At 42.0% G+C, this 72,089-nt stretch overlaps 2 protein-coding genes and 3 long non-coding RNA genes across 6 annotated transcripts; all 5 read right to left on the reverse strand.

Moving 5' to 3' along the window:
- Positions 1 to 27,368: 27,368 nt before the first annotated feature.
- LOC139837554 (uncharacterized) lies at positions 27,369 to 28,250 on the reverse strand. Its single transcript, XR_011754062.1, has 2 exons — positions 28,200 to 28,250; positions 27,369 to 27,645 (listed from the first exon to the last, which is right to left on the reverse strand). It is a non-coding gene; the product is annotated as an uncharacterized lncRNA (long non-coding RNA).
- A 998-nt stretch (positions 28,251 to 29,248) lies between these two features.
- LOC127342002 (uncharacterized) lies at positions 29,249 to 31,519 on the reverse strand. The gene is made up of 3 exons (XR_007876105.2): positions 30,697 to 31,519; positions 30,519 to 30,610; positions 29,249 to 29,376 (listed from the first exon to the last, which is right to left on the reverse strand). It is a non-coding gene; the product is annotated as an uncharacterized lncRNA (long non-coding RNA).
- A 1,796-nt stretch (positions 31,520 to 33,315) lies between these two features.
- On the reverse strand, positions 33,316 to 59,128 carry LOC127342003 (uncharacterized). Of its 2 annotated transcripts, XR_011755164.1 has the most exons (5): positions 58,752 to 59,128; positions 36,594 to 36,710; positions 36,382 to 36,489; positions 36,057 to 36,210; positions 33,316 to 34,992 (listed from the first exon to the last, which is right to left on the reverse strand). It is a non-coding gene; the product is annotated as an uncharacterized lncRNA (long non-coding RNA). The 2 variants fall into 2 exon arrangements; XR_011755165.1 differs by lacking the exons at positions 36,057 to 36,210; positions 36,382 to 36,489; positions 36,594 to 36,710; positions 58,752 to 59,128 and adding an exon at positions 35,312 to 36,050.
- Positions 59,129 to 61,393: 2,265 nt separating this feature from the next.
- Positions 61,394 to 62,321, reverse strand: LOC127338313 (uncharacterized). Its single transcript, XM_051364484.2, has one exon. The coding sequence runs from the start codon at positions 62,192 to 62,194 to the stop codon at positions 61,478 to 61,480; it is 717 nt and encodes a 238-aa protein (XP_051220444.1). The 5' UTR covers positions 62,195 to 62,321; the 3' UTR covers positions 61,394 to 61,477.
- Positions 62,322 to 65,437: 3,116 nt separating this feature from the next.
- Positions 65,438 to 69,151, reverse strand: LOC127342004 (uncharacterized). Its single transcript, XM_051367945.2, has 7 exons — positions 68,529 to 69,151; positions 68,107 to 68,438; positions 67,292 to 67,631; positions 66,461 to 66,609; positions 66,278 to 66,371; positions 65,766 to 65,837; positions 65,438 to 65,687 (listed from the first exon to the last, which is right to left on the reverse strand). The coding sequence occupies exons 1-7, from the start codon at positions 69,063 to 69,065 to the stop codon at positions 65,643 to 65,645; spliced, it is 1,569 nt and encodes a 522-aa protein (XP_051223905.1). The 5' UTR covers positions 69,066 to 69,151; the 3' UTR covers positions 65,438 to 65,642.
- Positions 69,152 to 72,089: the final 2,938 nt, after the last annotated feature.

A 72,089-nucleotide genomic window follows, 5' to 3' on the forward strand; every position in this document is an offset into this window, starting at 1 on the left:
TCTTATAAGTTGCTTGTTGTGCAATAACCATGTTCCTGGGGACGCCATCAACTATTTCTTTGTTGAATATCATGTGAGTTGCTATGCATGTTCGTCTTGTCTGAAGTAAGGGCGATCTACCATGAGTTGAATGGTTTGAGTATGCATATTGTTAGAGAAGAACATTGGGCCGCTAACTAAAGCCATGATTCATGGTGGAAGTTTCAGTTTGGACAACAAACCACAATCTCTTATGAGAACATTATTTGTTGTTAAATGCTTATGCATTAAAGAGGAGTCCATTATCTGTTGTCTATGTTGTCCCGGTATGGATGTCTAAGTTGAGAATAATCAAAAGCGAGAAATCCAATGCGAACTTTCTCCTTAGACCTTTGTACAGGCGGCATAGAGGTACCCCATTGTGACGCTTGGTTAAACACTACTGCAAAAAGGCTTATAGCCGCCAGGTGTTTAGTGACGGGCAAAATTATGCCTGTCACTAGTATAAACACTAGTGACATGCGCATATATGCCCGTCGCTAGTACAATACACTAGTGACAGGCACATAAAAGAGGCTGTCACTAGTAGTTTTTGTAGTCGACGGCTGAAAGGGAAAATATGTTAGTGACGGGCACCTACAAATGCCTGTCACTAGAAGTGCAAGTTTTTTTTGACCATTGCCTAGCCATTTTGAGGATGCGTGTATCATGACGTATCACATCTCTACTATTTTAAATAGCTAGAGGTGGTGTTTGGTGGCTACGTCATGCCCCGTCCCCAGTAGCGTACACATGTACTATCAAAAAAATTGATGTATAATTTTCAGAAAATGATGAAGCAACGTGTAAGCATAGGTTTTGAACCCGTGATGTTTTCCAAACGTTGCACACTATGTTACTCTTCATACATTGTTGTCAAACGTAATTCAAACGAATAGACTGACGCTTGGTTTTACAGAGTGGATATGTGATGGTATCAGGTATGGCAGCAAACAAATTCGTAAAAAGAAAGGTAGGAAATCAAGTGCCTCCTGCCCCGATCGAGTGCTGCCGCCAAACCGCTGCCTCCTGCCCCGATCCCGCAAAAAAAGGAAAACCGGCGATCCAAATATCCAATACAAATGGAGATCTCTCTCCCGATTTCTCAACCACCACCAAGCCTGCATGTATCATGATTTCACTTGTCAATGCAGGTTCAGAAGCTAGCAATGATCGGATTGAATTAAGAACATGTCGGTCCACATCCAATATCTCTTGAGTTGCAAGGTTGTTGCAAGGAGTTCATTTCAGCAACACTGCCTTTCAAAATATTGATGTATCTTTTATAAAGGATCAAAATGTCTATGTTTGTATGCCATATTTGACATTTCTTCAAATACGAGCGGGTGTGGCAACACGTGCTTTAATGGTCTAGTTTTATCATATTGGGTGATGTGAACGTTAGTACACCATCTACTATGATTATGAAATATTTGTGGAAATGGATTTATGTTTATAACGTCTTATTGCGCTATCTCGAATATTCGTGAAGAACACATTTAATTTTTTTTATTATCGAAAACCAAACCAGTGACGGGCAAGACAATGGGCCTGTCACTACAAAACCCCAGGCTCGCGGCCTTTGATCACAACCAGTGACATGCATCTCTTTTGCCTGTCACTAGTATGCACATACTAGTGACAGGCACTTGCCTGTCACTAGTAACCCCATACCAGTGACTAGTCATTAGTGACATGCGCTTTGCCTGTCACTAATGGGCCTTTTGAGCCAGTCACTGATAGCCTATTCTGCAGTAGTGAAAACATATGTATTGCGATGATATCCAGGTAGTCCGAGCTAATTAGGACAAGGTGCGGGCACTATTGGTATAATATGCATGAGGCTTGCAACTTATAGGATATAATTTACATGATACATATGCTTTATTACTACCGTTGACAAAATTGTTTCTTGTTTTCAAAACAAAAGCTCTAGCACAAATATAGCAATCCATGCTTCCCTCTGCGAAGGGCCTTTCTTCTACTTTTATTGTTGAGTCAGTTTACCCATTTCCTTCTATCTCAAGAAGCAAACACTTGTGTTAACTATGCATTGATTCCTACATACTTGCATATTGCACTTATTATATTACTTTATGTTGACAACTATCCATGAGATATACATGTTATAAGTTGAAAGCAATTGCTGAAACTTAATCTTCCTTTGTGTTGCTTCAATACTTTTACTATGAAACTATTGCTTTATGAGTTAACTCTTATGCAAGACTTATTGATGCTTGTCTTGAAAGTACTATTCATGAAAAGTCTTTGCCATATGATTCAGTTGTTTACTCATTACATTAACCATTGTTTCGGATCGTTGCATTCATTACATGTGCTTACAATAGTATTGATCAAGATTATGATAGCATGTCACTTAAGAAATATCTTTGTTATCGTTTACCTACTCGGGACGAGTAGGAACTAAGCTTGGGGATGCTTGATACGTCTCAAACGTATCTATAATTTCTTATGTTCCATGCTACTTTTATGATGATACTCACATGTTTTATATACATTATATGTCATTATTATGCATTTTCTGGCACTAACCTATTAATGAGATGCCGAAGAGCCAGTTGCTGTTTTCTGCTGTTTTTTGTTTCAGAAATCCTAGTAAGGAAATATTCTCGGAATTGGACGAAATCAACGCCCAGGGGCCAATTTTCCACGAAGCTTCCAGAAGACCGAGGGAGAAACGAAGTGGGGCCACGAGGTGGCCAGACACCGGCCGCGCCGGCCTGTGGTGTGGGCCCCCGTGAGGCCCCCTGACCTACCTCTTCGCCTACTTAAGCCTTCGTCGATAATAGCCCCAGGACCGAGAGCCACGATACGAAAAACCTTCCAGAGACGCCGCCGCCACCAATCCCATCTCGGGGGATTCAGGAGATCGCCTCCGGCACCCTGCCGGAGAGGGGAATCATCTCCCGGAGGACTCTACACCACCATGGTCGCCTACGGATTGATGTGTGAGTAGTTCACCCCTGGACTATGGGTCCATAGCAGTAGCTAGATGGTCGTCTTCTCCTCATTGTGCTATCATTGTTAGATCTTGTGAGCTGCCTATCATGATCAAGATCATCTATCTGTAAAGCTACATGTGCGTTTGTTGGGATCCGATGAATAATGAATACTATGCTATGTTGATTATCAATCTATCTATGTGTTGTTTATGATGTTGCATGCTCTCCGTTGCTAGTAGAGGCTCTGGCCAAGTCATTGCTTGTAACTCCAAGAGGGAGTAATTATGCTCGATAGTGGGTTCATGCCTCCATTAAATCTGGGGGAGTGACAGTAACCTCTAAGGTTGTGGATGTGCTGTTGCCACTAGGGATAAAACATCAATTCTATATCTAAGGATGTATTTGTTGATTACATTACGCACCATACTTAATGCAATTGTCTGTTGTTTGCAACTTAATACTGGAGGGGGTTCGGATGATAACCTGAAGGTGGACTTTTAAGGCATAGATGCATGCTGGATAGCGGTCTATGTACTTTGTCGTAATGCCCAATTAAATCTCACACTACTCATCATATCATGTATGTGCATTGTTATGCTCTCTTTATTTGTCAATTGCCCAACTGTAATTTGTTTACCCAATATGCTATTTCTTATGGGAGAGACACCTCTAGTGAACGGTGGACCCCGGTCCATTCTTTTACATCGAATACAATCTACTGCAATACTCGTTTTACTGTTTTCTGCAAACATCATCTTCCACACTATACATCTAATCCTTTGTTACAGCAAGCCAGTGAGATTGACAACCTCATTGTTACGTTGGGGCAAAGTAATTTGGTTGTGTTGTGCAGGTTCCACGTTGGCGCCGGAATCCCTGGTGTTGCGCTGCACTACACTCCGTCACCAACAACCTTCAACGTGCTTCTTGGCTCCTACTGGTTCGATAACCTTGGTTCTTACTGAGGGAAAAATATGATAGGACCGTTGTGTGTTTTGAACTTATTAATGAAAAGGAGGAATCCTCCCAAGTTTCTTCTATTGTTTCTGGAAATAAATCAGGTTATGTGGAGGAGCCCCCTTCAAGCCTCTTCCTCCTAAAGAAGGGAATGAGGAGAAGGAGGAGAAGAAGAAGAAGAAGGGAACGAAGAAGAAGAAGAAGAAGAAGAAGGGGAATAAAAAGAAAGAGGTAACAGCATATCCCCACATGTATGAGATAACGATAGGTAACCGTAAGTATGTTGCTCCTGATGATTATTATGATAATGAATCTGAATACAATGATCTTCCTATGCCCTTTACCTACATTAGTGATCATGATTTGAAAGAGCACACTACTTTTGATATTGAAAATCTCTGGGAAACTAATTCTGAGAATGATGATGTTAATAACTGCCATAGTATCAGTACTATCCATGCTTCCTCCCATAATGATATAGAAAGCTCTAAGCTTGGGGATGAGGTGTTTGAAAATCCTTTTGCTACTGATCATTATATGATTGATACATCTCCTTCTAGTAACAATGATGGTATGGTCACAGATGAACATACTGTGAAAGATAACTATTCTATTTCTTATGATGACACTACGCCTCCGACCTTTGATGATTATTATAAAGAATGCTATGATATAGGTTATAACTATCCTTATGAAACTTGTCATAGTTATGATTGGATTGCCAAAAACAATTCCCTTAGTATGCAACTTGTTTACCATGTTCAAATTCTTGATAATAATCTTGCTCCAATTACTATTAATGAGAAGAACTCTTCTTATGCCAAAATTAATGATACTTTTATGCATATGAACCATGATAAGAATGTTTTAAGTGATGGGTATATTGTGGATTTCATCAATGATGCTACTGAAAGTTATTATGAGAGAGGGAAACATGGTAATATGCATCTTAATAATATTAAGTTTCCCCTCTTTATGTTGAGAATCTTGAAGTTACTTGTGTTTTATCTTCCTATGCTTGTCACTTCGTTCTTCATGAATTCATTTGTGTACAAGATTCCTTCTCATAGGAAGTGGGTTAGGCTTAAATTTGTTTCATATTTGCCTTTTGATGCTCTCTTTTGCTTCAACTCTCATCCTTATGTGAGCATCATTAAATTTACTGATCCCATCTTAATGGCTATAAAGAAAGCACTTCTTGGGAGATAACCCATGCTTTTTATTTTACTACTGTTTTGTTGTATCTTGGAAGTTGTTACTACTGTAGCAACCTCTCCTTATCTTTATTTTATTGCATTGTTGTGCCAAGTGAAGTCTCTAATAGAAGGTTGATACTAGATTTGGATTACTGCGCAGAAACAAATTTCTTGCTGTCACGAATTTGGGCAGGGTTCTCTGTAGGTAACTCATAAAAATCTGACAATTTACGTGATTGATCCACAGATATGTATGCAACTTTCATTCAATTTGAGCATTTTCATCTGAGAAAGTTTAGTGCCCCAGAAAAATTCGTCTTTACGTATTGTTCTGTTTTGACAGATTCTGCCTTTTATTTCGCATTGCCTGTTTTGCTGTGTTGGATGGATTTCTTTGTTCCATTAACTTTCAGTAGCTTTGTGCAATGTACAGAAGTGTTAAGAATGATTGCGTCACCTCTGAACATGTGAATTTTTGATTATGCACTAACCCTCTAATGAGTTTGTTTTGAGTTTGGTGTGGAGGAAGTTTTCAAGGATCAAGAGAGGAGGATGATATATGATCAAGAAGAGTGAAAAGTCTAAGCTTGGGGATGCCCCCGTGGTTCATCTCTGCATATTTCAAGAAGACTCAAGCATCTAAGCTTGGGGATGCCCAAGGCATCCCCTTCTTCATCGACAACTTATCAGGTCACCTCTAGTGAAACTATATTTTTATTCTGTCACATCTTATGTGCTTTACTTGGAGCGTATTTATGTTCTTGTTTTTGTTTTGTTTGAATAAAATTGGATCCTAGCATTCTTTATGTGGGAGAGAGACACGCTCCACTGTTGCATATGAACACATATGTTCTTAGCTTTTAATGTTCATGGCGAAGGTTGAAACTGCTTCATTCATTGTTATTTGTTTGGAAACAGAAAATGCTACATGTGGTAATTGGTATAATGTCTTGAATAATTTGATACTTGGAAATTGTTGTGCTCATGTTTAAGCTCTTGCATCATATACTTTGCACCTATTAGTGAAGAAATACTGTAGATCTTGTTGACATTTGGTTTGCATGATTGGTCTCTCTAAAAGTCTAGATATTTTCTGGTGAGGGTTTGAACAACAAGGAAGACAGTGTAGAGTCTTATAATGCTTGCAATATGTTCTTATGTAAGTTTTGCTGTACCAGTTCATACTTGTGTTTGCTTCAAACAACCTTGCTAGCCAAAGCCTTGTACTGAGTGGGAATGCTTCTCGTGCATCCAAAACCTTGAGCCAAAACCTATGCCATTTGTGTCCACGATAACTACCTACTACATGGTATTTTCTGCCATTCCAAGTAAATACTTCATGTGCTACCTTTAAACAATTCAAAATTTATTATCTCTTATTTGTGTCAATGTTTTATAGCTCATGAGGAAGTATGTGGTGTTTTATCTTTCAATCTTGTTGGGCAGCTTTCACCAATGGACTAGTGGCTTCATCCGCTTATCCAATAATTTTGCAAAAAGAGCTGGCAACGGGGTTCCCAGCCCCAATTAATTAACTTTCATTAATAATTCTCTTCACATGTTTTGCTCTGATTTATCAGTAAGCAACTTAATTTTGCAAATAGACACTCCTCCATGGTATGTGAAATGTTAGAAGGCACCCGAGGATTCGGTTAGCCATGGCTTGAGAAAGCAAAGGTGGGGAGGAGTGTCACCTAAATAAAACTAAAATAAATAGGCACTCCTTCATGGTATGTGATTGTTGGAAGGCACCCGAGGATTCGGTTAGCCATGGCTTGTGAAAGCAAAGGTTGGAAGGAGTGTCACCCAAAAATAAAATAAACTACACTAAAATACATGTGTGAACAAAAGAGAAGAGAGATGATCTACCTTGGTGGTAGAGATAACGTCCTTCATGGGAGCCGCTCTTTGAAAGTCTGCCTGGCAAGGGGGTTAGAGTGCCCACTACCATTCGTTGACAACAACAAACACCTCTCAAAACTTTACTTTTATGCTCTTTATATGATTTCAAAACTTGAAAAGCTCTAGCACATGATTTAATCCCTGCTTCCCTCTGCGAAGGGCCTTTCTTTTACTTTATGTTGAGTCACTTTACCTACTTCTTTCTATCTTAGAAGCAAACACTTGTGTTAACTATGTGCATTGATTCTTACATGTTTACCTATTGCACTTGTTATATTGCTTTATGATGACAATTATCCATGAGATATGCATGTTGAAAGTTGAAAGCAACTGCTGAAACTTATATCTTCCTTTGTGTTGCTTCAATGCCTTTACTTTGAATCTATTGCTCTATGAGTTAACTCCTATGCAAGTCTTATTGATGCTTGTCTTGAAAGTACTATTCATGAAAAGTCTTTGCTATATGATTCAGTTGTTTAGTCATTATCTTTACCATTGCTTCGAATCACTTCATTCATTACATATGCTTACATTAGTAAGATTATGTTGGTAGCATGTAACTTCAGAAATTATCTTTGTTATCGTTTACCTACTCGAGGGCGAGTAGGAACTAAGCTTGGGGATGCTGATACGTCTCCAACGTATCTATAATCTCTTATGTTCCATGCTTGTTTTATGACAATACCTACATGTTTTGTTCACACTTTATGATGATTTTATGCGTTTTCCGGAACTAACCTATTGACAAGATGCCGAAGTGCCAGTTCCTATTTTCTACTGTTTTTGGTTTCAGAAATCCTAGTAAGGAAATATTCTCGGAATTGGACGAAATCAATGCCCAGAACCTTATTTTTCCCGGAAGCTTCCAGAGAGCCAGAGTGGGGCCAGAGGGGAGCCCTGGGGGGCCCATACATGGTGGCGGCGCGGCCTAGGGGGGGCGCCCCCCTACTGTGAGGGGGCCCCGTGGCCCTTCCGGCTCCGACTCTTCGCCTATTTAAGCCGTCCTAACCTAAATCCTCGACACGGATTGACGAAACACCAGAAAACCTTCCAGAGCCGCCGCCATCGCGAAACTCCAATTCGGGGGACAGAAGTCTCTGTTCCGGCACCCTGTCGGGACGGCGAATTGCCCCCGGAGTCATCTCCATCGACACCACCGCCATCTTCATCGCCATCGCTGCTTCCCATGATGAGGAGGGAGTAGTTCTCCCCCGAGGCTGAGGGCTCTACCGTAGCTATGTGGTTCATCTCTCTCTTTGTGATCTAGTTGAATATCATCTATGTGCTACTCTAGTGATGTTATTAAAGTAGTCTATTCCTCCTCCATGATGTAACGTTGACAGTGTGTGCATCATGTAGTACTTGGTATAAGCTATGATTGTGATCTCTTGTAGATTATGAAGTTAACTATTACTATGATAGTATTGATGTGATCTATTCCCCCTTTCATAGCCTGACGTTGACAGTGTGCATGCTATGTTAGTACTCGGTCTAAATTGCGTTGGTCTATCTTGCATTCTAAAGGTTACTTAAATATGAACTCCGGATGTTGTGGAGCTTGTTAACTCCGGCTTGAGGGTGCTCTTGTAGCCCTACACAATGAATGGTTTTTGTTATCCAACAAGAGAGTGTAGAGTAGTTTCAGTTATGTGATCAATGTTGAGAGTGTCCACTAGTGAAAGTAGGATCCCTAGGCCTTGTTTCCGAATATCAAAACTCCGTTTGTTTACTGTTCTATTGCATGTTTACTTGCTGCCATATTTTATTCAGATTGCTATTACCACTCATATTCATCCATATTACTTGTATTTCACTATCTCTTCGCCGAACTAGTGCACCTATACATCTGACAAGTGTATTAGGTGTGTTGGGGACACAAGAGACTTCTTGTATCGTGATTGCAGGGTTGCTTGAGAGGGATATCTTTGACCTCTACCTCCCTGAGTTCGATAAACCTTGGGTGATTCACTTAAGGGAAACTTGCTGTTGTTCTACAAACCTCTGCTCTTGGAGGCCCAACACAGTCTACAGGAATAGAAGCGGGCGTAGACATCAGTCCCCAACACACCTAATACACTTGTCAGATGTATAGGTGCACTATTCGGCGAAGAGATAGTAAAATGCAAGTGATATGGATGAATATGAGTGGTAATAACGGCGCCAGAAAATAGCTTGCTAGCGTGCAGTTGATGGTGGTAATATTGCAGGAAGTAAAGATGCAGTAAAACAGTAAATAAGCGATGTTTGCAGTATTTGGAAACAAGGCCTAGGGATCATACTTTCACTAGTGGACACTCTCAACATTGCAATCATAATAGAATATAAATAAGCACTTCATTATGCTATTCTGAATTACTCTCTGGCAAGATAACGAACACTAATTCATCATGTAGGCAAACCTTAAAGATGTATTCCCAAGTACTAATAAACACCCCACGCTGTCACTGTGAGCATTCATAGGAGGTACTAACACACCACAATTTCATAGAGACATCCAACTCAAATCATAACTCAGTGAATAAGTATTCTGTGAAATATAGCCTAAGAGACCCACACGGTGCAGACACTGTCACCTTTACACACGTGGGACAAGGAGTCTCCGGAGATCACATAAGTAAAATCCACTTGAATAGCATAACGACATCTAGATTACAAAGCTCATCATATGGATCTCAATCATGCAAGGCAAATCATGAGATCATTGTATTGAAGTACATGGGAGAGAGAGATGAACCACATAGCTACCGGTACAGCCCTTAGCCTCGAGGAAGAACTACTCCCTCCTTATCATAGGAGACAGCAGCGTCGATGAAGATGGCGGTGGTGTCGATGGAGATGCCTTCCGGGGGCAATTCCCCGTCCCGGCAGCGTGCCGGAACAGAGACTTCTGTCCCCCGAATCTTGGCTTCGCGATGGCGGCGGCTGCGTAACTTTTCTCGTCTCGTGGCTTATTACCTCGAAGTTTTTAGGTCACGACGACTTATATAGGCAAAGAGTCGGAGTCGGAAGGGGTCTGGGGGCTCCACACACCAGGGGGCGCCCCCCCCCCCTCTGGCCGCGCCGCCACCATGTGTGGGGGCCCTGGGCCTCCCCTCTGGTCCCTCTTCGGTGTTCTGGAAGCTTCGTGGAATTATAAGATCGTGGGCCTTGATTTCGTCCAATTCCGAGAATATTTCCTTACTAGGATTTCTGAAACCAAAAACAGCAGAAAACAGGAACTGGCACTTCGGCATCTTGTCAATAGGTTAGTTCCGGAAAGGGATTTCTATTTTCGTGCCCTCGGGTCGTTAGTTGTACTCAGTTTTCCCCAGCCCCTTAGTTTTTCCTCAGTTTTCCCCAAGCCTATGTCTGAAACCCGCAGAAGGAGCTCAGACGGAAGGAATCCGTCTATTTGGACGTTCTGTGCTGACGTGTTGCGCCGCGTCGTCTGTGGGGCCGCGTCGTGTGGGGCCGCATCGTGTGGGGCCGCATCGCGTGGGGCTGGTAGAAAGGGACCGCGTGGGACAGGACGAGAAGCGTTTGGTTGCACGTGAGCAGGAGCTGGGTTTTGTCTCTCTCGGCCCAAATTGGCATTTTTAAGAGCACCTTTTCCCCTCTTTCTCTCTCTGTCTTTTTCACCAAATTAGTATCAAATCTAGAGAAGCTTCTATTTCTATCTTTCTTCAATATGGCAGCAAATCTAGTAGCAATTCTCTGGGGTTATTTATGCCTTTTGGCCCTCGTTTTTTGCCCAATATGGCAGCAAATCTAGAAGCTAGTATATGATAAATTCACAACAGCATAATCAGAAAACTAAGTATAATACATAAACTGCATACAGCAGCCAAAAGCAGCCAATAACGTTGTTAATGTTCACGACAAACTAAGCTGAAAAATATATAAGACGCACGCAATGTATGGACAACAAGAAGATTAGGATACCCCAGGATGAATGAATTTGTTCTTCATTCCTCCTCATATATTTCTTCCTTTCTCCATTCGTGCATTACCCCAAGGAAATATTCATTGAACTCCTTCCGTCTGCAGTGTGAGGCCAATACATCCTCCAAACGGCATGGCATGTGTTCATTTCTCATACCGTAGAGTCCTATTCTATCCACACGTAGTGGCCACTCATCCCAGGCCTTTGTATCATGAGAGTACTCTCTGATATAACCCAAATCCGTGTAGTAGATGCTGCCAGGTCGATGTGTTGGGTACACTCTGGTGTCGACGGAGATACACCGAATATAATTCACGAACAAGGCATTACTGCCAATGTTACTGACCGGATGGAGAGAGCGGCTCTGAGTGTCCACACGGTACACCAATGGTTTGCCCGCCAAAGCCTCGCTGACCAACAACAGAAGCAGCAGATCACCATCCGACTTCACAAGGTAGAACTTCTGATGTCCAAGTTCTGGAAATGAAATTAGTGTCTCCATCTTGACAGTGCTCGCGCGCTGCTGCAACTGTACATTGGTGCACACTATTCTTCCGTTCTCAAAATTGTCCCCAGCTACTGCATACAGTTCACCATTGAACGGGGTAATGCAACGCAGACAATGGTTCTTGATCGAAAATCTTCCTTCTCCCCAATCTTCATTTATATCCTTAGTTGGAGTGCTCTCATCGACCCAACCAATTTCCGGTGGGTAATGTGCGGCAACGAAGACCATAGTCGGGGATTTGATAACAGCGACTGAATTCAGAAAAACAGATGGCATCTGCGCCTCAAACATAGTGTTTGATTTCTTTGTGAGTGGGTTCAGAAGCCGTATCTTGTGCGGCGGGTTCTTCTGGGCAAGCACGATGACGCCACGGCAAAAGCCGATGAAGTAGTATCTAAAATATATTGATGAAGATAACATTCAGCACTAAGATGTTTAAGATTGAAAATAAAAAGGTAGATATGGAGGAATTTGAACCTTGTATGAACTTCCGATAGATCTATGGTGACGTAGCGTGATGTGCCGAGTTGGAGGAAGGTGAACTCAGCAACGCGTGGAAGGGCGTGGTCTAGCATGATCCATCCGTCCAGGTGCATGTCGGGCTCAGGAAAACCTGAGCGCCAATTTCTATAGACTTGCCTCATAGCAGAGTAGGTGTCGGCGTACTCCTCGTTCGCCAGTAAGCATTCACCGATCTTGTGAAGTGGTCCATCAGCCGAGAGAGAGGCCCAGTTCACGGAGGCTCCGCGCTTGGATGCGCCGCCCTCGGCGGCGACGCGCTCGGCGGCGACGGGCTCGGCGGCGACGGGCTCGGAGGCGACGGGCGCGGAGGTGACGGGCTCAGAGGCGACGGCCGCCGGTGCATTCTTCTTCTCCATCGCCGGCAGGGTAGCGTGCGTAGGGCGGTTGGGGTTTTTTCGATTTGGAGAAGTTGATGGGACGTGAGAGGGGTGGTTTCGTGCGTGAGCGAGAATGAGACGACTGTGTGCAGAGGGAGAGGGAGGGGCTTACGCGTCCTAAATGCGACCCGCGTCCTACGCGTCCACTATTTGCACGTCTGCACCGCGACACGCGTCAACAATGGCACGTCTTCCACTTCTGCACCACAACACGCGTCCTCGGGTCTAACCCTGGAAATTTAGATATACTCAGGTATACCCTCGAGTCATATACTAGCATTTTTTGTGTGCTCAGTTTTCCTCTTGGGTGCTAATACTGGCTAGTGCAATATACTCAGTTTTACCCTCAAGTGGCTGGTCAACAGAGAGTCAACAAATGGGATTAACTAGTTAAATGAGTTATTTAATGTGCAAAAAATTCCGAAAAAGAGTTGCACTTACTCATGGAGTCTTTACCACAAGTTGCCACTTCTCAAATCATAGATAAATCATAGATAAATCAAGTTTTACCACAAATTTCCACTTCTCAAATCACCTAGTAGCTATGAAGGTGCATGGTTTTCCACAATAAGCCCTACCCAAAACAGCTTTGCCCAAAACATACTTTGTCTGAATGAGGCCATAATTTTCACACTCATGTATATTTGTATTGCAAATAGTTTGAGGTAGGCCAAGATGGGTTTCATTGTACAAAACACGCATTTTTCATTTTTTAAATCTCATATTTGAATCCCTTAGTCTGTTTACTACTCACTTGCCCTTGGTTTCTTGATACTACTCAGTTTTGCCCTCTCCCTTCACAAACTCTCACAGACGCCCAACATTGCCCTGATTGGTCTAGCCCATGTCACGCGGATCGTGCCCGCTGACCGTTGATCGTATGATCTAACGGGCAGGATAACCCCTATCTCTCTCTCTGGTCGGGGCCACCACCCTCTCTCTCTCTGTCGTCGGTTAGCTTCACGCAAAGTTTGGTTTCTGCATTATATTTCACGAGCTAAATTATAAACTCTTTTTAGGCATTACTTTTCACGCAAAAAATGATAAACCATCACCGATTTGTTGTAGCCATTACTTTTCACGCAAAAAAATGATACACCATCACCCATTTCTTGTACCCATTACTTTTCACGCAAAAAACGATAAATCATCACCGATTTTGTTGTAGCCATTACTTTTCACGCAAAAAATGACACACCATCACCCATTTCTTGTACCCATTACTTTTCACGCAAAAATGATAAATCATCACCGATTGTGTTGTAGCCATTACTTTTCACGCAAAAAATGATACACCATCACCCATTTCTTGTAGCCATTACTTTTCACGCAAAAAACGATAAACCATCACCGATTTTGTTGTAGCCATTACTTTTCACGCAAAAAATGATACACCATCACCCATTTCTTGTAGCCATTACTTTTCACGCAAAAAACGATAAACTATCACCGATTTTGTTGTAGCCATTACTTTTCACGCAAAAAATGATACACCATCACCCATTTCTTGTAGCCATTACTTTTCACGCAAAAAATGATAAACCATCAACGATTTGTTGTAGCCATTACGGTAAATGATAAACTATCACGAATTACCATTTCTTTTAGGCATTACTTTTCACGGTAAAATGATAAACTATATCACGAAGTTCCATTTCCGTCAAGATAGTCCGCATTACTTTTTTGTTGAGATATATACCCCCACAACGGTCGTCTCCTCCTTAATTTATTGTGTAAACCCCCACAACGGTCATCTCCTCCTTAATTTATTGTGTAAACCCCCACCAACGTTCACCTCCTCCTTATTTTATTGTGTAAACCCCTACAACGGTCATCTCTCCTTATAAACACCCACACGGCCATCCCTTGTGTCAATAGGTTCTGCCTCTCTCTTCTTCGTTCACATACACTTGATCCATTGCCATGGCTTCCACGTCTCGGACGCGGACCGGAAGGGGAAGAGGAAGGGGAAGGGGAAGGGGAAGTGGATCATCATCATTGGCACCACCACCGTCAACACTGCCATTGATCATAGAGGAGTTCTTCATCGTCGTCTATGAAGACCCTTTGGTCAAGAAGGTACGTACGCGTTCCCACATATTTGATGCATGTGATTAATTATGGGCATGTTCTAAAAAACCTTTAATTTCAAACGATCGGCGCTCGATCTCTTTGCAGGCTCTCCCAAAAAAATTTGCGGACTATCTTGACGGCCAGGAGCCAGCTAAGGTGTATCTGCGAGCAGCTGACTGTGGTCCTCGTCTCTGGACCGTGGAGGTCCTATTTGATGGTCAAGGCCGGATGTACCTCGATAAGGGCTGGGACATTTTCGCCATCGCGCACGGTGTGGATTTCGGCTGCTTCGTACACTTCAAATATGAAGGCGATGATGTGCTCACAGTGAAGGTGTTCGACGGAACAATGTGTAGGAAGTACTACTACTCGGACGACGAAGATACTGACGATGAAAGCGACGACGACGTGAAGCCATGCATCCATCCCCTTTAGATAAGGGGATTATGACCAAGAATATATATGTAGCTTCATATGCATCGATTTAGAGATCTAACTATTTTCTATATATTATGCATGTAAAAATAATATCGCATTTCCACTATTATTCGAGCACCACATCCTCCAAACGATGCCGATGCCGATGCCGATATCGGCATGGTCAGAACGGCTATGCTCGCCGCCACTGCTAGGTCAACGTCGGGATGCACAATGTTTAGCATAAGAGTCACTTTAGATTAAGCTGCGAAAATAGTCACCTGCCACAGCGGTCATTGGCTGCGGAGGCCCCACAGAGCGGCAATATAATTTTCTATAAATAAATAGACGACCCACTGGTCATTGGCTGCGGCAGCCCCATAGAGCGGCCCCATTTGTCATTGGCAGCACCGCGTATACAATCAGGAAATAAAACGGCCCACGCGTCAGCGGTAGATGGATGGCTACCCGTTGATACGCGTACAACACGCGTCCGTTGGGAACCCCAAGAGGAAGGTGTGATGCGTACAGCGGCAAGTTTTCCCTCAGTATGAAACCAAGGTTTATCGAACCAGTAGGAGCCAAGAAGCACGTTGAAGGTTGATGGCGGCGGGATGTAGTGCGGCGCAACACCAGAGATTCCGGCGCCAACGTGGAACCTGCACAACACAACCAAAGTACTTTGCCCCAACGAAACAGCGAGGTTGTCAATCTCACCGGCTTGCTGTAACAAAGGATTAGATGTATAGTGTGGATGATGATTGTTTGCGTAAAACAAAAGAGAACAGTATTGCAGTAGATTGTATTTCAGTATAGAGAATTGGACCGGGGTCCACAGTTCACTAGAGGTGTCTCTCCCATAAGATAAACAGCATGTTGGGTGAACAAATTACAGTTGGGCAATTGACAAATAAAGAGGGCATGACCATGCACATACATATTATGATGAGTATAGTGAGATTTAATTGGGCATTACGACAAAGTACATAGACCGCTATCCAGCATGCATCTATGCCTAAAAAGTCCACCTTCAGGTTATCGTCCGAACCCCCTCCAGTATTAAGTTGCTAACAACAGACAATTGCATTAAGTATTGCGCGTAATGTAATCAGTAACTACATCCTTGAACACAGCACCAATGTTTTATCCCTAGTGGCAACAGCACATCCATAATCTTAGAGATTTCTGTCACTTCCCCAGATTCACGGAGACATGAACCCACTATCGAGCATAAATACTCCCTCTTGGAGTTACAAGCATCTACTTGGCCAGAGCATCTACTAGTAACGGAGAGCATGCAAGATCATAAACAACACATAGACATAACTTTGATAATCAACATAACAAGTATTCTCTATTCATCGGATCCCAACAAACGCAACATATAGAATTACAGATAGATGATCTTGATCATGTTAGGCAGCTCACAAGATCCGACAATTAAGCACAATGGGGAGAAGACAACCATCTAGCTACTGCTATGGACCCATAGTCCAGGGGTAGACTACTCACACATCACTCCGGAGGCGACCATGGCGGCGTAGAGTCCTCTGGGAGATGATTCCCCTCTCCGGCAGGGTGCCGGAGGCGATCTCCTGAATCCCCCGAGATGGGATTGGCGGCGGCGGCGTCTCTGGAAGGTTTTCCTTATCGTGGCTCTCGGTACTGGGGGTTTCGCGACGGAGGCTTTAAGTAGGCGGAAGGGAAGGTCAAGAGGCGGCACGAGGGGCCCACACCATAGGGCCGCGCGGCCAGGGGCCAGGCCGCGCCGCCCTAGGGTTTGGCCGCCTCGTGGCCCCACTTCGTCTCCTCTTCGGTCTTCTGGAAGCTTCGTGGCAAAATAGGACCCTGGGCGTTGATTTCGTCCAATTCCGAGAATATTTCGTTACTAGGATTTCTGAAACCAAAAACAGCAGAAAACAAAGAATCGGCACTTCGGCATCTTGTTAATAGGTTAGTTCCAGAAAATGCACGAATATGACATAAAGTGTGCATAAAATATGTAGATAACATCAATAATGTGGCATGGAACACAAGAAATTATCGATACGTCGGAGACGTATCAGCATCCCCAAGCTTAGTTCTGCTCGTCCCGAGCAGGTAAAACGATAACAAAGATAATTTCTGGAGTGACATGCCATCATAACCTTGATCATACTATTTGTAAAGCATATGTAGTGAATGCAGCGATCAAAACAATGTATATGACATGAGTAAACAAGTGAATCATAAAGCAAAGACTTTTCATTAATAGTACTTCAAGACAAGCATCAATAAGTCTTGCATAAGAGTTAACTCATAAAGCAATAATTCATAGTAAAAGCATTGAAGCAACACAAAGGAAGATTAAGTTTCAGCGGTTGCTTTCAACTTGTAACATGTATATCTCATGGATATTGTCAACATAGAGTAATATAATAAGTGCAATATGCAAGTATGTAGGAATCAATGCACAGTTCACACAAGTGTTTGCTTCTTGAGGTGGAGAGAAATAGGTGAACTGACTCAATAATGAAAGTAAAAGAATGGTCCTCCATAGAGGAAAAGCATCGATTGCTATATTTGTGCTAGAGCTTTGATTTTGAAAACATGAAACAATTTTGTCAACGGTAGTAATAAAGCATATGTATCATGTAAATTATATCTTACAAGTTGCAAGCCTCATGCATAGTATACTAATAGTGCCCGCACCTTGTCCTAATTAGCTTGGACTACCGGATCATCGCAATGCACATGTTTTAACCAAGTGTCACAAAGGGGTACCTCTATGCCGCCTGTACAAAGGTCTAAGGAGAAAGCTCGCATTGGATTTCTCGCTATTGATTATTCTCAACTTAGACATCCATACCGGGACAACATAGACAACAGATAATGGACTCCTCTTTTATGCATAAGCATGTAGCAACAATTAATAATTTTCTCATATGAGATTGAGGATATATGTCCAAAACTGAAACTTCCACCATGGATCATGGCTTTAGTTAGCGGCCCAATGTTCTTCTCTAACAATATGCATGCTTAACCATAAGGTGGTAGATCTCCCTTACTTCAGACAAGACGAACATGCATAGCAACTCACATGAAATTCAACAAAGAATAGTTGATGGCGTCCCTAGTGAACATGGTTATCGCACAACAATCAACTTAATAAGAGATAAAGTGCATAAGTACATATTCAATACCACAATAGTTTTTAAGCTATTTGTCCCATGAGCTATATATTGCAAAGGTGAATGATGGAATTTTAAAGGTAGCACTCAAGCAATTTACTTTGGAATGGCGGAGAAATACCATGTAGTAGGTAGGTATGGTGGACACAAATGGCATAGTGGTTGGCTCAAGGATTTTGGATGCATGAGAAGTAATCCCTCTCGATACAAGGTTTAGGCTAGCAAGGCTATTTGAAACAAACACAAGGATGAACCGGTGCAGCAAAACTCACATAAAAGACATATTGTAAACATTATAAGACTCCACACCGTCTTCCTTGTTGTTCAAACTCAATACTAGAAATTATCTAGACCTTAGAGAGACCAAATATGCAAACCAAATGTTAGCATGCTCTATGTATTTCTTCATTAATGGGTGCAAAGTATATGATGCAAGAGCTTAAACATGAGCACAACGATTGCCAAGTATCACATTACCCAAGACATTTTAGCAATTTACTACATGTATCATTTTCCAATTCCAACCATATAACAATTTAACGAAGAAGAAACTTCGCCATGAATACTATGAGTAGAGCCTAAGGACATACTTGTCCATATGCTACAGCGGAGCGTGTCTCTCTCCCATACAGTGAATGCTAGGATCCATTTATTCAAACAAAACAAAAACGAAAACAAACCGACGCTCCAAGAAAAGCACATAAGATGTGATGGAATAAAAATATAGTTTCAGGGGAGGAACCTGATAATGTTGTCGATGAAGAAGGGGATGCCTTGGGCATCCCCAAGCTTAGACGCTTGAGTCTTCTTAGAATATGCAGGGGTGAACCACCGGGGCATCCCCAAGCTTAGAGCTTTCACTCTCCTTGATCATGTTGCATCATACTCCTCTCTTGATCCTTGAAAACTTCCTCCACACCAAACTTAGAACAACTCATTAGAGGATTAGTGGACAATAAAAATTAACATGTTCAGAGATGACATAATCATTCTTAACACTTCTGGACATTGCATAAAGCTACTGGACATTAATGGATCAAAGAAATTCATCCAACATAGCAAAAGAGGCAATGCGAAATAAAAGGCAGAATCTGTCAAAACAGAACAGTTCGTATTGACGAATTTTATCGAGGCACCAGACTTGCTCAAATGAAAATGCTCAAATTGAATGAAAGTTGCGTACATATCTGAGGATCACTCACGTAAATTGGCATAGTTTTCTGAGTTACCTACAGAGAAAACAGCCCAGATTCGTGACAGCAAAGAAATCTGTTTCTGTGCAGTAATCCAAATCTAGTATGAACTTTACTATCAACGACTTTACTTGGCACAACAAAACACTAAACTAAGATAAGGAGAGGTTGCTACAGTAGTAAACAACTTCCAAGACACAAAATAAAAACAAAGTACTGTAGTAAAAACCATGGGTTGTCTCCCATAAGCGCTTTTCTTTAACACCTTTCAGCTAGGCGCAGAAAGTGTGTATCAAGTATTATCAAGAGACGATGTGTCAACATCATAATTTGTTCTAATAATAGAATCAAAAGGTAACTTCATTCTCTTTCTAGGGAAGTGTTCCATACCTTTCTTGAGAGGAAATTGATATTTTATATTACCTTCCTTCATATCAATGATAGCACCAACAGTTCGAAGAAAAGGTCTTCCCAATATAATTGGACAAGATGCATTGCATTCAATATCCAAGACAACAAAATCAACGGGGACAAGGTTATTGTTAACGGTAATGCGAACATTATCAACTTTCCCCAAAGGTTTCTTTGTAGAATGATCAGCAAGATTAACATCCAAATAACAATTTTTCAGCGGTGGCAAGTCAAGCATATTATAAATTTTCTTAGGCATAACGGAAATACTTGCACCAAGATCACATAAGGCATTACAATCAAAATCTTTAACCTTCATCTTAATGATGGGCTCCCAACCATCCTCTAGCTTTCTAGGAATAGAGGCTTCGCGCTCTAGTTTCTCTCTCTAGCTTTTATGAGAGCATTTGTAATATGTTTTGTGAAAGCCAAATTTATAGCACTAGCATTAGGACTTTTAGCAAGTTTTTGCAAGAACTTTATAACTTCAGAGATATGGCAATCATCAAAATTCAAACCATTATAATCTAAAGCAATGGGATCATCATCCCCAATGTTGGAAAAAATTTCAGCAGTTTTATCACAAGCAGTTTCAGCAGTTTTAGCAGTTTCGGGCAGTTTCTCGCGCTTTGCATTAGAAGTGAAACATTGCTAACACCAATTCTTTTATTATTAATAGTAGGAGGTGCAGCAACATGTGTAGCATTAGCATTACTAATCGTGGTAATAGTCCAAACTTTAGCTACATTTTTCTCTTTAGCTAGTTTTTCATTTTCTTCTCTATCCCACCTAGCACGCAGTTCGGCCATCAATCTTATATTCTCATTAATTCTAACTTGGATGGCATTTGCTGTAGTAACAATTTTATTTTCAATATCCCTATTAGGCATAACTTTCGATTTCAAAAGATCAACATCAGAGGCAGGACTATCAACTTTAGAAGCAAGTATATCAATTTTCCCAAGCTTTTCTTCAACAGATTTGTTAAAGGCAGTTTGTGTACTAATAAATTCTTTAAGCATGGCTTCAAGTCCAGGGGGTGTGTTCCTATTATTGTTGTAATAATTCCCATAAGAATTACCATAGCCATTGCCATTATTATAAGGATATGGCCTATAGTTGTTACTAGAATTGTTCCGGTAAGCATTGTTGTTGAAATTATTATTTTTAATGAACTTTACATCAACATGTTCTTCTTGGGCAACCAATGAAGCTAACGGAACATTATTAGGATCAACATTAGTCCTATCATTCACAAGCATAGACATAATAGCATCAATCTTATCACTCAAGGAAGAGGTTTCTTCGACAGAATTTACCTTCTTACCTTGTGGAGCTCTTTCCGTGTGCCATTCAGAGTAATTGATCATCATATTATCAAGAAGCTTTGTTGCTTCACAAAGAGTGATGGACATAAAGGTACCTCCAGCAGCTGAATCCAATAAATTCCGCGAAGAAAAATTTAGTCCTGCATAGAAGGTTTGGATGATCATCCAAGTAGTCAGTCCATGGGTTGGGCAATTTTTAACCAGAGATTTCATTCTTTCCCATGCTTGTGCAACATGCTCAGTATCTAATTGTTTAAAATTCATTATGCTACTCCTCAAAGATATAATTTTAGCAGGGGGATAATATCTACCAATAAAAGCATCCTTGCATTTAGTCCATGAATCAATACTATTCTTAGGCAGAGATAGCAACCAATCTTTAGCTCTTCCTCTTAATGAGAAAGGGAACAATTTTAATTTTATAATGTCACCATCTACATCTTTATACTTTTGCATTTCACATAGTTCAACAAAATTATTAAGATGGGCAGCAGCATCATCAGAACTAACACCAGAAAATTGCTCTCGCATAACAAGATTTAGTAAAGCAGGTTTAATTTCAAAGAATTCTGCTGTAGTAGCAGGTGGAGCAATAGGTGTGCATAAGAAATCATTATTATTTGTGGTTGTGAAGTCACACAACTTAGTATTTTCAGGAGTGGCCATTTTAGCAGTAGTAAATAAAGCAAACTAGATAAAGTAAATGCAAGTAACTAATTTTTTTGTGTTTTTGATATAGTAAACAAGATAGCAAATAAAGTAAAACTAGCAACTAATTTTTTTATATTTTGATTTAGTGCAGCAAACAAAGTAGTAAATAAAACTAAGCAAGACAAAAACAAAGTAAAGAGATTGGGAAGTGGAGACTCCACTTGCAGCGTGTCTTGATCTCCCCGGCAACGGCGCCAGAAAAAGAGCTTGATACGCGTACAACACGCGTCCGTTGGGAACCCCAAGAGGAAGGTGTGATGCGTACAGCGGCAAGTTTTCCCTCAGTATGAAACCAAGGTTTATCGAACCAGTAGGAGCCAAGAAGCACGTTGAAGGTAGATGGCGGCGGGATGTAGTGCGGCGCAACACCAGAGATTCCGGCGCCAACGTGGAACCTGCACAACACAACCAAAGTACTTTGCCCCAACGAAACAGCGAGGTTGTCAATCTCACCGGCTTGCTGTAACAAAGGATTAGATGTATAGTGTGGATGATGATTGTTTGCAGAAAACAGTAGAACAAGTATTGCAGTAGATTGTATTTCAGTATAGAGAATTGGACCGGGGTCCACAGTTCACTAGAGGTGTCTCTCCCATAAGATAAACAGCATGTTGGGTGAACAAATTACAGTTGGGCAATTGACAAATAAAGAGGGCATGACCATGCACATACATATTATGATGAGTATAGTGAGATTTAATTGGGCATTACGACAAAGTACATAGACCGCTATCCAGCATGCATCTATGCCTAAAAAGTCCACCTTCAGGTTATCGTCCGAACCCCCTCCAGTATTAAGTTGCTAACAACAGACAATTGCATTAAGTATTGCGCGTAATGTAATCAGTAACTACATCCTTGAACACAGCACCAATGTTTTATCCCTAGTGGCAACAGCACATCCATAATCTTAGAGATTTCTGTCACTTCCCCAGATTCACGGAGACATGAACCCACTATCGAGCATAAATACTCCCTCTTGGAGTTACAAGCATCTACTTGGCCAGAGCATCTACTAGTAACGGAGAGCATGCAAGATCATAAACAACACATAGACATAACTTTGATAATCAACATAACAAGTATTCTCTATTCATCGGATCCCAACAAACGCAACATATAGAATTACAGATAGATGATCTTGATCATGTTAGGCAGCTCACAAGATCCGACAATTAAGCACAATGGGGAGAAGACAACCATCTAGCTACTGCTATGGACCCATAGTCCAGGGGTAGACTACTCACACATCACTCCGGAGGCGACCATGGCGGCGTAGAGTCCTCCGGGAGATGATTCCCCTCTCCGGCAGGGTGCCGGAGGCGATCTCCTGAATCCCCCGAGATGGGATTGGCGGCGGCGGCGTCTCTGGAAGGTTTTCCGTATCGTGGCTCTCGGTACTGGGGGTTTCGCGACGGAGGCTTTAAGTAGGCGGAAGGGCAGGTCAAGAGGCGGCATGAGGGGCCCACACCATAGGGCCGCGCGGCCAGGGGCCAGGCCGCGCCGCCCTAGGGTTTGGCCGCCTCGTGGCCCCACTTCGTCTCCTCTTCGGTCTTCTGGAAGCTTCGTGGCAAAATAGGACCCTGGGCGTTGATTTCGTCCAATTCCGAGAATATTTCGTTACTAGGATTTCTGAAACCAAAAACAGCAGAAAACAGCAACTGGCACTTCGGCATCTTGTTAATAGGTTAGTTCCAGAAAATGCACGAATATGACATAAAGTGTGCATAAAATATGTAGATAACATCAATAATGTGGCATGGAACACAAGAAATTATCGATACGTCGGAGACGTATCACCCGTCAGCACGAGACGGTCAGAGAGGAACTGCCCTCTATGCAGCCCCACCTCTGTGCAGCCCCACCCGTCAGATTAACGGTAACGGTAAGGCCTCTGACCTGACGGTAACCCGCGTCTTCAAGGGGTTTCAAACTAGAGGGAGGGGAAAGCTGAGGAAAAACTAACGAGCTGGGGAAAACTGAGTACAACTAACGAAGCAGGGGCACGAAAATAGAAATCCCTTCCGGAAAATGCATAATAATGACATAAAGTGTGTATAAAACATGTGAGTATCATCATAAAAGTAGCATGGAACATAAGAAATTATAGATACGTTGGAGACGTATCACTGCTCAACTAAGCTAAATAGCAAGTTAAATGCAAGAATATAGTGCAAGAAGTTATTCAATCTAAGTTTTTAGGATCAAGAATACCAAGTTCTCCTCTCAAGTTTACAAGCCGGCTTCATCCAAAGGCTTAGTGAAAATATCCGCCAATTGGTACGCTGTCCCCATATGAGTGATATCAATATCCCCATTGGCAACATGGTCACGTAGGAAGTGATGACGAATGTCATTGTGTTTGGTGCGACAGTGTACCAAACACATTGGTGATCTTTATTGCACTTTCGTTGTCACATAGAAGAGGCACCGTACCAAGAGACACACCATAGTCTTTCAAGGTTTGCTTCATCCACAACAACTGAGTGCAACAAGATGCAGTGGATTTGTATTCGGCTTCGGCGGTGGATAGGGTGGTTGAGTTTTGTTTCTTGGATGACCAACTCACCAATGACCGGCCAACAAATTGGCAAACCCCGGAGGTAGACTTCCGATCAACCTTATCACCTGCCCAATCGGATCCGAATAGCCAATGAGTTCAAGGGTTGACCCCTTTGGATATCACAGCCCGAGAGTAGGATTAAGAACAAGGTATCTTAGAATTTGTTTGACCGCCATCAAATGGCTCTCCTTAGGAGCATATTGACAAACGAGCACACATCCATACACTTAACATGATATCCAGCCTAGAAGCGCAAGGTAGAGCAGGGATCCTATCATGGAACAGTATACCTTTGTATCCACATCCCTCTCACCATCACATGAGCCAAGCTGCTCCTTCACCGGCATGTGTGTCTTCATTGGGTTTGCATTGGTCATGTTGAACTTCTTGAGCATGTCCTAGTCATCAATAGCTCAAAAGCTTTGTTATGATTGAGGTTAGTTCCACCAAAGATAATATCATCAATATATATTTGACATATAAATAAGCCACCCCCTTTAACCCGCTTGGTGAAAATAGTGGAATCGACCGTACCCATGCAAAACTCATCATGTAGTAAGAAATTCCTAAGGAACTCATACCAAACACGTGTAGCTTGCTTGAGATCATAGAGGGACTTATGGAGTAAATACACATGGTTGGGTCGGCGTGGGTCTTCGAAACCCGGGGGTTGAGCCACATATGCAGTTTCTTGTAGGGGACCATTCAAAAATGCACTTTTCACATCCATTTGATATAGTTTGAAATTGTGGAAAGATGCAAATGCAAGCAAAAGACGAATAGCTTTAAGACGGGCTACTGGCGCAAAGGTATCCTCAAAATCCATACCTTCTATTTGGGTAAACCCTTGCGCCACTAACCTTGCTTTATTTCTTATGACAATGCCATTCTCATCTTGTTTGTTCTTGAATACCCATTTGGTCCCAATGACATTGATGCGATGATCCTTAGGTCTCTCAACTAGAGACCATACTTAATTACGAGTGAAACACTCCAATTCTTCTTGCATGGCAATTACCCAATCCGGATCAACCAAGACTTTATGTACCTTGAGTGGCTCAAAACTAGACACAAAAGCATGGTGTTGACAATAAGAGATAAGTAATGCATGATGTCTACGAGTTACCACTCCTTTCGAGATGTAATTTTAGCCCAGAAAAAGGATCCCCGGACTGTTGAAAGTTGTACAATTTAATTTATATATTGTTAATATGTGACATCCCAGATCCAGACACTCACTGTCTTAGTGAGTTTGGTAAACGGGACAGTTTTGAGCTGGTCTAGTTATATATTTGCAACTCGTTTACTTTTTCCTGGAGATTGAAATCCACTTTTGTACCAGGTTTGGGTACTATATTATGTACGGTTTTATCTATGATCAACTTGTATTTTCATGTCATGCTAGACCATGAGAAACCTATTGGAGCATGTACGCTTCGCAGCTAGGCAATAATCATATCTGAATCTGCTCCTCTGCATGTACATTGTATGGGCAGGAATTATAAAGACTAGATTAGGGGTGCGCCTTGGCGCACGATCCCGTTAAATTCATACCAATTTTAAAATTTGTATAACAACAATGAATAAATGTCCAACCATTGTAGGTTTTTAAAAATGATGTGCGCCTTGGCGCACGATCCCGTGAGACTCGTGTATAAGTAAGAAAGTGATAATACTTTTTCTTAGACCTTACAAAACATTGTGAATCACAAAAAATTACAAACAAAGCAAACGGTTTATAAAACACAATATCAAACTATACAAATTAATCATAGTCAAGCAGCAAACAAAGAACAAACTACTATTCATACTCTTTATTTTACTTGATAGATAAAGGAAGTACAGGCTAAGGGAGATAAGGAATTACATAAACCATAGCAACGGTTGAAAGAAAGTCACTATAGATTGACAATTAGTTACAGCACGAACTAAAAAAAATGAAAGCTTATGTAACAAAATACATCAGATTGATAATTAGTTATCCATTGGATAGATGTAGAGAATATACTGAAATATATTACACATAGTAGTCCCTCAAAATAAATTACACAGTAGTGCCTATTTAGGTCTAGAGTTCCACAAAGCTCCTACATAGGTAGATTTACATGCATGAAGTGTTTTAGGGTAGATAGTTCCAGCAAGCAACATCGACAAACAACAAAGAGGTCTTCCGTTCATACATTTATAGCCCAAGATCATAGATTGCAAGCTAACCATTTGCAACATACATGAATTCATTGTCGAGCACACTTCCCTGATATTTGGTCGGGTTCTTGACCAAAGTACCCGAGGAATCAATCATCCTCGCTGAAGCCAGATTATGAAGAGTAGATTCTTGATGGATACCAAAGAACCCGATCTATGATAACTACCGTGACATGATGGAATAGGTGGCGGTGTCATCGGTTGTGGCGGTGTCATCGGTTCTCACTGTAGTGGAAGTCGCCAATGCAATGATAGTAGATAAAATAGCACTCGCTTGGTCGCTCAGCTGCCTTGCCACCCAACCCAAGAGCTTTTTCAGATGCGCACGACAGCGCAGTAGTTGGGCGAGGTAGTGGCCTTCCAACCCGCCCGAGTTCGACTCGCCGCGGGAGAAAATTTCCGGGTGTCTCACCGAGGTCTTATCCCCTCATAAAATTCCGCTGGTGCCTCATTTTCCGTCCACAAGCCACAGGAGAGGACGACGTGTCCGTCGTTCCTGAAGCACCGCTTCAGAAGTCTCTTAGGACGTGTTGGGTATTGGTTGTAGGTCTACTTAGGGGCATAGCTAGGGTGCGCGTTGTGGTGGGCGTGGGTGTGTTGTGTGTTGCTGTGCTTCTGATCATACTACGGCTTGTATCCCTAGTTGAGGCTCAAAAAAAAACCAAGAGCTTGTTAGTCCTGAACAGACATACAAAGTATGTACATGATAAATTAGTGTATATGGCTAATTGAAATAATTTAAATAATGATAAACATTTTGTAAAACATTAGTATATAGTAAGCTGAACAAACATAACATTGTTAACATGATTACTGGAATCAGAACAAAATTGCATAAATTCAGTCTAGCCTATCAAACAGGGGCGATAACATGGCATGTCAAAAGCGACAAAACATGATATTTCTTGCATTACATGACATCTATAGCAGCGTTGATCATAAAAAACCCTGTATATTTATTTTCTGCCTCTATTCTTACATATAGAACTCCATCATATAATAGGTCTTGTGTCCTGGATACAAGTAGTACAACACTTGATTCAAAAAACAAAATCAATTAACTGCATGGGAACAGTGACTGTCTTAGTCTTACATGGAACTGGGAAAAATAGCAGATCATTGTAGGTCAGCCGTGAATCAATGTGTGTCGGCGCACACACGGCAGACACTCACAAGGTAGGATGCAAGTTTCCACCAATCCTCTAAACCCTGAAAAAACAACATCGAACAATCACAGTAAGTTCGTAACCACACAATCCTAGATAGAAAATTTGATGAGCAAACCGAAGAACATATATTGAGCCATGTTCACTTAGGTAGGTGTCTGCATATATGTAAGCATTTGATAGATGTAACCAAAGATAGCAACGACAACTTTCGATCCCAAACCCAGCTTCCGCCTCTCGCCATGACAACTCCCGGCCAGACCTCTGCCTCCGTCGGCAGCCTGACCACCGCAGCCCTCTCCACCGACACCAGCGCGGCCCTCTCCTCCACTGTGACGGTCGCCACCTCGCCGGCCTCCCTCGCCGTCAACGTCGCCAGCGTGAAAACGCACGTCCCTGTCGTCCTCGACCTCAAGGCCTCTAACTTCTCCAAGTGGCGCATGCTCGTCAGCGTTCTTCTCGGTCGATACGAGCTCACCGGCCACGTCACCACCAACACTCCCGTTGCTGCTCGCACCGCGGAGTGGTGCCGCTAGGACTTCACGGTCCGCTCGTGGCGTTTTCCCTCATCTGTCTTGTTTGCAGCTTTTAACTAACCTAAACACAGCTCAGAGCTTAAACTTTTTATTTGTTTTGGGTCAAATATAAGTACTGGAATACCTTACAACTACTCTGTGTAGGCTCAAGTTTTTGATTGATTTGATTGGAACTTGAAGCCGAGAGTTAAGAATAGCACCTCCTGAAGCTCCCTGTTGCAGGCTATATGACTTGCACTTAAACCACTCTTCAGAACATCAAAAAATAGATGATTCACCACATAAGTGATGTCTAATAGCGTGCAATGATCTAAATCTTGGTTGAAATTTTCATTTACAAAATCATGCATTCTTTTGTCTAATTGGTTTACATAGAAAGCCTGGAAAGTTAGGTAAATTTAGCTCCGTGTTGCAGGTCATACCTATTTTCTTCCAATGCTAAACCAGCCAATTGCTTAGCACTTACAAAGTTAATTAACTTGTTCAAATACCGCAGGCCTACACCTCGCAACGGAAGCAACCTGGTGGCACCACCATTAGGATCAGTACCAGCTGTTATGGGCAGGGTGCCGGGTTAGGGAGGGAGAGCTTTGCACATTTCCCTGGGTAGAGAACTCACTGATGGAGCACTTTATTCATGATGGAACTGTGCTAAATTATCTGATGAACATAGGAAAGCGATGTTTCTCTCACTTGCCGACAGTCTAGCAAAGGCATCTGTACTCAGCAGATTTAGTAATCAAGAGTGCACAGTGCTTGCGATGTATCATTTCAGAAAAGTAAATCAAATTTAACTCAAAATAAAGAATGTGGTATTCTGGTAATGATAATATACGAAGAGCAGATAAAACCTACAATGTGATAATAAAAATAAAAATGGGAGTACAACCAAAAGAATACCTCCACCACCAAAGCAAATATGATGCCACCAAATCAATGATGAGCCTTATGTTAAAGCATACTTACAAAAAAATTGTAGGCTACCCTTTTAAATGCCCAATGATTATTTTGTGGCCTCGTTTCTAGCTCTCGCTCACGCTTTATACGCAATATAGCGATTACTGCTACCTTGTTATCAGAGCACTGGCGATGGAGAACAGGTGGCTGATAATATGGCTGTTCAGTGTTCAGGTGTGGTGCCATCCAAATTCGCATAATCATCATCAGTTGAACCATATCTGCTATACTTGCGGGAACCCTGACAATGTAGTCCCATTATCAACAAGCTGAGCCTCATACTGGAGGAGAAAAGGGAAACAATTGTAAATTAGGAGGCATACACAAATCAAACGGATCTGGAGTAAGAAAGGTAACAGACCAGGGCATCAAACAAACTGGGTCATAACATCAGTTAATGATATATATTCTGCTCCATTGGAGTGCACCATAATATCAGGTAGAACTATCGACTATCTATTAAATTTGGCCAATATTACATGCTACATAATGTGCAGAATAGCATCACACATATACGTAGGTGCAAGTGGTATTTGGTTCCATCACAGTAACAATGTAATTATTTACATCCAGTCACCACAAAAATGTTTAAAAAATAGAGCAACAAACCTTGCAGTAGTCAATTTGAAAATACACCAACTGAAGATTACACTCAACCGAATCTTCAGTTAAGATGCGTCGATAGATATGTCACTATGTGAAATCTTATTGGTTTGATTTTTCGAAAGCAACCAATACACAAAAACAATGTAAAGATCAAAGGAATGTCGGTCATTAAAAAGAAGTAACAGACGTCGAGGAATCGGTCCACATGTACGGAATTAGTCCACCATATATGTAGAGAAACGATATAAAAATGGATGCCTCATATTTAACACTTGTGATGCACTTGATAATTAGTCAGGAAAAACAATGATTGGCCATCTAATACTAAAATGGATGCTGAAGCACAAAATTATATCTGTAATTAGTCATTTGCTAAGTAGATGTAGAGGAAATTATGCTGTGCGGGTTGGGTAATACAGCTAATCATGTAAATAACAAAAGAAATCGCTTTTGCAAATAAAGTGACGCCCAACGATTAGGCAGCGAGGTTATATTTACCTACACTTCTATCCCGTGTATAGAAAATAAGAAAACTTAAAGTATGTAGAGGCCACTATGGGTGACTTATGGAGGCGACCGCAGGCGGTGGTTTCATCCCTTACATGTAGGCTCGTAGTCCCGAGGCCACCGTATTTTCACCCAATATTTGAGGCACTCCAATCATTCTGCAGCACTAATGTGGTCTTACATGTTCTCATTTCAGCCATTCCAAAACAGATTTATCGTTCTCTGAATTTAAGAGCATGTAAGAGCACAACACTACAATACAGCAACAGTAAAGATATCGACTAACTTTCATCTGAAGCATATCGATTACCTTTACATCAATAAGATCAACCAAGTTATCTTTAAGTAAGCTCTGAAACACTCCTTTGTAGGGTGGTAATGGCCACTTTGAGGCCAAATAACCTGTCAACAACAAAGTTCAGAAGGTGTCAGCATGTTGGATGATTAAACTGGATGCAAAAGCATTTTGCAGTATTAGCATTACAGACCTTCAGAGTTCTCCTTTAAAAAAATTCAGAGTTCCATTTTCAGCAACCAATCGCCCAACATCATGTTAGATGATAAACTGGATGTTTTCACACTCAACTCCTAGTGAAAAGTTGAACTACCACAGAAGCATGTTTTCGCACTCAACTCCTCGACGAAGTGATGCAATATGAGCTTCTCCGGCTTGTCATCCTGAAGTAAAAGCACAGCTAGATTTTCTAATTTCAGATCAGACAGCCGGCCAGATTTTCCTGGACAGTTTATGACACAATGTCCAACGCCAGAAATAAAGATAGTTTAGCATATTTAGATTGAAGGAAAAAATAGTACAAGCTCACTTCCTCATTTTACTTGGAAATCAAAATCTTCTGACATATAAACTACCATCGCTCCAGCTTTAAAATTTTACATGCTTAGTTCCTGATTTTATTTATGTATCACGCCTTTCTATCACAAAGGTAGCCTCCTCAGGTGCAGTACAACAAGGGATCATATGAAACTCCTCTAAAGCTAAACCAATGGCATAATTCTAGAACATATATACAGAACAAAGACCCAATCCTTCCGGGTGAAGGCTATCGTGGATGCACAGCGAGGGCTCCGTGAGGGGCCACAACACTATCATATCAACATGGATGAGAAAATGGTGATAAGTAGATAATGGAAGTGAACCAGGAATTTACATATTTCATGCTCCTGAGTATGCCATGGTGAGCTAGAACAAACTACATACTAAAGAAACTAAGCAAAAGAGCAAGCTGGCAACCAAATTTGGAGTAATGAGAAGCACACATAGTTTATCAGTTCTGTATCAAAAGATAAGCCCCCTTATTTATCTAGACGCGAAGAGAGGCAATTTAAGCATGAACAAGCTGCTTTTCAACTCCGATGAAGATCCGTCAACCGGTGAGTGAGAGAAACATTCCACTCAAAAGAAGAACTCAGATCTCATCAATAAAACTGGTGCCTTCCATATAATGAAATACCTGATGCAAAACAACAGAATTATTAAAATGATACATAGCAGATTGGAAGAACATTTTATGTATATTGGTGAATAAAACCATGAACCTTTACTTGAATCGGACCTTTAAGGTTAAATAGAGTATACCCATGCCAAGTACCAAAAAATCCATCATCATGATCCTTTAATGGAAATCTCGCATTGCATTTTAAGAGTAAAATATCTAATTACTGGGAAGTGCATATACTATTGGGCAATTATGATTTTAAGAGAAGTAAATATTTGTGGACATCACGAAAAGAACATCTGAGACTATAGACAATATGAGATGCTTTGCATATCTAATAGTGTACCAACTATCTCTAGATAGTGCAAGACATTTTTCCCGAGGCCATGGATAATAACATGAATATAGACCTCCAGAACCCATTGCATCTTCTTAAGCACAAATCTGTTCTGGAACACATATCTAGACCAGCCAAATCTTTTCAGAAACACACATTCATATTACTTAAGAACCCACAAGAAAGACCAATCAAATTAGTAATCTTTGCACTTGATCAAGGGGCATATTCCACCAACTTTGGTGATCATATGATCCAAAGAACACCAAATCACTTACCCAGAAGTATCATGCAACACTCTAACACGTTCATAAATTCTATTATAACCTGTATATCAAGAAATCCATCTCCAAACATCAAAATCTTGCAAAAAAGGTACAAAGAACATATATGACAGCAACTAAAGCAATACCATATCATGTATTCCATGCATTGGTCCACATATCTGATCCAACAGTAATTTATATGGATTCCTTTATGTTCTAGCAAACCTAGAAAAACAGCAAATTTGAACCAGGTTGCTGTTAGGCTTGTTCTTGCTCACCAGCCCAGTCCTCAAGTCCCTGTCGATTTCCATAGGAAAAGCAACCAATTAAACACAACAATCTAGGTAATATCTAAGAAAAATTCATCATTAGAACCTAGAAAAACAGCAAATTTGAACCCGGTTGTTGTTGGGCTTGTTCCTGCTCACCAGCCCAGTCCTCAAGTCCCTGTCGATTTCCATAGGAAAAGCAACCAATTAAACACAAAAATCTAGGTAATATCTAAGAAAAATTCATCATTAGAACCTAAATAAAAGGCAACACATTATTACCAAGAAAGCCACCTCAGTAGTCCTACTTCCTAAGCTGCTGCATCAAGATGGGGATCCCATGAGAGAGAGAGAGAGAGAGAGAGAGAGAGAGAGAGGAGGAGGCAGGGGAAAGTGAGAGGAGGGCAAACCTGCAGGTCCCCTTCAAATAAGAGGTGAAGGAGGGTATTTCCCTACGATGGTGGTCGTCGTCCTTGGCGCCGGTGAAAGGCGGAGGGAGCTCCTCCACCACCGCCGCCGAGCTACTCTAGGCCGTCTCTAAATGTGTTATGGGACCTGACAATAGGAAGAGTGTACACTGAATAAATGTGTTATCCATAAACATATATCTTAGGCCTAAAATATAAATATTATCAGTTCTAGGACAATATCTACTGACAGAGGTTGCCTAAAAATAATCACAGAAGTTAAGAAGGGAAAGAATATGAAAAATCAAACATAAGATAGATAGCATCTGTTTCAAGCAAAATTATTTGAAAGTTCCCAAATAATTTTCTTCCCAAAATAACATACAAAGATTAGTATTACATGGTACCTAGGATATAGCAAACTACCAGGAATATCAGTCTCCACAGGTTTTGCACAAATATTTGTATCCACATATAGGAAAAAAATTAGTCATATTAATCAGAAAAAAGAGAAACTTACAAAGATTTGTTTGTATCCTAACCAACGTCTCATTTTAAAAAGTAGGAGATAACCATCCCCTTGTTGAAGTGTTTCAGGAATATTGGTCATGGTTTTTTGCATGCTATAACTCATGAGACACTTCAAAATTGATCATACATAACTAACAACATGCCATCAAAAAAGTTATTATTCTTTCTTGATTCCATAGCATATTCAAATATAGCAAGCCCTGATTTACTTACCCTCATCTGTAGCATAGTTTCGTAATGTTAGGCCTTAAAAACATGATAATTAAATGAATATGAGCATACCAAATAACGTCTGCTTCTTGGCTCAACTTCTCATGTTTCATCAGAAGTAGGATGAATGAAATCAGTATACCAGCTTGGAAAAATAAGAATATTATTGCCATACCTCATCCATTGGCACAAGTCAGATGGGGTCCCAAATATAGTTTCTGGACACATCAATTTTTGCCACCATGAGTATCTAGGATAGTTTCTGCTCTTCTTACAGGACATACTAATTCACTGGTGCAGAATAACAGTAATTATCAAGATGGGAGTCGAAATATATGGACACACATCACTCTGTGGTCACTGAGTATTTAGGATACATCTGTTAGACTAACGAACAACTAAAAAAAAACCAATCCTGAACCCTGCACACCCACGGTGAGGCAAGGCCCCTCCTGGGCCTTTAAGCACAGTTAAAGCAATGACACACTACACTCTTCTAATTCTAGAGATTTTTCATAGGACCTACTACTAACAATGTAGCGCTGCCACCTCTCTGATTTACTTGCAACAATTGCAGCAATGCTAATGCTTTTCTGTACGTTGTGCTACTAAAGCAAAAAAAGACTCTTTTCTTATTTCCCGTCATGGATCATATCAGAAGCAAGGACAGAACTTAACCGAAATCTTAAAATCTGAATGCATCCATGCTCGACGACCAGCACGAAATACACGCACATGTCTTTCTGGACATCTGTGGGCCGGCAGGATGCTCAAGCGAGGTACAAAGAAGGCTGAACCATAGTGCACTTACCACGTACACACCCCGACAACAGGCCAATGTATTACGCTCCACAACTACACCCTCCTTAACAGCCTTGTTGACGAAGTTCTGGTACCTAAGAAGATTCATGAGAAAGCCCAATGAAGGCCTATAAACAAATAATTAGATCAAAAAATCATAAATATCTTGTTCTAAGTGCAGACCAGCTCCAAAGCTTGTGAGGCTTTGGCATTTTCTGTGACGTGGGATGACAGTACAAAACATAGTCATTACGCTTTGTAGATGGGCAAGCCCATATGGAGAGGCTTACAAATCCTTGTTTCTTGAAGTAGTCCAAATACACGAAGGTACGGATAGCTTCCCCACTTGTAGATTTGATTTCAGGCCTCAAGTACTTGACAAAATCAATATATGCAAGATAAACATGCCTTCGGTTTGGTGATGGGCTAGCAGAACCATACTCTTGCACATACTTGGCGAATAGACAAACATCCACACCTTCATTCTTTTGAAACAAGAGAATGGCCTGTATAAAACAAAAGGCAGCAAAAGTTAGCCTTCGTTATGTACAAATTAGCAGGAATTAATATTAACATGGATACTATGACAAGAATATTTTTCAAATAAAGCATTGAAATAAATATATTTCTCATATTGCAGAGATAGGTACGGATTGATCAAGTTCACACGGGATTGGATGCAAAGATCACCACAATTTCAGAAAGAATAATGTTGTATAAATCATTGCCTTGTTTAATTTAAAGGACAAGAGAAGAATTAGATGTACATGCTCCATGTATAATTCGGTTATTATTTATCCGAAACAAATAAGCATGTAAGCTCACCAGATTGTGGCTGCAATGCATGACCTCAAATCCATGTGGTCAAACCATACCGATGGAAAATGTGTAGATCAAAGAGCACAAGAAAAGAATCATTTCAAATCTTGTGGCAGCTCCTGCATACATCCATTGTCCAATTAAAATTTAAAAAGATCTAATCAAAACATTATAAATCCCTAAAGTTTACAAATCCCAACATGCATATCCATAATGCAGTGCTCACTCCGAAGGCAAACATCACTGAAACGAACTCGCAGAAACTTTTTGTAAGAAATGGCACGCCAATCATGCAAGGGCTAGAGAGACAGACTTGAAAGTCACGACGCCTATGAACACTCCTCCACAGCACCAGCTCCCCCTCGCTGCTTGGCAAGGATGTGACATCAAGCACAAACAATCTAATTTCCTACTGTGACTGGGCTACATGAAGAACAACATTAACAATAACAACAAAGCAGTGGTGCCTTAATATCTTTCCAACCAGCAGTGCCTTAATATCTTCAGGTATAGGTAGAAAAAAATCAGCAGCGCTTCCTCGTGACAAGGAAATTAAAGTGAACTCTAATAATCTATTCCCACAAGTAACCTGTACTATTTTCCATAAGAGTTTATGTATGAATAAGAGAAAAGAGACACCAACTAAATTTTGCCTTACAGATAGGCTAAAGATCAGTGCAACTCTTCAAGATAAAACCAATAAGATTAGAATTGGAGTACAAAGCATTAAAATGATTGTAAATCATCTTACCACTAGCAGTGAGCTGAACCACCATTTCCCAAATAACCAGTGTACCATATGAGGACGTTGAAGCAAAATTTGGAACTGCATCCTACACCAACCTTCCAGGAAGACAAGTGGCACCTTTGTGATTCATTGCTGACATTTTCAAAGCATGAGATCACTGCAATGAGGGCATAATAAACATCAAATAAAACAACTTGGGTCAACTTGATCAAGATAAACATAATAAGATTTTCCCAGCAAGAAACCTAATGTCAAGATATTGCAGTGAAGGTTTCACACAAAATTCAGACAACAAGAACTACAAAATGGTGAACCAGAAGAAATTCACCTCCCCTTTTCCAGAACCATTCTTCCGTGCCTAATAAATAAGCATCACTGCTTAACTAAAAGCCGGTCTTGCAAAGCACATAGTAGATCACATTTCACGTTTTTTTTCCTGTACGAAATAGTGTAATACATTAGAAAGACATGCATCACAGTTTATAATTTAAGCATATTTAAGGGGAAGATCTAGACAATTTAGCATTTAGAAGCATCAACCTGCAGATCTGATTGATCCCTGGCTGCCTGGGCGGCCGGCAAGCATACAAACCAATCTCTGACCAATCTGTGAGAGGAAGAATGGAGAGAGAGATGACCGCTGGCCGACCGGCAAACCTGCGTACTGATACGTCTCCGACGTATCGATAATTTCTTATGTTCCATGCCACATTATTGATGATATCTACATGTTTTATACATACTTTATGTTATTATTATGCGTTTTCCGGAACTAACCTATTGACGAGATGCCGAAGGGCCAGTTGCTGTTTTCTGCTGTTTTTGGTTTCAGAAATCCTAGTAAGGAAATATTCTCGGAATCGGACGAAATCAACGCCCAGCATCTTAGAATCTCCGGAAGCATCCAGAACACCCGAGAGTCGCCAGAGTGGACCCACAGGGGGCCCACACATGGTGGCGGCGCGGCCAAGAAGCCAGGCGCGCCGCCCTAGGGTGTGGTGGCCACAGGCCCCCTCCGACTCTGCCCTTCCGCCTATTTAAAGCCTCCGTCGCGAAAACCCTAGGACGATCGACGAAACCCGCAGAAACCTTCCAGAGCCGCCGCCACCGCGAAGCCAAGATCTGGGGGACAGGAGTCTCTGTTCCGGCACGCTGCCGGGACGGGGAAGTGCCCCCGGAAGGCTTCTCCATCGACACCACCGCCATCTTCATCACCGCTGCTGTCTCCCATGAGGAGGGAGTAGTTCTCCATCGAGGCTAAGGGCTGTACCGGTAGCTATGTGGTTCATCTCTCTCTCTATGTACTTCAATACAATGATCTCATGAGCTGCCTTACATGATTGAGATCCATATGATGATGATTGTAATCTAGATGTCGTTATGCTAGTCAAGTGAATTTTACTTATGTGATCTCCGGAGACTCCTTGTCCCACGTGTGTAAAGGTGACAGTGTGTGCACCGTGTGGGTCTCTTAGGCTATATTTCACAGAATACTTATTCACTGTTATGAATGGCATAGTGAAGTGCTTATTTATATCCCTTTATGATTGCAATATGTTTTGTATCACTATTCATCTATGTGCTACTCTAGTGATGTTATTAAAGTACTCTATTCCTCCTTCATGATGTAATGGTGACAGTGTGTGCATCATGTAGTACTTGGCGTAGTTTATGATTATGATCTCTTGTAGATTATGAAGTTAACTATTACTGTGATGGTATTAATGTGATCTATTCCTCCTCTCATAGTATGAAGGTGACAGTGTGCATGCTATGTTAGTACTTGGTATAGTTGTGTTGATCTATCATGCACTCTAAGGTTATTTAAACATGAATATCGAATATTGTGGAGCTTGTTAACTCCGGCATTGAGGTGCTCTTGTAGCCCTACGCAATTGGTGTTCATCATCCAACAATAGAGTGTAGAGTGGTTTTATTATGTGATCGATGTTGAGAGTGTCCACTAGTGAAAGTATAATCCCTAGGCCTTGTTCCTAAATACTGCTATCGCTGCTTGTTTACTGTTTTACTGCGTTACTACTGCTGCGTTACTACCGCTTGTTTACTGTCCTGGGCAAAGCACTTTTCTGGTGCCGTTGCTACTGCTTATTTACACCACCTGTATTTCACTATCTCTTCGCCGAACTAGTGCACCTATTAGGTGTGTTGGGGACACAAGAGACTTCTTGCTTTGTGGTTGCAGGGTTGCATGAGAGGGATATCTTTGACCTCTTCCTCCCTGAGTTCGATAAACCTTGGGTGATCCACTTAAGGGAAACTTGCTGCTGTTCTACAAACCTCTGCTCTTGGAGGCCCAACACTGTCTACAGGAAAAGGAGGGGGCGTAGAAATCAAGCACTTTTCTGGCGCCGTTGCCGGGGAGGAAAGGTAAAAGGCACTCATACTTCGGTTCCAGGTAACATTACTTTTCTGGCGCCATTGTGTTTGTGCTCGAAGCTATTTCCTTTAGATCCTGCAATTGCAACTTTTTGTTTCTTGTTTACACTAGTAAGGCATAATGGAAAACAACAAAAATATGAGAGATCTTTATGAACTTTATCTTGAATTAGGACATGATGTGTTTGAAGAGAGAATTAAAAAACCCATGGAACTTTATATGCATGCTAATGGGAATGTTATTAATATGAATGCTTTGAACACTATTGTTGCTAATGCTATGGAAAATTCTAAGCTTGGGGAAGCTGGTTTTGATGAGCATGATCTTTTTAGTCCCCCGGGCATTGAGGAGGAAATTTTCTTTGATGATACTTTGCCTCCTATTTATGATGATTATAATGATATTGGTCTTTTGGTTCCACCTGTTATGGAGGATAAATTTGATTATGATTACAATATGCCTCCTATATTTGATGATAGCTACTTTGTTGAATTTGCTCCCACTACAACTAATAAAATTGATTATGCTTATGTGGAGAGTAATAATTTTATGCATGAGACTCATGATAAGAATGCTTTATGTGATATTTATATTGTTGAGTTTGCTCATGATGCTACTGGACATTATTATGAGAGAGGAAAATATGGTTGTAGAAATTTTCATGTTACTAAAACACCTCTCTTTTTGCTGAAAATCTTGAAGCTGCACTTGTTTTATCTTTCTATGCTTGTTGCATTATGCTTCATGAATTTGTTTACTTACAAGATTCCTTTTCATAGGAAGCATGTTAGGCTTAAATTTGTTTTGAATTTGCCTCTTAATGCTCTCTTTTTGCTTCAAATACTATTTCCTGCGAGTGCATCATTGAAACTGCTGAGCCCATCTTAATGGCTATAAAGAAAGAACTTCTTGGGAGATAACCCATGTGTTATTTTGCTACAGTACTTTGTTTTATATTTGTGTCTTGGAAGTTGTTTACTACTGTAGCAACCTCTCCTTATCTTAGTTTTGTGTTTTGTTGTACCAAGTGAAGCCTCTAATCGAAGGTTGATACTAGATTTGGATTTCTGCGCAGAAACAGATTTCTATCTGTCACGAATCTGGGCTGTTTTCTCTGTAGGTAACTCAGAAAAATTTACCAATTTACGTGCGTGTTCCTCAGATATGTACGCAACTTTCATTAGTTTTGAGTTTTCTGATCTGAGCAACGGAAGTATTTATTAAAAATTCGTCTTTACGGACTGTTCTGTTTTGACAGATTCTGCCTTTTATTTCGCATTGCTTCTTCCGCTGTGTTGGGTGGATTTCTTTGTTCCATTACCTTCCAGTAGCTTTGAGCAATGTCCAGAAGTGTTAAGAATGATTGTGTCACCTCTGAACATTTGAGTTTTTGATTATGTACTAACCCCTCTAATGAAGTTTATGAGAAGTTTGGTGTGAAGGAAGTTTTCAAGGGTCAAGAGAGGAGGATGATATACTACGATCAAGAAGAGTGAAAGGTCTAAGCTTGGGGATGCCCCGGTGGTTCATCCCTGCATATTTCAAGAAGACTCAAGCATCTAAGCTTGGGGATGCCCAAGGCATCCCCTTCTTCATCGACAAATTATCAGGTTCCTCCCCTGAAACTATATTTTTATTCGGTCACATCTTATGTGCTTTACTTGGAGCGTCTGTATGTTTCTTGTTTTTGTTTTTGTCTGAATAAATGCTTGTGTGGGAGAGAGACACGCTCCGCTGGTTCGTATGAACACATGTGTTCTTAGCTTTTAATTTTCATGGCGAAGGTTGAAACTGCTTCGTTAATTGTTATATGGTTGGAAACAGAAAATGCTACATGTAGTAATTGGTAAAATGTCTTGGATAATGTGATACTTGGCAATTGTTGTGCTCATGTTTAAGCTCTTGCATCATATACTTTGCACCTATTAATGAAGAAATACATAGAGCATGCTAAAATTTGGTTTGCATAATTGGTCTCTCTAAGGTCTAGATAATTTCTAGTATTGAGTTTGAACAACAAGGAAGACGGTGTAAAGTCTTATAATGTTTACAATATGTCTTTTATGTGAGTTTTGCTGCACCAGTTCATCCTTGTGTTTGTTTCAAATAACCTTGCTAGCCTAAGCCTTGTATCGAGAGGGAATACTTCTCATGCATCCAAAATCCTTGAGCCAAACACCATGCCATTTGTGTCCACCATACCTACGTACTACATGGTATTTCCTGCCATTCCAAGCAAATACTTCGTGTGCTACCTTTAAACAATTCAAAATGCTTCTCAATTTGCGTTAATGTTTTATAGCTCATGAGGAAGTATGTGGTGTTTATCTTTCAACCTTGTCATTTACTCTTGACAGACTTTCATAATGGACTAGTGGCACATCCGCTTATCCAATAATTTTGCAAAAAGAGCTGGCAATGGGGTTCCCAGCCCCAATTAATTACAACTTGCATTAATAATTCTCTTCACATGTTTTGCTCTGATTCATCAGCAAGCAACTTAATTTTGCAAATAGACACTCCTCCATGGTATGAGATTGATGGTAGGCACCCGAGGATTCGGTTAGCCATGGCTTGTGTAAGCAAAGGTTGGGAGGAGTGTCACTCATCAATAATGAAACTAAAATACATGTGTAAACAAAAGAGAAGAGGGATGATCTACCTTGCTGGTAGAGATAACGTCCTTCATGGGAGCCGCTCTTGAAAGTCTGGTTGATAAGGTAGTTAGAGTACCCATTACCATTCGTTGACAACAACAAACACCTCTCAAAATTTTACTTTTATGCTCTCTATATGATTTTAAAACTTGAAAAGCTCTAGCACATGATTTATCCCTGCTTCCCTCTGCGAAGGGCCATTCTTCTACTTTTTATGTTGAGTCAGTTCACCTATTTCTCTCCACCTCAAGAAGCAAACACTTGTGTGAACTGTGCATTGATTCCTACATACTTGCATATTGCACTTGTTATATTACTCTATGTTGACAACTATCCATGAGATATACATGTTATAAGTTGAAAGCAACCGCTGAAACTTCATCTTCCTTTGTGTTGCTTCAATACCTCTACTATGAATTATTGCTTTATGAGTTAACTCTTATGCAAGACTTATTGATGCTTGTCTTGAAAATACTATTCATGAAAAGTCTTTGCTTTATGATTCAGTTGTTTACTCATGTCATTACCATTGTTTTGATCGCTGCATTCATTACATATGCTTACAATATTATGATCAAGGTTATGATGGCATGTCACTCCAGAAATTATCTTTGTTATAGTTTACCTGCTCGGGACGAGCAGGAACTAAGCTTGGGGATGCTGATACGTCTCCGACGTATCAATAATTTCTTATGTTCCATGCCACATTATTGATGATATCTACATGTTTTATACATACTTTATGTCATTATTATGCGTTTTCCGGAACTAACCTATTGACGAGATGCCGAAGGGCCAGTTGCTGTTTTCTGCTGTTTTTGGTTTCAGAAATCCTAGTAAGGAAATATTCTCGGAATCGGACGAAATCAACGCCCAGCATCTTAGAATCTCCGGAAGCATCCAGAACACCTGAGAGTCGCCAGAGTGGACCCACAGGGGGCCCACACATGGTGGCAGCGCGGCCAAGAAGCCAGGCGCGCCACCCTAGGGTGTGGTGGCCCCAGGCCCCCTCCGACTCTGCCCTTCCGCCTATTTAAAGCCTCCGTCGCAAAAACCCTAGGACGATCGACGAAACCCGCAGAAACCTTCCAGAGCCACCGCCACCGCGAAGCCAAGATCTGGGGGACAGGAGTCTCTGTTCCGGCACGCTGCCGGGACGGGGAAGTGCCCCCGGAAGGCTTCTCCATCGACACCACCGCCATCTTCATCACCGCTGCTGTCTCCCATGAGGAGGGAGTAGTTCTCCATCGAGGCTAAGGGCTGTACCGGTAGCTATGTGGTTCATCTCTCTCTCTATGTACTTCAATACAATGATCTCATGAGCTGCCTTACATGATTGAGATCCATATGATGATGATTGTAATCTAGATGTCGTTATGCTAGTCAAGTGAATTTTACTTATGTGATCTCCGGAGACTCCTTGTCCCACGTGTATAAAGGTGACAGTGTGTGCACCGTGTGGGTCTCTTAGGCTATATTTCACAGAATACTTATTCACTGTTATGAATGGCATAGTGAAGTGCTTATTTATATCCCTTTATGATTGCAATATGTTTTGTATCACTATTCATCTATGTGCTACTCTAGTGATGTTATTAAAATACTCTATTCCTCCTTCATGATGTAATGGTGACAGTGTGTGCATCATGTAGTACTTGGCGTAGTTTATGATTATGATCTCTTGTAGATTATGAAGTTAACTATTACTGTGATGGTATTAATGTGATCTATTCCTCCTCTCATAGTATGAAGGTGACAGTGTGCATGCTATGTTAGTACTTGGTATAGTTGTGTTGATCTATCATGCACTCTAAGGTTATTTAAACATGAATATCGAATATTGTGGAGCTTGTTAACTCCGGCATTGAGGTGCTCTTGTAGCCCTACGCAATTGGTGTTCATCATCCAACAATAGAGTGTAGAGTGGTTTTATTATGTGATCGATGTTGAGAGTGTCCACTAGTGAAAGTATAATCCCTAGGCCTTGTTCCTAAATACTGCTATCGCTGCTTGTTTACTGTTTTACTGCGTTACTACTGCTGCGTTACTACCGCTTGTTTACTGTCCTGGGCAAAGCACTTTTCTGTTGCCGTTGCTACTGCTTATTTACACCACATGTATTTCACTATCTCTTCGCCGAACTAGTGCACCTATTAGGTGTGTTGGGGACACAAGAGACTTCTTGCTTTGTGGTTGCAGGGTTGCATGAGAGGGATATCTTTGACCTCTTCCTCCCTGAGTTCGATAAACCTTGGGTGATCTGATGGCGTGTAACTCACACGTTCGTTGGGAACCCCAAGAGGAAGGTATGATGCGCACAGCAGCAAGTTTTCCCTCAGAAAGAAACCAAGGTTTATCGAACCAGGAGGAGCCAAGAAGCACGTTGAAGGTTGATGGCGGCGGGATGTAGTGCGGCGCAACACCAGGGATTCCGGCGCCAACGTGGAACCTGCACAACACAACCAAAGTATTTTGCCCCAACGAAACAGTGAGGTTGTCAATCTCACCGGCTTGCTGTAACAAAGGATTAGATGTATAGTGTGGAAGATGATTGTTTGCAGAAAATAGTAGAACAGTATTGCAGTAGATTGTATTTCAGTATAGAGAATTGGACCGGGGTCCACAGTTCACTAGAGGTGTCTCTCCCATAAGATAAACAGCATGTTGGGTGAACAAATTACAGTTGGGCAATTGACAAATAAAGAGGGCATGACCATGCACATACATATTATGATGAGTATAGTGAGATTTAATTGGGCATTACGACAAAGTACATAGACCGCTATCCAGCATGCATCTATGCCTAAAAAGTCCACCTTCAGGTTATCATCCGAACCCCCTCCAGTATTAAGTTGCTAACAACAGACAATTGCATTAAGTATTGCGCGTAATGTAATCAGTGACTATATCCTCGAACATAGCACTAATGTTTTATCCCTAGTGGCAACAGCACATCCATAATCTTAGAGATTTCTGTCACTTCCCCAGATTCACGGAGACATGAACCCACTATCGAGCATAAATACTCCCTCTTGGAGTTACAAGCATCTACTTGGCCAGAGCATCTACTAGTAACGGAGAGCATGCAAGATCATAAACAACACATAGACATAACTTTGATAATCAACATAACAAGTATTCTCTATTCATCGGATCCCAACAAACGCAACATATAGAATTACAGATAGATGATCTTGATCATGTTAGGCAGCTCACAAGACCCGACAATTAAGCACAATGGGGAGAAGACAACCATCTAGCTACTGCTATGGACCCATAGTCCAGGGGTAGACTACTCACTCATCACTCCGGAGGCGACCATGGCGGCGTAGAGTCCTCCGGGAGATGATTCCCCTCTCCGGCGGGGTGCCGGAGGCGATCTCCTGGATCCCCCGAGATGGGATCGGCGGCGGCGTCTCTGGAAGGTTTTCCGTATCGTGGCTCTCGGTACTGGGGGTTTCGCAACGGAGGCTTTAAGTAGGCGGAAGGGCAGGTCAGGAGGCGGCACGAGAGGCCCACACCACAGGGCCGCGCGGCCAGGGGGGGCGCGCCGCCCTAGGGTGTGGCCACCTCGTGGCCCCACTTCGTCTCCTCTTCGGTCTTCTGGAAGCTTCGTGGCAAAATAGGACCCTGGGCGTTGATTTCGTCCAATTCCGAGAATATTTCCTTACTAGGATTTCTGAAACCAAAAACAGCAGAAAACAGCAACTGGCACTTCGGCATCTTGTTAATAGGTTAGTTCTAGAAAATGCACGAATATGACATAAAGTGTGCATAAAACATGTAGATAACATCAATAATGTGGCATGGAACATAAGAAATTATCGATACGTCGGAGACGTATCAGCATCCCCAAGCTTAGTTCTGCTCGTCCCGAGCAGGTAAAACGATAACACAGATAATTTCTGGAGTGACATGCCATCATAACCTTGATCATACTATTTGTAAAGCATATGTAGTGAATGCAGCGATCAAAACAATGTATATGACATGAGTAAACAAGTGAATCATAAAGCAAAGACTTTTCATGAATAGCACTTCAAGACAAGCATCAATAAGTCTTGCATAAGAGTTAACTCATAAAGCAATAATTCAAAGTAAGGGCATTGAAGCAACACAAAGGAAGATTAAGTTTCAGCGGTTGCTTTCAACTTGTAACATGTATATCTCATGGATAATTGTCAACATAGAGTAATATAATAAGTGCAATATGCAAGTATGTAGGAATCAATGCACAGTTCACACAAGTGTTTGCTTCTTGAGGTGGAGAGAAATAGGTGAACTGACTCAACAATGAAAGTAAAAGAATGGTCCTCCATAGAGGAAAAGCATCGATTGCTATATTTGTGCTAGAGCTTTGATTTTGAAAACATGAAACAATTTTGTCAACGGTAGTAATAAAGCATATGTATCATGTAAATTATATCTTACAAGTTGCAAGCCTCATGCATAGTATACTAATAGTGCCCGCACCTTGTCCTAATTAGCTTGGACTACCGGATCATCACAATGCACATGTTTTAACCAAGTGTCACAAAGGGGTACCTCTATGCCGCTGTACAAAGGTCTAAGGAGAAAGCTCGCATTGGATTTCTCGCTATTGATTATTCTCAACTTAGACATCCATACCGGGACAACATAGACAACAGATAATGGACTCCTCTTTTATGCATAAGCATGTAACAACAATTAATAATTTTCTCATATGAGATTGAGGATATATATCCAAAACTGAAACTTCCACCATGGATCATGGCTTTAGTTAGCGGCCCAATGTTCTTCTCTAACAATATGCATGCTTAACCATAAGGTGGTAGATCGCTCTTACTTCAGACAAGACGAACATGCATAGCAACTCACATGAAATTCAACAAAGAGTAGTTGATGGCGTCCCCAGTGAACATGGTTATCGCACAACAAGCAACTTAATAAGAGATAAAGTGCATAAGTACATATTCAATACCACAATAGTTTTTAAGCTATTTGTCCCATGAGCTATATATTGCAAAGGTGAATGATGGAATTTTAAAGGTAGCACTCAAGCAATTTACTTTGGAATGGCGGAAAATACCATGTAGTAGGTAGATATGGTGGACACAAATGGCATAGTGGTTGGCTCAAGTATTTTGGATGCATGAGAGGTAATCCCTCTCGATACAAGGTTTAGGCTAGCAAGGCTTATTTGAAACAAACACAAGGATGAACCGGTGCAGCAAAACTCACATAAAAGACATATTGTAAACATTATAAGACTCTACACCGTCTTCCTTGTTGTTCAAACTCAATACTATAAATTATCTAGACCTTAGAGAGACCAAATATGCAAACCAAATTTTAGCATGCTCTATGTATTTCTTCATTAATGGGTGCAAAGCATATGATGCAAGAGCTTAAACATGAGCACAACAATTGCCAAGTATCACATTACCCAAGACATTTATAGCAATTACTACATGTATCATTTTCCAATTCCAACCATATAACAATTTAACGAAGAAGAAACTTCGCCATGAATACTATGAGTAGAAACTAAGGACATACTTGTCCATATGCTACAGCGGAGCGTGTCTCTCTCCCATAAAGTGAATGCTAGGATCCATTTTATTCAAACAAAACAAAAAACAAAAACAAACCGACGCTCCAAGAAAAGCACATAAGATGTGATGGAATAAAAATATAGTTTCAGGGGAGGAACCTGATAATGTTGTCGATGAAGAAGGGGATGAAGGATAACGTTGCATAGAAAACAAAAAAAATTTCCTATCGCGAACACGCAATCCAAGCCAAGATGCAATCTAGAAGACGGTAGCAACGAGGGGATGATCAAGACTAACCCTTGAAGAGATTCCAAAGCCTATAAGAGTAGGCTCTTATTGCTGCGGTAGACGATCACTTGCCGCTTGCAAAAGCGCGTAGAAGATCTTGATCACGATCGCTTCCGGCGCCACGAACGGGCAGCACCTCCGTACTCGGTCACACGTTCGGTTGTTGATGAAGACGACGTCCACCTCCCCGTTCCAGCGGGCAGCGGAAGTAGTAGCTCCTCTTGAATCCGACAGCACGACGGCGTGGTGTCAGTGGTGGTGGAGAAATCCGGCGGAGCTTCGCTTAAGCGTGCGGGATGTGGTGGAGGAGAGAGACCGCTAGGGTTTGGGGAGAGAGGGGGGTTGGGCGCCGGCCCTCTAAGGGGTGCGGCCAAGGCTGAGCCAAAGAGTGGCTGCCCCCCTCCCTCTCCTCCTCATTATATAGGTGGAAGCCCCAAGAGTTCTAGTCCAAGTCTTCGAATAAGACCCCAACACTAAAACCTCCCATATGTGGGAAACCTACTCAAGGAGGGAGTCCTACCCAAGGTGGGACTCCCACCTTTCCTTGAGGTGGGTTGGCCGGCCACCCTAGGGGAGTCCACCTTGGACTCTTCCCCTTTAGGGTTGGCTGGTCATGCAAGTGGAGTCTCTTCGGGACTCCACTTTCCAAAGTGCCATTCTTCCGGACTTTTCTAGAACCTTCTAGAACCTGCCATAAATGCACTGGATCATTTCCAAACTTGGAATATGACTTCCTATATATGAATCTTATTCTCCGGACCATTCCGGAACTCCTCGTGATGTCCGGGATCTCATCCGGGACTCCGAACAAATATTCGAACTCCATTCCATATTCAAGTTCTACCATTTCAACATCCAACTTTAAGTGTGTCACCCTACGGTTCGTGAACTATGCGGACATGGTTGAGTACTTACTCCGACCAATAACCAATAGCAGGATCTGGAGATCCATAATGGCTCCCACATATTCAACGATGACTTCAGTGATCGAATGAACCATTCACATACGATACCAATTCCCTTTGTCACGCGATATTTTTACTTGTCCGAGGTTTGATCATCGGTATCACTCTATACCTTGTTCAACCTCGTCTCCTGACAAGTACTCTTTACTCGTACCGTGGTATGTGGTCTCTTATGAACTTATTCATATGCTTGCAAGACATTAGACGACATTCCACCGAGAGGGCCCAGAGTATATCTATCCGTCATCGGGATGGACAAATCCCACTGTTGATCCATATGCCTCAACTCATACTTTCCGGATACTTAATCCCACCTTTATAACCACCCATTTACGCAGTGGCGTTTGGTGTAATCAAAGTACCTTTCCGGTATAAGTGATTTACATGATCTCATGGTCATAAGGACTAGGTAACTATGTATCGAAAGCTTATAGCAAATAACTTAATGACGAGATCTTATGCTACGCTTAATTGGGTGTGTCCATTACATCATTCATACAATGATATAACCTTGTTATTAATAACATCCAATGTTCATGATTATGAAACTAATCATCTATTAATCAACAAGCTAGTTAAGAGGCATACTAGGGACTTCTTTGTTTGTCTACATATCACACATGTACTAATGTTTCGGTTAATACAATTATAGCATGATATATAAACATTTATCATAAACATAAAGATATAAATAATAACCACTTTATTATTGCCTCTAGGGCATATCTCCTTCAGTCTCCCACTTGCACTAGAGTCAATAATCTAGTTTACATTTGTAAAGATATAACACCTTGGCCTTCTGGTGCTTTATCATGTTTTGCTCACAGGAGAGGTTTTAGTCAACGGATCTGACATGCTCAGAACCGTATGTATTTTGTAATTCATTTGCGTCTCAACGCATCACTTATTTCCAAATGAGTCGGCATTAAATATGTTTGGTCTTCTGGTGGAACCTTAATTCCGCAGTCTAAAATATGTCACTAATATTGTCACACACAATATAGCTTCAAAGTTCTGACTCTGTCGGAAATACACCAAGTTCTCAAAAAAACTCTTGACTTAACATCCTTTGTCATTGTCAAAACAATGACATACTCTGCCTTCTTTTGTAGAATCCGTCATAATATTTAGAACTCTTCTAAATCTAGCATAGACAACTTCTAGTTCATTGTGCTACCTTTTTAACAACACTTAGTCTAATTTGAGATTGAAATTATATTTTATATGTGACAAAACCAATATCGGTGTAACACCTTACAGCGATTTTTTTGTCATTTCTTCATACAAAAATATATATATATATCCTTAGTTCTTCTAAAGTACTCAAGGATATTCTTACTGTCTCCCAATGATCATCATATGAATCATTCTGGTAAATGTTCATAACACTTTATAGCACATAATATCTGATTGTGTACATATTATTCGTGATCTATAATCACTCATGTGTTTTTACTCATTGAGTGTCAGATACACTCAAGTCTTGTTAAACCTTCACATGACAAGAACATTTTCTTAATATTTCTATATTGAACTACTTCAATATCCATCATATGTACTTTGACTTAAACTTATTTATGTGTTTCAATCTATCTTCATAGATCTTTACACTAAATTTGTTTCAGTCCATATCCTTTCATTGAAGTTAATTCTCAATGAAACCTTTTTAATCAAGTATATAATTACAACATTTATAACCAACTATATGTCACCTACATAAAGTATTATAAATGTGTCTTAGCGCTCCCACTTAATTTCTTGCAAATGCAAGCCTCTTCATCGTCTCTGATGAAATCAAAAACTCTTTGACTATTTCATCTGGTGAAGATTCCAACTCCGTGATACTTACTTCATCCAATTGAAACTTGTATACCTATCTAGTATTCCACGGACCAGCAAAACTCTTGGTTGTATCTTGTATACATACTTCTGTTAAGTAGTGTATTTTGCCATCCTACTAGCATATCTCATAAAATAAATATGTAGTGATTACTAGAATAATTCACATAGACTATAAGCATTGCTACGGAAGATCTAATCTTATCGTATTCAACTCTTTGAACTTTGTCGTAAACAATTTTACGATAAGTCAAGCTTTCTTCAAGGATATTTCATCCAAGTCTATCAATTTCATAGATCCATTTACTTTCATAAAGTATTCATCTATCTTGGATTTCATGGCGCATGGCCATTTTAACGGAGTCAGGGCCCATCATAACTTCTTTATTTTGTAGTTGGTTTATCATTGTTCAAAATCAATCCTTTGTCCACAAATCATTTATTTGATCACAAAGTAAACCATACCTACAAGGTTCAATATGTACTTCGATCTCCATGGCTAAAACACTTTGTAGTCATGAGAGCCATGATAAATCGTGGCCGCTTCCGAAACCAATTCCGATGCTGCGCTACTCTGATCATTATGCTCAGGTTCATAAACCTTATCAAATTATATTGTCCTCCCACTCAAATACTTCACTCGAAACAATTTCTCGGAAATAAGAAACATTGACAAACACTTTTGTCTTTGTCTCGTGGGAAGAATTCCCAATTAAATCTCTGGGACAACCAACAAAGACATTTATCCGATTTTGGTTGACTATTAGGGTTTATACCCATGCCATAACTTGTATGGTGTCATTTCAACGGATCATGATGATGCTCTATTCAGTGTAAAAGCGGTAGTCACTAAAGCATAATCCACAAAAATATAATGGCATCAATATTTTATCTCATCATTGATCCAACAAAGTTTGGATATATCTCTTGGATACTTCATCATCACTATGATACTCCAAGAAACGTAAGTTGTAGAACAATTTCATAACTCTCTTAGATGTTCGCTAAAACTCATAATTCAAATATTTCCACCATGATCCAATCATAGATATTTGATTTCTATTACGATGATTTCCACTTCATACTGAAATTTATTTGAATCCATTCAAATGTTTCAAACTTCTTCCTTATTGAATATATCCACAAATATATACTCAATTCATTGTTGAAAGTTTTCATAAAGTAGAAGAATCTCCCGCACACAACTATGCTCAGTGAACCATATACATCATTATGTATTTTTCCACTAAGTTTGTTGCCCGTTCAACTCTTGGCCTATGAACGGTATTTTAATCATTCTCTTTAGAAAAAATTTGCAAGCGCCAAATGATTCAAAAATCAAATGACTCCAAAAAATCCATTTGCATGGAGTTCCTTCATGCGTTCCTTTCTAACATGACCTAAATGGCGGTTCCACAATTAAGTGGAATTCAAATCATTTGCCTTATGGCATTTTAGCGTCAGTTTTATGTATGTGTGTTTCACCATTAAGATTTATAATAACTTCTCCATCGTACATGGAGTAATGTCATAATTTGAACAACTCATTGTTTTCATTTGACCGGAGCAAAATAACAATTATTAAGTTCTTTATTATAAATTCTAAGGGCTAGATAGAATGCCAACGACGAACATAATAACACTTTATTTTGTTCCAGACGTGCATTTCTATCATATTCCTTGTCAGTCACTTAGGCCATTGTATTCTTGTATTGCGTTGTTTTGTATGACACTTCATACCAACCAATATAGTACTAATACCCAAGAATTTCATAGTGTGACCTAACTAGGAATACAACCATAACATGTATATCATTTATATACACCTGAGCTAGACTTTCTAGTCTTTTCTTTCTTTCTGCCAAAAAATCTTTTGCAGTTTCTCTTTTAGCTTTCCTCATTATTCAGAAAAACACTTCAACATTAAAAACTTCTAGGTTTGTTGGTCTAATACCAATAACCTTGAGGTTCTTATTTTGAAGTTGATCATCATATGACAAGTGTTCTAGATTTCACTATTAGTAACTTTGTAATATGATGAACAATTTCACTCATAATTTTATCCATTATATCATGATGACTTTCCGAGACCATGTCTGTACATGTTAGGCTCGTAAAGTTTTAACCTTGGTATTCGCATGTGCAAATCTGGCTTGCACCCGTTGTATGCACACGTAGAATCTATCACACCCGATCATCACGTGATGCTTCGAAACGATGAGTCTTAGCAACGGTGCATACTAAGGACGATAACTTCATGGATATGCGAATATTATTAGTGCCCCAATAGTTGGAGGATTGTAACGCCTGGCGTCTTCAACCTTCATACATTCCCATAAAACTTATGAGTTTATGTAGTCTCACCAAATTTATATTCTATCATCTTGCAATAAGGTCTTAGATATCACATATATCTCATACCTTGATTATTTCTGAAAACTAAATTTTCAGCTCCTTACTTTTCAAACAGATTTGAACTTCAAGTTTCACGGAGACAAGATAACTTTAGGTACTAATTGAAACCATAGCTCTTTGAATCAACAATGTGAGGTTTACTAAAAGTTTGCAATAGGACTTAATCAATTCTTGATTCTTTAACAATACGGTACCAATCCGTAAAGTTTCTTGTCAGATTTTAACAGTATTTCTATCTCAATAACAAGACTAGCGCATGGTAGAAACGGATGCCAATACTACAAAATTAATTCAAAATACTACTCAGACTAAGTTCATGATAAATAGTTCATGTTTTAATCTAATTACTAATGAACTCCCACTTAATACAACATCCCTCATAGTTGTTAAGTGATACACGATCCACATCCACTACACCAAAACCGATCATCACGTGAGATGATGTAGCTTCAATGGTGAACATCAACATGTTGATCATATCATCCATATGACTCGTGTTCAACCTTTCGGTTTCCGTTGTCCCGAGGCCATGTCTGTACATGCTAGGCTCGTCAAGCAAACCCAAGTATTCCGCGTGTGCAACATGGCTTACACCCGTTGTATATGAACGTTGAATCTATCACATCCGATCATCACGAGATGCTTCGAAACGACGAACTTTGACAACGGTGCATACGAGGGGAGAACACTTTATTATCTTGATATTAATGTGAGGGATCATCTTATAATGCTACCGTCGCGATCTAAGCAAAATAAGATGCATAAAAGGATTAACATCACATGCAGTTCATATGTGATATGATATGGCCCTTTTGTCTTTGCGCCTTTGATCTTCATCTCCAAAGCACGGACATGATCTCCATCATCAACGGGCATGATCTCCATCATCGTCGGCGTAGCGTCAAGGTCCATGGCGCCGTTTTCATGGTTGTTCACCTCATGTAGCAACTATTACAACTACTTTGAAATACTACTCAACATGAAAATTAAAGACAACCATAAGGCTCCTGCCGGTTGCCACAATACAATAATGATCATCTCATACATATTCATCATCACATTATGGCCATATCAAATCACCAAACCCTGCAAAAACAAGTTAGACGTCTCTAATTTGGTTTGCATATTTTACGTGGTTTAGGGTTTTCGAGAGAGATCTAATCTACCTACGAACATGAACCACAACGGTGATACTAATGTTGTCAATAGAAGAGTAAATTGAATCTTCACTATAGTAGGAGAGACAGACACCCGCAAAGCCTCTTATGCAATACAAGTTGCATGTTGAACGAGGAACAAGTCTCATGAACGCGGTCATGTAAAGTTAGTCCGAGCCGCTTCATCCCACTATGCCACAAAGATGCAAAGTACTCAAACTAAAGATAACAAGAGCATCAACGCCCACAAAACCATTGTGTTCTACTCGTGCAACCATCTATGCATAGACACGGCTCTGATACCACTGAAGGATAACGTTGCATAGAAAACAAAAAAAAAATTCCTATCGCGAACACGCAATCCAAGCCAAGATGCAATCTAGAAGACGGTAGCAACGAGGGGATGATCAAGACTAACCCTTGAAGAGATTCCAAAGCCTATAAGAGTAGGCTCTTATTGCTGCGGTAGACGATCACTTGCCGCTTGCAAAAGCGCGTAGAAGATCTTGATCACGATCGCTTCCGGCGCCACGAACGGGCAGCACCTCCGTACTCGGTCACACGTTCGGTTGTTGATGAAGACGACGTCCACCTCCCCGTTCCAGTGGGCAGCGGAAGTAGTAGCTCCTCTTGAATCCGACAGCACGACGGCGTGGTGTCGGTGGTGGTGGAGAAATCCGGCGGAGCTTCGCTTAAGCGTGCGGGATGTGGTGGAGGAGAGAGACCGCTAGGGTTTGGGGAGAGAGGGGGGTTGGGCGCCGGCCCTCTAAGGGGTGCGGCCAAGGCTGAGCCAAAGAGTGGCTGCCCCCCTCCCTCTCCTCCTCATTATATAGGTGGAAGCCCCAAGAGTTCTAGTCCAAGTCTTCGAATAAGACCCCAACACTAAAACCTCCCATATGTGGGAAACCTACTCAAGGAGGGAGTCCTACCCAAGGTGGGACTCCCACCTTTCCTTGAGGTGGGTTGGCCGGCCACCCTAGGGGAGTCCACCTTGGACTCTTCCCCTTTAGGGTTGGCTGGTCATGCAAGTGGAGTCTCTTCGGGACTCCACTTTCCAAAGTGCCATTCTTCCGGACTTTTCTAGAACCTTCTAGAACCTGCCATAAATGCACCGGATCATTTCCAAACTTGGAATATGACTTCCTATATATGAATCTTATTCTCCGGACCATTCCGGAACTCCTCGTGATGTCCGGGATCTCATCCGGGACTCCGAACAAATATTCGAACTCCATTCCATATTCAAGTTCTACCATTTCAACATCCAACTTTAAGTGTGTCACCCTACGGTTCGTGAACTATGCGGACATGGTTGAGTACTTACTCCGACCAATAACCAATAGCAGGATCTGGAGATCCATAATGGCTCCCACATATTCAACGATGACTTCAGTGATCGAATGAACCATTCACATACGATACCAATTCCCTTTGTCACGCGATATTTTTACTTGTCCGAGGTTTGATCATCGGTATCACTCTATACCTTGTTCAACCTCGTCTCCTGACAAGTACTCTTTACTCGTACCGTGGTATGTGGTCTCTTATGAACTTATTCATATGCTTGCAAGACATTAGACGACATTCCACCGAGAGGGCCCAGAGTATATCTATCCGTCATCGGGATGGACAAATCCCACTGTTGATCCATATGCCTCAACTCATACTTTTCGGATACTTAATCCCACCTTTATAACCACCCATTTACGCAGTGGCGTTTGGTGTAATCAAAGTACCTTTCCGGTATAAGTGATTTACATGATCTCATGGTCATAAGGACTAGGTAACTATGTATCGAAAGCTTATAGCAAATAACTTAATGACGAGATCTTATGCTACGCTTAATTGGGTGTGTCCATTACATCATTCATACAATGATATAACCTTGTTATTAATAACATCCAATGTTCATGATTATGAAACTAATCATCTATTAATCAACAAGCTAGTTAAGAGGCATACTAGGGACTTCTTTGTTTGTCTACATATCACACATGTACTAATGTTTCGGTTAATACAATTATAGCATGATATATAAACATTTATCATAAACATAAAGATATAAATAATAACCACTTTATTATTGCCTCTAGGGCATATCTCCTTCAGGGGATGCCTTGGGCATCCCCAAGCTTAGACGCTTGAGTCTTCTTAGAATATGCAGGGGTGAACCACCGGGGCATCCCCAAGCTTAGAGCTTTCACTCTCCTTGATCATGCTGCATCATACTCCTCTCTTGATCCTTGAAAACTTCCTCCACACCAAACTTAGAACAACTCATTAGAGGGTTAGCAACAATAAAAATTAACATGTTCAGAGGTGACACAATCATTCTTAACACTTCTGGACATTGCATAAAGCTAATGGATATTAATGGATCAAAGAAATTCATCCAACATAGCAAAAGAGGCAATGCGAAATAAAAGGCAGAATCTGTCAAAACAGAATGAAAGTTGCGTACATATCTGAGGATCACTCACGTAAATTGGCATAATTTTCTGAGTTACCTACAGAGAAAACAGCCCAGATTCGTGACAGCAAAGAAATCTGTTTCTGCGCAGTAATCCAAATCTAGTATGAACTTTTCTATCAACGACTTTACTTGGCACAACAAAACACTAAACTAAGATAAGAAGAGGTTGCTACAGTAGTAAACAACTTCCAAGACACAAAATAAAAACAAAGTACTGTAGGTAAAAACCATGGGTTGTCTCCCATAAGCGCTTTTCTTTAACGCCTTTCAGCTAGGCGCAGAAAGTGTGTATCAAGTATTATCGAAGGGTGGTACATTTTCAGCGGGGTGTGGAGTTCTCTCAACCAGGCATAGTATATTAGATACATAAGTTTTAGCGTCCCCCTTTTCATTAGTCTTGGGCTTGCTACTCTCATCAAACAAATTTTCAGGAACAAGCCAAGCATAATTATTTTCTAGTGCATCATTCATCGCTAGGAGTTTACATGGTATTGGTGCTTTGATCTCCCCACCATCATTAATATTATTAGTGTACTTTATTCTATCCATATCCATCTTTTCAAGGAGACTAACAAAATTGGTATAAGAACCAAGCATATCAAATTTAGCAAAGACCTTTCTAGCCTCCCTTGCTATACCACCAAATTCTCTAAGAAGGGTTTCTAAAACAAAATCTTTCTTTTCCCCTTCTTCCATATCACCAAGTGTGAGAAACATGTGTTGGATTATAGGATTGAGATTAACGAATTTAGTTTCCAACATGCGAACTAAAGCAGCAGCAGCAATTTCATAAGTAGGAGCAAGGTCTACCAAGTGTCTATCCTCAAAATCGTCAATGGTACTAACATGGTTGAAAAATTCCTCTATATTATTTCTCCCAACTATAGACCCACGTCCTACCGGTATGTTTTTTGTGATAAAATTAAAAGGAAACATAGTGAAATAAGTAAAGCAAATACAAGTAACTAATTTTTTTGTGTTTTTGATATAACAAACAAGATAGCAAATAAAGTAAAACTAGCAACTAATTTTTTTGTATTTTGATTTAGTGCAGCAAACAAAGTAGTAAATAAAACTAAGCAAGACAAAAACAAAGTAAAGAGATTGGGATGTGGAGACTCCCCTCGCAGCGTGTCTTGATCTCCCCGGCAACGGCGCCAGAAAAAGAGCTTGATGGCGTGTAACTCACACGTTCGTTGGGAACCCCAAGAGGAAGGTATGATGCGCACAGCAGCAAGTTTTCCCTCAGAAAGAAACCAAGGTTTATCGAACCAGGAGGAGCCAAGAAGCACGTTGAAGGTTGATGGCGGCGGGATGTAGTGCGGCGCAACACCAGGGATTTCGGTGCCAACGTGGAACCTGCACAACACAACCAAAGTACTTTGCCCCAACGAAACAGTGAGGTTGTCAATCTCACCGGCTTGCTGTAACAAAGGATTAGATGTATAGTGTGGAAGATGATTGTTTGCAGAAAACAGTAGAACAAGATTGCAAGAGATTGTATTTCAAGATAGAGAATTGGACCGGGGTCCACAGTTCACTAGAGGTGTCTCTCCCATAAGATAAACAGCATGTTGGGTGAACAAATTACAGTTGGGCAATTGACAAATAAAGAGGGCATGACCATGCACATACATATTATGATGAGTATAGTGAGATTTAATTGGGCATTACGACAAAGTACATAGACCGCTATCCAGCATGCATCTATGCCTAAAAAGTCCACCTTCAAAGTTATCATCCGAACCCTCCGGTATTAAGTTGCTAACAACGAGACAATTGCATTAAGTATTGCGCGTAATGTAATCAGTGACTATATCCTCGAACATAGCACTAATGTTTTATCCCTAGTGGCAACAAAGACATCCATAATCTTAGAGATTTGTCACTTCCCTGCATTCACGGAGACATGAACCCACTATCGAGCATAAATACTCCCTCTTGGAGTTACAAGCATCTACTTGGCCAGAGCATCTACTAGTAACGGAGAGCATGCACGATCATAAACAACACATAGACATAACTTTGATAATCAACATAACAAGTATTCTCTATTCATCGGATCCCAACAAACGCAACATATAGAATTACAGATAGATGATCTTGATCATGTTAGGCAGCTCACAAGACCCGACAATTAAGCACAATGGGGAGAAGACAACCATCTAGCTACTGCTATGGACCCATAGTCCAGGGGTAGACTACTCACTCATCACTCCGGAGGCGACCATGGTGGCGTAGAGTCCTCCGGGAGATGATTCCCCTCTCCGGCGGGGTGCCAGAGGCGATCTCCTGGATCCCCCGAGATGGGATCGGCGGCGGCGGCGGCGGCGTCTCTGGAAGGTTTTCCGTATCGTGGCTCTCGGTACTGGGGGTTTCGCAACGGAGGCTTTAAGTAGGCGGAAGGGCAGGTCAGGAGGCGGCACGAGGGGCCCACACCACAGGGCCGCGCGGCCAAGGGGGGGGGCCGCGCCGCCCTAGGGTGTGGCCACCTCGTGGCCCCACTTCGTCTCCTCTTCGGTCTTCTGGAAGCTTCGTGGCAAAATAGGACCCTGGGCATTGATTTCGTCCAATTCCGAGAATATTTCCTTACTAGGATTTCTGAAACCAAAAACAGCAGAAACAAAGAATCGGCACTTCGGCATCTTGTTAATAGGTTAGTTCCAGAAAATGCACGAATATGACATAAAGTGTGCATAAAACATGTAGATAACATCAATAATGTGGCATGGAACATAAGAAATTATCGATACGTCGAAGACGTATCATGATCCACTTAAGGGAAACTTGCTGCTGTTCTACAAACCTCTGCTCTTGGAGGCCCAACACTGTCTACAGGAAAAGGAGGGGGCGTAGACATCACGTACCAAACCAATCTGTGAGGGAGGGAGAGAGAGGAGAGGAAGAAGGGGGAGAGCGCTCGTGGTCTGGGATGGAGAGTTTGAGCGAGAGGAGACAAGAAGGCTTACCACCGGGTTGTAGGGTGATGGGGACCTCGGGGAACTCGATTTGGATCCTGGAACTCGGGGAAGATGGCGACGGTGATGGGGACCTCAGCCACCCGTCGCCGCTCGCTCCCAAGGCCGGCGCGGCTACCGGCCAGCCATGGCGATAAGGGGAGGTGGGGCTCACCGGCGCTGCTCCCAGCCGGGCATGGTGACGAATCGAGGCGGCGCTCGAGCCCAAGATCGATGCTGCTACCGGCCGGTGATGGAGACGGCAGGAGGCGGCGCTCGCGCCCAACATACCTTGGGGGCGGCGGCCTCCACCGGCGGCCCTGCTCCGTGCGCCCGAGCCAAATGGAGGCAGCGCTCGAGCCCAAGGTCGGTGCTGCTACCGGCCGGCGATGGAGTACCTTGGGGGCGGCGGCCTCCACCGGCGGCCCTGCTCCGTGCGCCCGACCCAAATGGAGGCAGCGCTCGAGCCCAAGGTCGGTGCTGCTACCGGCCGGCGATGGAGACGGCGGGAGGCGGTGCTCGTGCCCAACATACCTTGGGGGGCTGCGGCCTCCACCGGTGGCCCTGCTCCGTGCGCCCGAGCTGCGCTCCCGTGGAGGGGATTGGGAGGAAGTGGGAGGTGCTCCATTTCTCTGTACGCCGCCCCGCGCTCACACCATTCTCCACCGGCTGCGCCGTCCCCGGGCGCTCCAAAGGCGGCGGCTCTCCCGCACGCTCGCGACGCACTTCATCGGCGGAGACGCTCCCGCGGAGGGGACTGGGAGGGTGCGCCGCACGGAGGGGTAGGAGATCGCACGGAGGGGGAGGAGAACGGGGCAGGGGCGGGGGTGGGGGCGCGAGGCGGCTAGGGTTTTCTTGCCTCGCTTTTATACCAGGCTGCGCTAAAATACCGAGAATACCCCTGCGGGGTGGAGATCCACTGCCCGACGCCAATGCGCACCGATGGAGATCCCAGCCACGGTCGCTGACGTGCGGGGCCGGCAAAGGTGGGGCCCACATGGCAGGCAGAGGCGGGTAACAATTGGCCATTGCATGGGGTTAGCTAGCAGACTCTGAGCCAAGAATCAACGGCCGAGATTAGCCTGCCAGGAAGATCCGACGGTTCAGAATCGAGGTGCGCTGTGAGAGCCCCATAGGGGTGCAACAATTATACCTTTAGATTCCTGCCGACAAGTGATCTCTACACAATGCTACTGAGGGAGTGTAGGTGGCTTCTCTCTGATGGTGACATGCAGATGTGGAGCGAGGATTTAGTGTACTCCAAGCTCGGTGGGCAATTGTCTGTCACCCGGCAAGAACATGGTCGCTGAAGATCATGCATGAGGTGATGTCATGCTACGTGATCACGCACAACATGATCGTTGAGAACGAGTGTCCTGATGGCCACAATGATCACCACTTGGATCTTCAAGGTGAGTTGATTGCGCCAATCCTTGGAGCATTATTCCGGGAGGACTATCTGCATATGAATATGAATGTAAAAATCACTGACGGGATCGTGTGCAGACACCAACAATTGAGTATCAGTTGGCATTGGCTGACCATGAAGACAATGCCTAGAGAAATACCATCTTATTTTCATGTAGACTTTTAAAATTTTGGAAGTAATAACTATGAATTTGTTGAAACTGTTTATTTTGTTATTTTGAAACATCCCAATTCATGCCGACGCGTAAATGCATCGGGCCGCTGGAGACATATGCGTCAGAAACGGATGCACGTGAACAATTTGAGCGTCTAAAATGGGTCGCTCAGTTGAAGATGCCCTTAGCACAGGGGAGAAGCTCCCAATAAGGCAAGGTAGGCCAGCCGCCCTACCTTGATTATTGGTGACTACATTTAGATGCGCGTGTTTTTCTGAAAATTTTGAGTGGTCATACGTCAAAAACAGACTTCGTACGAGAAAGTTATGCTTATTTCAGTGAACACAAATCGACTGCAAACCAAAATTATAGACTATTATCTCCAAACATAGACTCATATTCTATGTTCAATATGAATGACATTGCTTGATAACATAGATTTATTATTGATTGGACCTTAGTATATACAAGATAAGTTCTAGTTATTCATTATTTATACTCGTGAAATTGGAGATTTTCGAGATTTCTAGATATTTAAAAGGCATGGCATATTTTCTTTGACCGCATTATCACTCCATTAAGATGATATTGGTTTTACACATAGCGGCATTAACAATTGAAAGGAATTTTCCGCAACAAAGATAATCAAGACCGAGTTATGCATCAAATGAGAGATAATCAAACGTCTTGAGTGTTTGAATTACATTAGGGTTTTCAAAAAGAGGTAAAGCTTAGCCATTGAGTAGGCATTATTGGTATGTTTTTTAGGTTCTATTTATAATAAAATATGTTTTATTTTTATTGTATTTAGTGATTATGTTTGAACCATATGCATCATTATTGTTTTAGAACTATTTTGGCATTTGCATTCTTAAAAGTTCGCCCTATCTTAGATTTTTTTTTGTCCTTCGGCACTGCCTTAGCACAAAGTAGAAATCAAAAATCGGACTTGATTACTTACTGCATAAAGGAGGAACATCTTTTGAGAATCACTCTAGCAGACCCACATATCACATATGTATAGTCGCATAATGGTACACGTGTTCTCACTGAAGATACCTCGCTGCAGATGTTTTCATGTGTAGGCCACCCAGGCACACGGAGTGAACCTGGGGTTTCATGACTGACGGAGTGAACCGCAACCTAACCGGCAAGTCAGATGGGGCTTACAATCGCTGTGACAAGCCCCACCGGATCCAGAGTGGCGACTGAGTAGCTCACCCTCGCGACGCGGAAGGCCACTTTGCAGAAACGCCTGAACCTGCCGGTCCTCCTGGGGGCGTCCTCCCCTGTCGTCGTGGAGTTGGCCTGCACGACGTGATCGCCGCTGGAGAAGCTCGCCTCCAGCACGCAGGCCACGTGGATGTACACAAGCTTACCGTCGTCGTCCTGGAAGCGGTACGACAAGTACCGGCCGCGGCGTCCAACCTCCCCGCAGACCTTACAGCTATGGCCGGCGGCCTTGGTGAGGTTCAGCACACCGTCGTCCTCCACGACGATGCGCTCCGGCAGGGTTGCGCAGAAAGGGTGGATGTCGAGATCGTGCTCGCGGTTGTGGTACAGGAAGCCGAGCACCGGGTCGCCGCAGACGTCACAGAGCGCGCAACCGCCTGCCGGGATCGCCGGCCGTCTCTGGAAGAAGGTGAGCGCACGGCCCTCGAACATAGGGTGCTCGAGAACCGCCGGGGCTTGGGCGCAGCATACGTGGAGGTCGAAGTCGCATTGGTCGCACCGGTATCTGAGCTCGTCGCCGATCTGCCTGCAGCCGTCGCACTGGAACAGGGCGCCGCCCGTGGCTACTAGCTTAAGCGGGTGAGGATGGGAGGAGTGGGAAACCAGTGCCTGACCATCTTCCCCGGTGAATTTAACCATTGCTACTTAAAACTTCTATTCTCTCAACTCCGGGGAAATTTGGGTAGCTCAACTTAGACGACAGTGGAGTACTGGACAGTCGATTTTCGGTGCTGCTCGAGCTTGCCGTTTTTCTTCTTTCTCTATCTCTCTATCCTTTATATTAGAAAACCATGGGATACAATAACGTGTATCTATATGGTACAACGACGGGGGTGGACTGACTTAGTCAGTCTCCTCTGGTCGAGTTACTCCAAGTCAAACCACGCTGCTTCCTACATAAGCACGCCACTTTCTTTATAAAAATAATACTACTGTTAAGTACATATCAATTACACACTACCTTTGTTCTCTTAACATTTTATTCTTAGGCAAGAAAAGATAAATATTGCCAGCAAACATTAATTACATTATTGTTAGAACTATGCATTAGTAGTGTGCTTTTTTGCGGGGTCTATTAGTAGTGTGCTTATCAGCTTCAGCTCTGCGTACGTGAACCGTCTGATGTCAATCATTAGAAAAGGAAATTTTGGAATGTTTTATCATGGCATACTAGAGAATGGTGATGAAGTAGTTGTTGAAGTACTTGTGGAGAGATCAATAGCCAAGTCAACAGACTTCCTCGCTGAGGTACAACGCGAGGAGGATATGGACCTTTTCTACGCCGCCACTTCTATCACTATTGGAGATGGGAAGAAATCACAATTTTGGGAGGCACCATGGCTTGACATAGCACCCCTTGTTTTTGTATCCTCTAAAAGAAAGAAAAAAAGTGGTGCGTGTCTCAAGCCTTACATGAGGATGCTTGGATTGGCAAGATTACATGGACGAGAGCTTCTATTTGGGGCATGCACGTCAATTCATTGACATTTGGATTCTCTTGAGGGAGTTTCATTTGGATGCTTGCACTCAATTTCTTAGAAGCTCACGACAAATGGGAAATATTAGGCGCCTCCGAATACAACGTTCAATTTCTTGGGCTTACCTCCACAGACATGAATAGATTGGTTTGGAAGGTGTGGGCTCCTCCAAAAGTTCAAATTCTTTGCTTGGCTAGCCATCCGAAACCATCTTTGAACGGCCAACCAATTGGCTAAAACAGGGTGGGCAAATTGCAGTCTATATCCTATTTGAAAGAGGGAACCTTAATTTATCAATCACCTTCTTATTAAGTGTCGCTTCTCTCTTCGATTTTGGGGTTTTGTGACGGATTGGGTGGGTCTACAATCGCTTGACGTTCAACAGTGGTCATTGCTCTCTACGGAGGATTGGTGGCTTCACTTAATGGGAGCGCTACACGGAACCGTAGGGCCTTGGCCTCTATTGCGTTGCTCGTCTCATGGGAGCTTTGGAATGAGAGAAATGCTCGGGTCTTCCGAAACAAGCATGCTCCACCGCTTGTGATATTTGACAAGATCAAAAGAGAGGCGAGTCTTTGTGTTCTTGCGGGTGATAAAGAGTTGAGTGGAATCATACCGGGAGAGTAGGCTTTTGTTTTCGGCCGAGTGGGCGGCTTATAATAATTTCCTTTCAAACATTATTGTTCGAACTCCTTAATTAATGGAATGGGGAAAAGCTTTTGCCCCCTTTTTTTAAATGTTACATTAATACTGGATGAATAAGAGCGCTTCGCCGCATCGCCTATATTGTCTTTGGCCTTTCTGTGGTAGGCATGATGGTCCTTTGCGTTTGGTCTCTCTATTAGCCACCTTGCTGCCGGCCGTTCTTTGTTTCAGTGCTGCTTGTAAATTAAACCAGTTTGTAATCCTTAGAGAATATTATCCCCATGCAGACATTGTCACATAAATAGCGATCTAAGAATTATTAATCATAATACCACGAGTATGGGGACAAAACAACCCTGAATACTCCATTTGTCCTAATTCATAGGGCTTACGCGTATTTGTAGGTCGTAAATTTGACAATGATAATATAAAATATATATCATTAGAAAGCTGAGATGTTCTAAACCAATTCTTGTCTAGTAAAAGTAAAACAGTAAAAGTACATCAATTGCTCTCTAGTGGACTATCTTAGAAAATACATGAAAAATCTTGTATAGCTAACCAATTTTTTGAATGATCCGCCGAGAACTCACTCCGCGGAGGATCTGGCTCCTCTGGTAAGCCTTGCACCTTCTGCAAGTTTGGTAGGCACAATCTCCATCTCTTACACGAAATATGCATGTTTGCAGGCTTTCAAGCGACCCGCAGATGGTGCATGCAAAATGGGGCGAAGGTGATATCACAACCGTTCATGTTACTTATGTGTCTTGAGATTAGGTTAGGCACGGCCTCACATGAAAAGAGAATCTACAGCTGACATATGTGTAAAACTAACAGTACTTTTGATACCATCTAATAAATTTGGACGGACTCTATAAATTTAGCATGCCATATCGCAGGACTACATAGTCATGTCGTAGGAACTTAATGCGCAAATAATATAGGACTCTATAGATATAGGTCACGAAATAAATTTTAAAATATTAAATATTAGACTCATTTTGACGAGCTCGTCGCGAGGAAGTCAAATATGCAAACAAAATTTCATTTACATTTGTTCCGTGAAAGTTGTGCTCCCCACTAGTGGACATCCGAATGACATGCAATGGCTCAGATTTCACTTGCGTCCCATTTCATAAGTGACAACGTATTTTGGGCTTTCAAGGATGTCAATAGGATCCCACCTCTACCCATCAAGGCACCTTAGGAACCTGTGGGCTATGATGATGAGGCCGGTGACGAGGAACGGTCTGCTACTCGTCTTTCTTTGAGCAGCAAGGAGAGCTCCTCCGCGTCGGCGAACAAGGCGGGAAGAAAACAAACCCTCATCATACCAAGAGGAAAGTGCCGGCGAACAAGGAGACACCGCAAAAACGCCATAAGAAAATAGTGGAAGATGCAAAGCCTCTGCACCAGGCAGCCTTCGTCCAGTCAGGTCCGCCAGACCGAAATCATTATCAAGCACAGGACATGTCTGATTGAGGGTGGTGTGAAGCCAAAGCGTGCGAGTTTTGTAGTCGAACACAGCGTTCCTCTCCATGCAGAGGCGTTAGCGAGACACACGCTCGCTGGCACTCCTGTTTCGGTGAGCAGTCCTTGCCGGATTGCTTCCGCATTGACCGCCGTGATCGGGGTGGTGAGTGTATCTAGGAGTGGATCTAGGAGGTAGTACTAGTTACACATATTATTAAGGGCCCATTATTAGTACACTGAAATGCAGACAAGTGCCCATTCATAGCAACAGGGGATAGCACATGAGTGAACCAGGAAATGACATGAAATGTCTCAAATACTAGCTGATGGAATACTCAAACTAGCCAACGAGTGAAAAGGTACACCAAAAAGCACAAATGATGCTCCGTTAAAATTAGTCATTACAGGTGCCACTCCTTATAACAGGACAAACGGGGGAAAAAAGAAATAGATTACTGGGATGTTTCTCTTCTCCATGATTTCTACCATGCTCAGTCAAGCTGCACCTTTTCCAATTCAGCAATTGTTTCTTCAAACTGTAGGAAAATAACAAAGAAACTTAGCTTATGTCGAGCTATCAGGACGGTAGAACATCAAGTGGGATGCGTAAATACCTTCAAGATTTGTCTCAAAAAGTAATCACCCTGAGGTTTGTTCGATTTGGACTCCACAACATGAATAACATCCTGCATGATTGCAAACAATTTATATGTAATTATACAGGCTAAATGTATCCCTATTATTTTTTAAGTACAGTATAAAATAGGCATCTCATCATTGCAGGAACACATGCTGTACGTTGAGAAAAGTTCAAGATTCAATTAAAGAAATCACAAGTTCAACCAACTCCGGATGAACCGGAAATCAAAATCAACCATGGGAACCATGCTTGAAGTCATTTCCAGGAAAAAGTTTATCTTACAGACAGATAAAAGCTTGAAATCATCTACAGCAGCTCAATTCCATAGCTCAACTGAGTACTGGCAAATGATTCATGAAGCTATCAATTACTACTTAAAACAATAAAATACTGCAGACATGGTAGAATGAAAAACACATCATATTTACACAAAAAACATATGCATCAAACGAAGTGTCATGAAAGAGAACAATTACGGCACATTACCTCATTGATGTAGAAATCAAAGTCTGCACTGGAAACAATTTTCCCATTACTGTCAACGGCATGCATTTTGTGCTTGTACGTCAGAAGGATGGACCTGCCCAAATATTTGCATTAAGTATTTATCCACACAAACCACTATGAATAAACAAATAAGGTACTATGTAACTTAATTATCATACAGACCTAAGTGTTGCCTCATCCATTTCCATATATTGGGCAAGTTTGGCAATAGTTATTGCTGAATATAACTTAAGATAACTCCGGATCCCAGAAAGCAACTGTTGTTGCTTCACTTCATAAAGAAACAGCTTCAGCTGAAGACGATAGGCATCCTGTTGCATAACAGAAAAGGTAATAATTAACAATTTCTTCTACATATTTTCTTCATACAACAAAAAATGAATCTACAGACAAGTTACAGAAATACAAGTATTTGTCAATATATATTATTGAATCTACCTACCGAAGGAGTTACTGGTCAAGATTCACCGACCAGGTATTCTTAAGAATATAAGCGGAAAGCCTATACAATAAGGCATCCAAAGCATTCAAAAAGAACATCATTTTTATGAATCAACATGTGTGATAGCCCCACAGCCAATCATTTGCAACCATTGGTCTACCAGCTTAAGTTATATATGAACAAGTCTAATCTGTCCACTAAAGAACATATGAATGCAAAACAGAACACAGGAGATATTGACAAAAAATGATTACAGGAGACTTTATTTGCTGATTGGGAGTGCGAGACGAAAAACAGCTTCCCGTTTTATGGATGACTGAAAGGCTACAGTGTGGATTTCTGACTAATGAGTTGCCCGTATTTGCCCAAACAGAAAAACTTGAGGTGACTGAATATGCGGCAAAAGCTTTCTCAACTTTACTCTACAATACTGGTCCAAAATAAGTAGGCTCAATGGTCTAGTTTGATCCCAGCAACATAATAGACAGGCCTTAAGTGCGACATGTGAAAAGAAATATACCATCATTATAATCTTCAAAGAGAAAGCTCACCTGGTTATAATTGGTAAGTGGCTGGTCCAGAACTGGAGGTGATGGGGTAATGAACTTGGGGCAGGCATAAGAGAATAGTTCATCATAAGCAGCATAAGCTTCATCATCAAACCTCAGCATCTTTGTCATTTTGTCATTGTACTTTTCTTTGAGCTGGGTGCTAACATTTTCATCAATGAGTTTGTTCTGTGGGCACAAAGAGAGGCAGATTGCCAATAGCGCATACATCTGCTCGTTCTTCTTGAGGATCTGGTCATACTGAGGAGATTTCTGATGGTACTGCTTATACTTGAGGATATAGAGCAGGATTTTGTTGAACTCCTTGGTGGCATCAACATACCTAGGTTTAGATACGGATACAGTGTATTATTAGCTTATAAGGTGTGAATGTCTAGTTTGGGAATTTCAAGATGGCGAAGGAAAAAATCACATATCTGGCTTCACATGATGGAAACCTTTAATCTTGAAGAAGTTATATGACATGATTCGGTCTACTTTTACTAATATACAAACAACAACAACAACAACCAAGCCTTTCAGTCCCAAACAAGTTGGGGTAGGCTAGAGTTGAAACCCATAAGATCTCGAAGCCAAGTCATGGTTCCGGAACGTGGATAGCTAACTTCCACGCACCCCTATCCATGGCTAAATCTTTGTCGATATTCCAAACCTTTAGGTCTCTCTACTAATATAGAGATTGCAAAAAAAAATCATTTCATGTTGCTTAGGTATGTATGGAGCAGCAGAAAGTAAAGCCAACAAATCCATGAGTCTGCCCTTTGGTATAAAAGAAAAAAGACAGTGGGCTTGTGTACCTGCGCATCATAAGGTTTGCGAACCCATAGTGATAGATGGTTGAGATGTGACTCCCGATGACAATGGTGTAGACCCCCTGCTGGTTAAGGTTGATGGGCGCCAAGCACTTGAGGCCAGTGTGGTAATCCCCAAGAAGGCAGTGTATTCTGAGCAGGCCAATCATGCTGTAGTAACCCAGGACCTTAAGAACGTTGCTCCCACCCTCGTAGTCATAGCCGTCGGTGGCAGTGAACTGCTCCAGCCCCTCCTTCTCCCTCTCGAGGATCTGGGCGATGTCGGACTTCTCCACGAGCGCCTGCAGGTAGTTGAGAACGCCATACACATTCCACGCCTGCAGGTAGATATAGAGAGATAAAGTACAGATATGAATCTAGCACACAGACAGAAGTAAAATAAAATAAAATGAAGGTGAAAGGTTAACCTTGTCGAACTGCTTGAGCTGCTTTAGCTCGTCGTCCGTCTTGTTCTTGAGCTTGGCGCGGTACTGGCAGAAGCTCTGGAACTGGTAGACGAACTCGTCGACCATGTCCCATAGCCACTGGTTGGGCAGCTGCATGTTGACGACTCCGTGGAGGACGACGCTGAAGAGGTCGCAGTAGTTGCTCCATGACTCGGAGCGGTGGCTGGCGGTGAGCGGGGAGAGGCGCGCGTAGGCGTGGCGGTACCAGAGCTCGCGGTAGAGGAGGAGGAAGACGTGGTCGCCGTCGCAGTAGGGGGCGACGGCGTCGGCGGAGGGCCAGGGCGAGTCGCGGAAGAGGCGGTCGGAGAGGCGCTGGAAGCCGCCCTCGTACATCTGGTTGATCTCGAAGACGTTCTTGTCGCGGATGTGGCGGTAGAGGTGGACCACGAAGGTCTTGACCGAGTCCGGGACGTAGTTGGGGTCGTAGGCGTCGGCCGGGCCGCCGCCGTGCGGCTGCGGCGGCGCCAGGCCGTCCTCCCGGTCGTAGGCGGACGCCATGGTGCGGCGTGCGGGGGAGGAGGGTTTGGTTTAGGGTTCGGGAGTGCGGCGGCGGCGCGAGGGGTGGGAGGAGGCTTTGGAGGGTGAACGATTTGTTAGTTGTGGCTTGCGACGGATGTTGTGGGTTTTCGCCGCTTTCGTGGGCTGCAGGATTTTCTTCAGCCCGGAACGTACGCGATCGCCAATCCTGCGGAAAAATAGGCATTCACCGCCTATGTACATCCACATGGGCTGGTCCATGAAAGGCCTGGACACGATTTTCTTGAGAAAAAAAAAGCAGTGTCTTTTGTTATCATATATATTTATTACAATATATATACTTAGGAGAGTGGATTTTGTACTTACACGCATGGGCGTCAGTTGGGACGCGCCGGCTCTTCAGGAGGCAATGCTCGCATCACTGCGAGCGCCTTGATGACTGGAACTGCACAATTTAATCGTAGCTAGTTTCGAAATAAGAGTATCGAATCACAAGCAGCTACTAGTTGCTACTATCTATTAAAGGCCACTTGTAAGTCGCTCTTTAATCTCAAATAAAGATGTTTTAAAAGGTTATTATAATTGGTTGCAAGAAAGTAAATAAATCAATAAAGTAACAAGCGTAGTGAGAAATGAAGTAAAACTCAATAAGACAAAGTTTTCACGGGGATTATTGGATCTACCTCTAGCATTACGATTAATGTTAATCAAGATAAACTATGCTTTTAACAATGTAGTGTGTGGAGAGAGCTCTATAATAAGATGCGCCTAGAAAACCATAGGTCATCGCATCTCTAAATAACCACTGCGGTTAGTCTTCTGCAACCACATTTACTATCGGAATTAAGGGTTTCCCCATGGCTACGTGTGAGCTGCAGGATTTTCTAGGCCTTTCAGCCCGGTATGCATCTCGAGAGAACGTGTGAGAGTCCATGAAAAGCCTGGACACACGATTTTCTTGAGAGAAAAAAATCAGTTTCTTTTGTTATCATATGTATTTATTACATATATACACATACTTAAGAGAGTGAATTTTGTACTTACACGCATAGGTGTGGGTGTGTTCTAGACCATTGGTTTGTTCCGCGAGATTTTCGCTCGTCTTGGTAGATGGAAAAACAACTTTTCTCTCTCCTCATTTTATCTGACTCTCGAAGCAAAATGGAGGGTGACCGAAGCACCCACACCCGTGCATGTAAGTACAAAAGTATTTCCCATATACTTAATCCACCGATAAAAAATACATATACTAATCCACAATTTGCTTCTCGTCAATATACTCCACTTAGGGCATCTACTACGCTAGCACTTATCCAGTATAAATCGGGAAATCCACAGAGGTTGCTAGACCGGGTGCCAAAAGTGGGTGTGAAGCTTCTTCTTCTCTGGGTTCCTGTAGGAGGTGAGCTAGCAAGGAGAGGGAACGGTGAAGATTCGAGGGATTCAACTAATTTGGACTCGAGATGCGACGACGTGGGTGTTCAGAATTGGGGGGTTGTTGGAGATATGCCTGAGAGGCAATAATAAAGCAGTTATTGTTATATCTTAGTGTTCATGATAAATGTTTACATAACATACTATAATTTTATTAAGTGAAAATATTGATACATGTGTGTTGTGTAAACAACCAGAGTTTATAGTAAGCCTCTCGTTTAACTAGCTTGTTGATTAATAGATGATCATAGTTTCCTGATCATGAACAATTGATGTTGTTAATAACAAGGTTATGTCATTAGGAGAATGATATAATGGACACACACCCATAAATCCATAATAAGCATAGCATAATATCAAGCCATTAAGTTCGTCATGCTATAAGCTTTCGATATCGATACATAGTAACCTAATCCCTCGATCATGAGATCATGTAAATCACTTACACCGGATGGATACTTTGATTACATCAAATGTCACTTCGTAAATGTGTGGTTATAAAGATGGGATTAAGTATTCGGAAAGTATGAGTTGAAGCGCATGGATCAAGAGTGAGATTTGTCCATCCTGATGACGGATAGATATGCTTTGGGCCCTCTCGGTGGAATATCATCTAATTAGTTTGCAAGCATGTGACAAGATCACAAGGGATGACATACCACGGTACGAGTAAAGGGTACTTATCGGTAACGAGGTTGAACTAAGTATAGAGATACCGATGATCGAACCTCAGATAAGTAAAGTATCACGTGACAAAGGGAATCGGTATCGTATGTTAATGGTTCATTCGATCACGAAGTCATCGTCTAATATGTGGGAACCATTATGGATCTCCAGGTCCCGCTATTGGTTATTAATCAGAGAGGAGCCTCGATCATGTCTACATAGTTCACGAACCGTAGGGTGACACACTTAAGGTTCGATGTCGTATAGTAGATATGGAATATGAGATGGAGACCGAATGTTTTTAGGAGTCTCGGATGGGATCATTGACATCACGAGGAGGTCCAGAATGGTCCGGAGAATAATATTCATATAAGGAAAGTTATTTTCAAGGTTTGGAAAAGTTCAAGAATTTTCCGGTGGAAGACCAGGAAGCTTCTAGAAGGTTTTGGAGGGGCCACCTATGGGCCCACGACCTCGGGAGGGGCCACATGAGCCGAGGGGGTGCAGCCCAGCCCTAATGGGCCAGACGCACCACAGCCTCAAGGCCCAGGCCGGCCAACCCCCTAGGGCTTTGGAGAAACCCTAAAGGGGGAAGACTTGGGCGTAAGTTTCCCCCCACCCTCTTGGTGCGCCGGCCCTAGGGCTTGGAGGAGGGGCCAAGGCAACCCTGGCCGGCCCTCCCCCTATATAAAGAGGGGAGGGGCAGGGGGCGCAGCTGTAATATCCCAGAACATAGGATCAACTAAGGGTAGATTTAGAAATGGGATGTGCATTTCATCGCAAAACGGAGGAAATTTTTGCGCCTTATTGCATAAAAACCTAAGAGGGATCAAGGTTTCTCTCTCGTTGCTATTAGGGTTAGAGCAATGTGAGTGTTATGAATTTCGACATTGTTGGAGATATGCCCAAGAGGCAATAATAAAAGTGGTTATTATATATCTTTAT

The sequence above is a fragment of the Lolium perenne genome, chromosome 3 (assembly GCF_019359855.2).
Source record: "Lolium perenne isolate Kyuss_39 chromosome 3, Kyuss_2.0, whole genome shotgun sequence".
NCBI classification, from domain to species: domain Eukaryota; kingdom Viridiplantae; phylum Streptophyta; class Magnoliopsida; order Poales; family Poaceae; genus Lolium; species Lolium perenne.

Bases quoted from the DNA above. Each gene is read 5' to 3' on its own strand.
- LOC127342004 (XM_051367945.2), bottom strand. From the start codon at position 69,065: ATGGCGTCCGCCTACGACCGGGAGGACGGCCTGGCGCCGCCGCAGCCG. The intron at 67,632-68,106 runs GTACACAAGCCC...ATCTAAACCTAG, and splicing joins GCAAACCTTATGATGCGCAG to GTATGTTGATGCCACCAAGG. The intron at 66,372-66,460 runs GTCTGTATGATA...ATATTTGGGCAG, and splicing joins ATGGATGAGGCAACACTTAG to GTCCATCCTTCTGACGTACA.
- LOC127338313 (XM_051364484.2), bottom strand. From the start codon at position 62,194: ATGGTTAAATTCACCGGGGAAGATGGTCAGGCACTGGTTTCCCACTCC.